The sequence below is a fragment of the Platichthys flesus genome, chromosome 18 (genome assembly GCF_949316205.1).
Source record: "Platichthys flesus chromosome 18, fPlaFle2.1, whole genome shotgun sequence".
Lineage (NCBI taxonomy): Eukaryota > Metazoa > Chordata > Actinopteri > Pleuronectiformes > Pleuronectidae > Platichthys > Platichthys flesus.
The window spans coordinates 10,561,879-10,631,648 of NC_084962.1; the positions used below are offsets into that span (position 1 = coordinate 10,561,879).

The following is a 69,770-nucleotide window of genomic DNA, read 5'->3' on the forward strand; positions in this document are numbered from 1 at the left end:
ATCACTTTTAAGGTACTGAATCCTCATGATCAAGCCTATAATCACATATTATACTGAGCTCCACCCTTGAGAAGATATTAAGTCCAAGAGAAATACTGGCCTGTATCCTGTGTCCAAAAAGCCAAGAACCAATAGCAACTGGTTCTTATCCCAGATGTCAGGAGCAAGTCAAGCCTGTACCAGTTTATTTTTTCCCCATTATATTCAACTTATTGAACACATTCACTACAGATCCCATTATTTTACGCACATTCTATTTTCCAAGATGTAAAATGTTTTAATTGCACCAGAACGACAAATATGGTTTCAATTATTTTTGAGTGTTACCAGGGCAGGAGGTAGTAAGTCATCCATAACTCCAGTCCCCATTCATTACATACTGGTCATCGCTCACAGAGCAGTTACACAAGGTGGTGGAGAGAGATATACAACACATGGCCAAAAGTATGCAGACACATTAATATTACTGCTCTGTGTGATTCTATAACAGCCTCCTCTCCTCAATATTACGTAACTAGGTCACAGAGGTTCAACCTCTTTCAATCATAACACTCCTATAACAGTGAGGTCCACCGCTAATGGTGTGATTGTCTACGTTCCAGTTCGTTCCAATGGTGCTGGATGGGGTTGAAGACAGAGCTCCATATTCTTATGGATCTGCGGCATTGTCATATTGACTAAGATGAACCTTTGTTAAATATCAACATATTATCATATCAAAACAAAACATGGAAAACTACCCCAGTCCGAAAATCTATAAAAGTTTTTTACTGTACATACTTATACCAACACACAACACAGTGTAGATTAAAATAGTCTTAGAACTCATGTGATGGATGGATGGATGGATGAATGGATGGATGGATGGATGGATGGATGGATGGATGGATGGATGGATGGATGGATGGATGGATGGATGGGTGATGGATGATGGCTGATGGATGATAGATACAGCTGATATAATTTGGTGTTGTTTAATTCTGCTGCAGTGCCATAGATGGTTTCGACTGGAGTCAGGGTTCTAATCTGTGCAGGCAGCAGTTTACAGCTGCCTGCAAAATCCTTCTGTAGCAATTAATCAAACAATCTCAGATACATTAATAGTTTCGTGGCTCTGCTGTCAACTGAAGAGCTCCCCGCTTTAATGACAAGCAAGAGTCACAGTATAGCTTACGTGCTAAAAAAGGAGAGTGTTAATCAGATAAAAAAACGTGGAAGTTGCTAAGTTCTTTGGATAAAGATCCAACATTCAAAGATTTTTTCTTACTCACTTCAGCCATAAACCTTCTTATTTTCTGAAGGAACTGTGGCCCCAGGCATCAGTGTCCAGGTTCAGTCAAGAATTACAGGTCTCCAACTGGTAAACACATGGTGGTCTAAGTCAGACTGGTGATGTGGAGTGTTCAGTGACAGAGGAGTAAACCTAACAACAGCACAAGCAAGTGTCTCTTATCACAGCAGAGGATCTGTAAACAGAAAAGTATGCTGGACCACACACAGGCACTGGAAAAGAGGACAGAAACATGCACATTAAGCAACAGGACAGATATCCACGTCCCACGAACACAGACTTCCACAGAGCAGTGAGGTTGGAGTGATGGGCTGATGACAGTCGGCACACACGTCAGCATGTTTTTCAGAACTTTGCTTATTGTGTTAGTGAAACACTGACGGCTCTGCAGATTAAACCTCATCACACGTTATCACATTCTATGGTTTTGACTTAAAGGTTCCTGAAATAATTTCCGTGTGAGTTTCAAGGTCACATTAGATTTTTTATCACGGTGAAAGTGGACAAATATACATAAAGACAACTGGATTGTGTACAAGGTTTACAAAACGTATTGTAAATGTATAGAAGTTTTTAATTCATTCAAGTAACTGTAAGTTTACTTAGATTTTACTGCACATTAGAACATGTTGCTGTTTCCCTGTTGGACAAAGCAGACGACTCAATTCAATGAAGTCATCAATCCTTTAATAACTGTTTATATCTAACATACATTCTTCTCACATCAGCCATTGACTAAGTTTCCATTAACTGCAGGCTTTGTTTTTATTATTACAGTATTATTAAATATCCTACATATTTATATTTCATAATGATCAGCATTTGTAACATATGAAGACAAATAATTGGTTCCTTATTGGTTTTCTCTAATCCTATTGGTTGCAAAAGTTAATGTATTACCACACGCTATGATGTCATAGTGATGTCACAATGATGACATTCCTAGGATTATGAATTATTTACCTTCACACAAACATTTTGTACATACACAGCACAGACAGGGGCAAAAGCAATATCCTGCTTCCTGCTAACAATGGTAATAATATGTGGTTTTTATTACATTGTTGTTGTAACACCCTTAACTCTACAATATATAGAACTGGTATAGAGGATTTCCAGTCACCATCACAGAACTGTTCCACCCGAGTTTGTACTGAAGCACAACTGTACTCTGACAATTGGGATCTTTACTGGCCAAAACACAGAGACCTATTTCTAGAGCACAGCCCTTCCCTTGGCATGAAGAGTAAATCCTCCACTGAGGCTGCAGAAGGCAGAAACCCACAGTCAGCTCAAATTATCCATAACGCTGATGTTCTTAATTCATTTCAGAGCTTTGCTTGATTTGTTTATATCAGTCTGAAGTGAATAAGGTAAGTCTGTTTCATATTACTGAGGAACTCAACCTGGATATCACTGAACAGAGACATTTCAGCTTTCACAGGGATTTGGCAAGTTTCTGTTATCTGGACTATTTCAGACTAATGCAAACTTTAACCCAGGCCTTTTTCTGTTTCTTTTCTTTCTTTTAGCCTGTCAGACATTTAAATATGCATCTTTTTAAAGTCTACTATAAAAATAAAAGGGTTCATCAGCCGATTTAGTCTTAGCCACTGAACTTAAGTTAAAGAATAGTTGGACATTTATACTTTAGTTTCCAAGTACAAATGAACAGGTGTAATAGTCTTGGTTAGATGGAGCATGCATGTACTGTAGCTCTTAAGGAAGCCCAAATGAACAAGTATGAATGCATGTACATGTGCACTGTGCACCACATTAAGAAACACTAGATTATGTCCTGAGTGGTGCAACTTTTTCAGGGCGGCTCAGAGATTGTGTATGAAGATTGACGATGCATCTCCACTTCCTCCCCTTTTCCCGAAATTAGGCCGAAAAAGGAGTTGCCTTTGGTGTTGGGTTAGGGTTAGGGTTAGGAGATGGTGGATGGACATGGCGAATAAAGAAAATAAGTTTGACACTGAATTTACAGATTCTAGATGGGTAAATATTCATATGTTAATACTAATTTATGCCAGGTAGCAATAGCAAAAACTTACCTGAAGCCAACGCAACATTTTGTAATCGTATTTTGTGACTTTGTGGTATATTATGTTGGGCACAAACGTACCTGGCTGTTGCTAGGACTCTTGAGCAAATCGCTCCCAGTCTGAATATCAACAACGAACCAAACAAGTATACACACTCACTGGCTTCTTGAGACTTTTCCTAATCGCTTCATCTAACAAATATTTCTCTCCAAATAAACCTTGGAAATGAAGCGGAATTTCAATCATGATCTAAAGGCCTCTGATTTACAGCAGCTCAAGCTGTATTTACATGCGTTCGGTGATTCATTGCTGCAGCTGGAGGTACCGGAGCGTCCCAAGGCCACGTTATCAGAAATGTCACAAGGCAGCGGGTTGAGGATGAATATTCTCATTAGTTCGGGGCTGAGGGAGAACCTTTCCACTCAGCTGAAACTCAGTATTATGGTTGGACAGGAACAAATCAAGCTCTATGACATGGTGAAGTACAAAGCCAAGATAAGAACTGTCCGTCTTTTTATCTACTCTCTGTTGCCTCCTCGCTCATGTCTCTGCACCTGGCCACTCGGTGTGTGCCGCCAGCTGGAAGAAAGTGTGTCGAGCATGGAGACAGGATACGTGAAGTAAAGAGACGGAGAGAAAGTGTAGAAGCTTAGGATGGAGTGAAGGAAAGAGCAGGATTAGGAGGAGGGGGAAAGGACAGTAAATCTGAGATGTGTGAGAAGAGAAAAAGGAGCAGGGGAAAATGAGTCATACCATCTTTCTAATAATGTTGCTGTTATCTTTACTTCTCCTTTGACTTGGCCGAACTTATTGAAAAAAATCTGGTTTTCTTTCCACTCATTTCTGATATTTTAAGAGCTAATAGGCCACGTCTTTGCATTAAGGAACTGTTTGCTGTGTTTGAGGATAGGCTTATTTGATTTCTCACTGAAAGTCGATTAATACAGCTGTGATGCTAAGCAAAAAACTTAAGCTAAGCAGTGTTGTCACAGTTAATCGTCTGTTTTCCACAAAGTGTGCTCAGCTAAGCCGACTTGATTTTTACTTAATAAAGGTAATATGGGCAAAGTGCTGTTAGACATAATATTATAGGTGAGTAAGCAAGTCATTCTTAAAGTAACTAGTTAGTGTGCAGACTTTCTCTTTATCATTGCTGTTGCTGAGTGTCAGTGTCTAACGGCTACTCCCTTAGACAAATGGAATTCATCATGGTGCAGTATGAGCGACTAAAATCTTGCACAGGGCGCTGGATGTGATTTAAAGACAGACATCGCAACCACAATTACACCGTGTGACTTTACACTGCATTTTTTCCCCAAGCTTCATCTGGTGCACTGTAAGATAAAGGTCGGACTTTCGGGTCATTTTATGATCACAAACACACCAACCCACAAGCATTACATGTAGTAAAAGTGATCAAGCTTCAGATTGATTCTTCCTTTGTCAAAATAACCCCTGATGATTAAATGTGCTTGTTATAGATAATAAAAAACTGCAAGCAAGAGCGTCTTGGCAGGAATGCACACGCTGAAGTTACAGGAGAGGTCATCCTTTCTTTGTTGAGAACTGGCCAAAGAAAACTCTGCCTGGGCCCAAAGGACCAGCTGGGGGAAATGAGTCACACACACAAGAAAGCACAAACTCTCCCAGCAGCAGTGTACTGTTGATATCAGAAACATGCCTAAAAGTGGTGTCTAGACAGAGTTGAGTCCGTAAAGGCACACAAGCTGACCCATGCTGCTGTCCACGCAGCTGGAAGAGAACATGAATGTTCCCTCTCGGTGTGAGGGCCTGACCAGTAACCTTACACCAGGAAAAAGCCCCTAACACAGAGAGGAGGAAGACCCCCCTGCGGACCTCCTGGTTCATATTGAGCTGGTGTCAGCTCCAGTGCGGCAGGAAATTAATAAAAAGAAAGCTCAAAAGATGAAGACTGGAGAGAGCATAAGGTAAATAAAAAAAGATGCTGCAATGGATGAACCGACTATCAGGAGACACATCAGCAGAAGAACGACACAGAGCTTTATTGTTATTTACACAGTGACTAAGTTTAGTCATAGAGGCTGTGAAGTAAATGATTGAACAATAACTGAGAAGTTCTCGAGAAGTTCTCTAGTTATCCAGAAGCTGCTGCAGGACCAGCTGCACATCTGCCATGTGAATGAGATTATGATATGAAAACACAAACATTGACCATAGACTGTATATAAAGAACGTCTGTCCACTTCCTCTCGCTATCCTGAAGCATGAAGCTAAAATATCACAGATACTAAAGCTTGTCTGTGCAGTAGTGATCAGGGGGTTGAGCCTCTGTAAAGGTCCCGTCAATACACCTGCATGACCAATCAGAAGTCAGTCCCACTGTTGTTTCACCTCGTTTTTATATCATCAAATAACTCAAAAATCAAAGTCAAAATCAAACTTAATTTATGTGCATTTTTCAAATAAGTTAATGCTACTTGAAAGAATATTTAAACTTTTTGGGAAACAGGTTTGCATGACCACTTTTATTTTTGGATGCCAAATATGATTTACTGCGAAAAGTTAATTAGCTTAGCTTAGCATAACGACCAAAAACATGGGTGCAAAAACAGCTTTCCTGGATGGTTCAAAGAAAATCTGTCTCCAAAAATATATTCAGCTCCCGGATTTACTTTTTCTTGCCAGACGAGCTTCACTTTGATCTGATCTACATACACGTTGAGTTTCATGACAGCATCTTGCATGTTAGTGATTCCACTGGGATGATGAAATCTGTCGGTAGGGGAAAAAGATTCCCTCCTCTTCATCTCTACTTTTCCTCATCGTCTCTTCGTCTGTTGTTATACAATAGAGACAGATGGTGACTCCTCTCTCTGGCTGAACACCAACACAAACATTTATGCATTCTCTTCATGGATAGACCAGATCCTTCCTCTGACTGAATCTCACCCAGAGAACCTAAGATGCTTATAGAGACAGTTTCATCCTCAGGGAGGATCAATTACAAACAGGATGTAAAAGTTTGTTAAACATGTCAAAATAAAAGCAGGATTTTTCACTGTTTCTTCTCCGTCCAGCATCACACAGACATGTTTGTCTGTGTAATTAATAATAAATAATAACAACTTTAAGAACCATCAATTAACAGCTTAAATGTTAAGATTCACGACTTCTAGTGAGAAAATTCTGACAGAATAAATGTTCATCAAATGTCTATCTCCATTTCTGACTGAAAGTTCAAGAATGCTCTGACTGTTGTTTACAAGACCAACAATGACCTTAACATCTCTATTGTCATATTTTCTCAGCTGCAGAAGCTTTAAGATGCTTTACTCAAAAAAATCCTGCAACATCAACACAAACTACCTGTCAGGATGAGAACTACTGTGCCTTTGATTCATAAGCCTTTGATTCATGTGTATGTGTGTGTAGGTGCATGTATGTGTGTTTGTGTTAACACATCTAATCAAGGAGAGAGGAGGCACTGCTGCACTGAATGAACTCTTGTTGCACCGAGCAGAGAGACCCACACACTCAAAATAAACCAACCTGGGCCAAATACTGGTTCCTCAGATATGAGGTTTGTGCGTGTGTGTGTGTGGGTGGACACACTTCAAACACCACTTGACATAAATCTAAAAGCACTAGATAAACACACACTCAAAGGCAACATTTTTCCTCTGTAAATAGCTTTACATCTAAACTAATGTCTTTTAACTCCCTGTGTTGTAAAAATATTTGCAGGGTCCGGGGGGGGGGGGGGGGGGGGCGACCAGGATTCATATCCACATGGCTCCACTTTTGACCTGAACTGTCGTCACATGATAAAACCCCTCCTTCATGCTCGCAGCCTCCAGTCTGACTCCCATCTCACTCACTCCCCTCCCTTTCTGCCCGGCCGTCTCCTCTCCCGGCCTCAAAGTGGGATGATGACGATTTCTCTGAGGATCTTGCAGCTTCTACTTGTTCTCCATATTATTATTCTTGAGCCCAGGGAATGATGGAAGCACGTCTGCTGGAAGCTGTTTGGACCGAGAGGATTTTTTATTGATGAGGAGGAGAAGAATATTGACCGGAAGTTGCAGGGTTGTTTTGTGAATGTTTGCAGGTAGGAAAGTTCTTTTGATTCATATTTCTTGCTTCATTTTTCTTTTTTGTGTCATTCATGCACAGAAGTGAGAATCCTTATAAAATACAATCACACACCAGCAGGCTCTAATGTTCTAGAGCTATTTTTTTCTGCACTATGATCTCAATTATCTTTGACTTCTGACTGTCTTTTCCAAGATTTATTAATTTCTAATAATAACATTATACTTACAGTTATATTAGTTATACTTGCATTAGAACCAAATTAGCTGATGTAAGCTGTTTAAATAGGCTATTGCATGTAATAATGTTACCGTTACCTGTTTTATTTAGTTGCAGACACAGTGACAATTTATAATCAACTTTTTTGCTCGGGGAGATTTACTCACAATCTGAGCTTGTGCGCCCTCTGCTGGCTTTATAAGTTATCATAAAGAGCCTGCTAGGCCTGAGGGAGTTGGTGCTGTTTGTATTTTCTCTATTATTTGTTTAAAACACTTAACTCTTTTTAACACCAGTAATATTTCCATTTCTTTGTATCATTCTCTCCAGTGGAATGGGCCTCCTATACGGTCAGTATCTGCTGCTCTGCGCGGCCGCCCTCACAGTTTCTGTGGCGTTTGCCAAAGATGGAGGCAGCGAGGCCGACAGGTGGCCCAGCCAGAGCCTCCCGGTGCTGCTGGACACGCACACACAGCTGTTAAATACCCTGTCATTCAGAAGGCAGGAGGAGGATGGGGAGAAAGCCAGTGCAAAGACACTCTGTGGGATAGAGTGTCAAGAAAAGTTACCACCTGTTGACCAGACGGAGCAGGAGAGGATTCTGGGATACGAGACGATGTATGAGAACGGTACACGCACGTATACCGATATCAGCTTGCAAGGTTTTGACAACACGTCTGCAGGAATGCCAGCCCACTCAGAGATCCACACGAGAAGGAAACGACAGGTTTACGGAGCAGACGGACGCTTCGTGATCTCCGACTCACATTTTATCACCAACTACCCGTTCTCCACCGCAGTTCGTCTCTCCACCGGATGCTCTGGAGTCCTGGTGTCCCCCAAGCACGTGCTGACGGCGGCCCACTGCATCCACGACGGCGCCGGCTACCTGGAGAGTGCCAAGAGGCTCAGAGTGGGAGTGCTGCAGCTCAAAGCCAAAAGAAGAAGAGGAGGGAGGAGGAGAGGGGGGCGACAGAGGGGTGGGAGGAGAGGAGAAGAGAAGACGATGGAGGAGGGTGAGGAGCAGAACGGTTTAGATGGAGATGTGGCAAGAGGCAGAAGTGGGAGACGCAGAGGAAGAAGGGTGGAAGGTCACTTGGAAGCTGGGGCTGGAATTACTGAAAGAGGAAGGAAACGAAAAGGCCCCAGCCGCGTTGGACGCAGCGTCGAACCCAGAAAGCAGCCCGTCTTCCGTTGGACTCGGGTCAAACAAACCCAAATCCCTCAAGGATGGCTCCACGGCAAAGACTCCGACAACTCGACCTCTTCTGACTACGACTACGCTCTTCTGGAGCTAAAACGACAAGTCAAGCAGAAGCCCATGGCGCTCGGAGTGGCTCCATCCACTGCTCCTCTGGCGCGGATCCACTTCTCAGGCTACGACGCCGACAAAAGCCTGCTGGACGGGCACGGTGACGAGAAGGTGGTTTACCGTTTTTGCTCAGTGACAAAGGAGTCCGACGACCTGATGTACCAGCGGTGCGACGCACAGCCCGGGGCGACCGGCGCTGGCGTTTATGTTCGTCTGAGGCAGGAGGCGGGAGATGAGGGCGGGAAGGGCAAGTGGCAGAGGAGAGTGATCGGGGTGTTCTCGGGCCATCGGTGGGTGGAGGTGGAGGGAGGTGAGCTCAGGGACTTTAACGTTGCCGTGAGGATCACTCCGGCCAAATACGCCCAGATCTGCCACTGGATCCACGGAGACCCAAGTCTCTGTAAAGAGGTCTGAACTTCCAGAGCAATGGATCTACAATGGGAATGAGTTTTTACGTCACTTTTAAAAAGACTCTAAGATCCAAGAACTGCTCTTAAGAAAGTCTAGTGGGTATTTTTCTTAGGTGCTGACTGCAGCGTTTTTTTTCTAATTGATGTAAAATTAGGATATGGCTGTTTCCAAATGGAAACAGCCAATAGAGACGCCTCCAAACCAAACCTTGTCATATCTAAGCCTACCCATCATTTACTGAAATCATCATTTCATCTCTCTCATTATGTTGCAAAATACAGGAAGAAAAAGATTTGAAAATATTTCTCCTGTAAAGTTACACTAAATAATATCAGTTAGTGCTTTTTGGGATATGCATAAATATCATAGTAAATGTTGACCTGAAAATCAAACCGTTTTCTCCCTTGTCAAAATCATTACCCACAATTCATCTCAACCAGCGACAGTTACACAGGTCAGATTGTTTGGGTGTTATTGTTGGACTACGGTGGCCTGGTTCTTTGTGACTCAGCGAACCAAGATATTGTTTCTCTTCGTCTCTTTAAGAAGTTTACTTGGAACTTTGTTCCGCTATAATAAGTTTAATTTATATTTTCTAAGTTGTGGCATTCATTATCTTCCATCTTTAGGATTCTTGTATTTCATAGCTCAGCTAATATGGTAAGTACTGCACTTTTTTTTACCTAAGGATAAAAACCTCTAAACACCAACATCCAACCAACGAATTGTATTATGTTGACAGGACAAAGATTACGACTTCCATAATTTCAATTTATGTAAAAGGAAAGACAACATATTATTGTTGTGTGTGTGTGTTTCTGTGTATTGTCTTATGTTTGATAGTTCAAAAAACAAATAAAAGTGTTGAATCTGAAAGAGCAAGCAGACCAGCGATAAGTGACGAGCCGTGAGGATGGTTTGGATCAGTGTATTTCTCTTTTATTGCATCTCATTTGGACTCACATGCAGGTGGGGGCGAGGGAGGGAGAGAGGGCGATACCATCCATAATAATCCAAAATAAAATAAAACTTTAAAAAAAAACACAAAAAAAACATCACAGCCTTCATATGAATACTCCTCAAACATTATTTACCCACTTTCTTTTTGATTTCATGTGTCATATTCATCTTTATTTTTCTTTCAACACGTCGTTAATGCCACAATGGATTAAGATACAGTCACTTTTGGAAAGAAACAACACACAGAACAGCCAGCGTATACTTGAGTACCCAAGACTTCCAGTGACATTGTATGAACAGATGCACCGCGGAGGACTGAGGCCACGTTCCAATCAGATGCTTCCTTGTCTCTTGTTCATCGTTTCATAAGGAGACTGGGAAGAGGAAATTAGCTCTTAGAGAGCACTTTGCAGGATGCATCCCAGATTGACCAGTGCTGCACGCTACAATGCAAAATCACTCCACACCAGCAGAGGGCGGAACAGTAAACACTCAAAGTTTCCATTCAATACTGACTCTGACTACAGATTTAGAGATATGTACAAAGAAGGAGGGAAGGTTTATTGAGTTTACTTGCCTTTTTTTCTCAAACATATAATTTGACATAACTAAAAATATATGATACGCTTTTGTATCTTCTCAAAATAAAGAAAATATGTATAATCTATCATTTAAAACATGTCGATTTGAACACATTTGACAAACCTTTGCGTGTTCGTGCGATCCCTACAAAACGATAAAGTCAAAACGAAACCAGATGTGTTCAACGAGAAGTCCGGAATTAGATTGCAAGTTGTGTCCAGGTACATTTTGGATTAATAACAGGTGGGAGGATGGATGGCCGAGCAGGAACAACCAAGTCTTCAATGACATCAACATAGCTCAGTATTAGTTTGGATGACATGGGTTAAGGAGTGGTGGGGGGGGGGGGTTGGCCAGTGAAGTTACACACACTGAACACAGTCCACATTTAACAACACAGTCCTCTTCTGGGAGATGCGCAAAGAAACCAACATATATCCACCATTCCAAGTCAGCTGATATGCAGATATCCGGAAAAAATCTAAATACACATCTATTAGTTTTTTTGTTCGTTTTTTTCCAGTGGTATATTAGGTAAAGGTTAACACTGAATAACACGCACACCCACACACACATAAACTGAATTTTGATTTCTGTATCTAGGGTTCACATTCACAGTTGTGCTACAACATTAGATAAGGAGGGGAGGGTTTTTGTTTTTTTTCAGGGGGCGTCGCGGCTGGTGGGAGTTCAGTGGGCAAAGGTTCTTGATGTGATGGCTGGTTGGCTGAAGGGGCCGGGGCGTGATGGAGGGGGAGGCAGTGGGGAAGTGCAGACGACCACATCCACGGAGCTCCAGATACAATAAACCTGCAGAGACAGAGAGAGAAGCAGAGAGATGGAGGATGGAGAGTTCATTAAAAACGAGGGTTCTCAATAGAAACAGGAAAAATATCAATTGTTCAAACACGATAAATATATTGCGTGCACAAGACGATTTACTAAATGAAATTACGACTCCAGAAACATGCAGACAGCCACAGTGATGGAGCTAGTCAAGATTTATTTTCACCTTTGAATGTCAAATAATGAAATCTTTCCTTCTCTTTAAAAGCTATAAAAGCAGCTTACTCCATGTGCCAATTACGCCTTTGCTTTACAAATATTGACGTGTTCCCACAGGGTTATAATGTCGTGCAAACAAGATACTTGTTTATTTTTGCAGAAGATGAATATAAATATCACTTGTCGGGGAAAGAAAGGGCTCTGTAATGACACAATCAAAATAATGTGTCTTCATTGTCCGTCTTCTGGAGTTGTGTGTCAGTCCAGTCGCTCAAATATCCACAGTCCTCTGCATCAGGTGCACTACAACATATAACACTAACACAATGATCTCTACAGCAATTTATTGTTCACTTTCAAGAGACAGGACTGAAGATAATCTTACTTTAACAAGGGTGGAGTTTTTTTTTGTGAAGTAGCGAAAAGGAAAAGGCCCCTCTTAGATCGTTTCATTACAAGTATTTATAGAGGCAATTGCATCCAGTATTTCACTTTAAACATATTCTCCTTTTATTCATTCAGTGAAACATTTTTATTGTAGGAACATGACATTAAACCTGTTAGCTCAGCATGATACAATTTACTACATGTAGAGAGATGCATTGTGTACCTTGGGGGGTTTCGGGTCAGTCCGTCTACATGAAGTCTTTAATATTGAGGTCATCCAGAGCGTTCCTCGGAGGTGGAGGCTTTCTGGGGCTCTGGCCTGCTCCAGGAGACATCTGCAGACACAATTACTTTGAGCCATTCAATTTCTTTGGTTACAGCAGCTGCATAGATATGAACGTGTCATCAATGTGTGTTTAACCCATTCAAGAGTGAGTGTGTTACCGGTGCTCCGGGTGTCGCTCCGGTGGCTGGGAAACTTGGCCTCGCCATGGGCATCATGGGAGCTCCGCCACCCGGTGCTCCGGACTTATACACAGATATGGACAAAAGGAGAAAGAGAAAATGAGACACAGCGTCCGCCTTCAGAGGAGAGGGAGGGACACCTAAAGGGAGGGGGGGTCATTGTCCATCAGTGTCCAGTAATGTCCATGTAACTGGTGTAGGAACATTACTGGACTGGACTGGTGGTCTTACCATGCTGTAGCAGGGGTGAGTCCCCATAAAAGTAGGGACACCCATGGGTATAGTCTAAAGGTGGGGAGGGAGGGGAGGAGAGGGGAGGGAGGGGAGGAGTTGGGATGTTACAACACTACATATAAGACAGACACACACTGCAAGGCAATGTATACACACGCTTAACACCAAAGAGTACACATTTGACAAACATACAAAAGTAATGCTGAAAATGGACGAGCACACCAAATGAAGACAAACACGACACAACACAAACCCTATTTGACCTATGAGCTCTCATCCTCTATTTACACATGCATGGAGTTGAAGTGCAGAAAGGAAGCTGGCTGCAGGATGCCTTCACACGAGTGTACTGTGGCCAAAAAGATGATGGAAATTTATGGAAGAAGCAAATCTGTCGATGGAAGACTGAGTTCAGCGATGAGGTGAGAACAAGACGCTGTCTTTCCTGGACGCTATCAGGCTTCGGCAAAAGTATTAACTCAAGAAGCTGTTTCCAAGCAACAGCTTCTTAATTTGCCACTTCATCACTCTCCAGTAGATATTCCAGAAATATAAAAGTTTTTTTTATGGGAGCAGACTGAATGTTATAACTCAAACTAAATATCTGCCCCTGCTTTTGATAATTTTCTCATTTTCTACCAACCCATGTGACCTGTTAGAGATTCAATGAGATCTGTCATTTAGATAAACTCCGCCAGAGTTTTTCTACACGTCTCTTTTCAACTCCACACCTCTCAGTGTCCTGGAGCTCTCTGATAAGGCACTGGAACCTGGAGAGCCAGATGAAGGCAATGCTTTTCGACTGCTGCTACAGGTTACGCCCTGTCTGTCGCTGCCATGCCGCTCCACTCCATGCTATAAGACACAGACAACATTTACCATGGGAGCACCCCAACTGGGGGGAGCTACCTGAGGGGCCGCTGCGGATCCCATTGAGAGATCTGAGACAAAGAGAGAGAGAGAGAGAGAGAGAGGGAGAGAAGAAGAGCGGTACTGCAAAATCACTGTTTCATTTATTGACATTATTATTAACACACAGGAATTGATGCACAAGTTATAAGTGAATTAAAGCAGTCGTTCAACATTCAAACTGTTTACTCATGTTGTGTCTGAGAGTGAGAGCAGAAGATCAATACCAGTCACTTGTAAGTTTAGTGCAGAGCTCGCGCTTTGTTGGTCTGACTCTGTCTCCAAAGTCAGACTTATTTCACAACAACTCCAAAGCTGATAAATAAACATATTGTATCTCTTTGTTTAATTCATTCAAAAATTCCCTATTTAAGAAGAGACTGGCATTTATTGATCTCCTACCTTGCTCTAAGAAAAAAAAAAGCTACTTTCTTTCAATCAGTATCTATGATATTGACTCAGGTCATCTAAATGACTACTTACTACTCGCCATGTTAGCCATAGAGGTGTCAACATCGCCTGCTTGAGGGGTCACAGTGGGCTTCATTACATCCCCTAGGCCGTCAAATACTACGGGAGGGAAGAGGGTGGGGTGGTGGTGGGGGGGGGGGGGGGAGTTGAGGGGAGACGGAGGGAGATATTAGCATCCTTCAATGCAGGCTATCCTCACACTCAGCAGCACACTACTTGACATTGCCATGACAACCAATAGGTGTCTCCATGACAACAGCGAGAGGAGAGGAGCACTAGAATGTGAACTGCTGTGAGGAGTAAGTGATAAAACGTAAAGTATCTTCGAAAGAAATCTGTGAAATTGCCAATTTTGTTATATTTATATCAAAATACACCATTTGAGTACAGAATCTGTACAAAGACTGAGAGTTAAACGGTTGTTATAGTTCAAATGGTTAGATCTGCTGCTGGAGACAGGTGTCAGCTCCTTGCTACTTTTGTAATTTCCAATCAAAAATTATGAACAAATCTAACTCTAAAAGTGTCTGATATGAATATAAAGTAGAATATGTTACCATGTGTCACAATCATACTCATGAGTTTCAGTGGCTTTGGATAAATAATAATATTTTCATTGTGATGAGTGCAGGCGGAATTGGGGCAAAAGCACTGCAGCTTAAATGAAGCTAGAGAGGTGCTAAATATTGCTGCTACTTCACAGTCACTTTGTTACCATCATACATCCGGTGGTGGAAGGGACAGTGCAGCTGAGCTTGCCGTGCTGCAATGCAGCAGTGCACTGTGGGAATTTAGCGTGTTAAAGAGCAAGGGAAACTCACCCAATCAAATGGCAGGAAGCAAGCAATGAGCCAGCCCAATAGCCAGATGGAGAAAGAGAGGAAGAGGGTGAGAGGGAGAGGATAGTAAAAAGCAGAGATGCCAGAGAGAGAGAGAGAGAAAAAAAAATGCAATGAGGTTTTAAAGGAGCGGGTGAAAATGAAACAATGAGATGTTATTGCACCAGTGACAGAGAAAAGGGGGGGAAAGAAAGAGTTACGCCTCAGAGCAGTAGTATCGCAGACCATCAGTTACACAACATGGAGGCCGGTGGTACAGGACAGGAGATGACAAGGAACCAGGTGACCGGGGCGCATGTTGCAAAGGTAACTGTTACCATGGTTACCGGTGGAACAATCCCGTAATGTGGGGACGACAGGACGGAGTTCCCCAAAGACTAACAACAGTGTGACGATGATGCAATGATGATGCTGAAACAACCATTTATGGACAAAGATCCATGGGACTTTAACAACATAATACTGAACTAGCAACAAGCAGTCGTTTTCAGGTTTACTATTGAAAAAACATTTCAATTAGGGTTTAATGAGGGTTAATTAACAACAAACTATTTAATTACCAAATATAATAGAAACAATAACTACATAACAACCATCTTGTTTACAATCAAACTCATGATTGTCAAGAAACTGTCTGTAAAAACTATACCTCATAAGAATGTAAAGACAGACGCACAACCACGCAGCATGCGATTAATATTAATATCTGCAGTGTTGTGTTTCAGTGAAATGGAAATATGCAACATGGACACCAATATTCCGACAATTAACCTTATTAAGAGAAAGACATTATTTGGATTTTGGTGTTAACATGAGGTGGTAATATAACTTCATACATAATATTCATAGTCCTGTTTACATGTTACAGAGCATACAGTCTATGACTGATTACTCAAGTACGCCCAACCTGAAATAGTTATGTTCCATGCGTACACCATTTGGGGTGTGTTCTTCTACTTTGATTATTGTTTATCCGAGTATGACCTCTTTCAGCCTAAGCCTTAAGGTAATGAGGAAAGGCGGTTTACAGGGCAGTGATTCATTCCGACTTGTAAGTTAATTGGGTTAGTATGGGAATATTGGTTTCCATGTTAACATAGCCATGTTGATATGACCTCATATGTGCACTTATACATGCAGGCTGGCACTTTAAAGCTGAGGTTGTTGTTTTTTACCTGACATGAGCTCAGCACCGGGGGCAGCGGGAGCAGCAGCAGCTGAGGCGTCTCCTCCTGTGGACTCTGGCAGGTCAATGCAAACCAAACCAGAACCATGAGGGGCAAAGTGCAGTTTCCATCGCAGCATGAGGGCAAAGAAGGGGTATTAATCAGCCTCCAGCTTCACACTGGTAATGCCAAACAAAAGTGTGTAGAATTAGATAGGAAGGCAGGAAGGATAAATATATGAAGTATCACATTCATTTTCAACACAAAATATTGCTTTTTGAATTGTACACATTCTTTCAACAGGCACAAAAGCATTTACATACATACGTCTCTGCTCCTAGTTTTTTTTTATCATCATAACACTTTAAGGGAAGGAAGAAAGAACTCCTGAGTCATTGCTTGCATCTCATAAATAATTCAACTATTTCAACATGACCAAGCTCTATCTGCTCGTTATACTTCCATGATCCACAGAGAAGGCAATCTACAAGTTAGTCTACACTAAGACACAACTATGGTTTAAATCTCAAATGTTTCCTTCTATGTCCTCTTCTTCTTTGACGATGCGTTCATGAACAGGGGAGTATGTCATATGAGCGGACAGTCATGAGAGTTACCCACCACCAAACAGGTTCATGATGGCTCCCGTGTCAGGTTTGGATGGGGGAGCGGAGGAAAAGATGGGGTCAGGGGAGGTGAACACATCTGCTGGGGAGGGCAAGGTGGAGATGATGTTTAAAACTCTGACCCACACTCACACAACCTCACGCAAATGTACACACAGATTATGATGCACATTCATCAACCGCAAATGCAGTGCACGCGTCTCATGCTGGAGAAAGGGAGAGGAGGTCGGAGTGATTTAGTGAACGTTTCAGACAGCTCAATAGCTTTTAGCTGACCCATAAGAGGATAGACTCCTTTCCCTGATCACAGCCAAGGACAAAGCTGGAGAAAACACACAAACACACACACACACACACACACCAGACACACACAATGCAAGACAGGATATGAGAGAGGGAACAAACATGAGATGTTCAGACTGGGTGCAATACCTGCTGTAAACAAGTCAACACTAGGAGCGGGGTCAGCTTTGGTGAAACTTGTGTTTGGCATGGAATCAAAGAGATCTACAAACACATGCGCGCCCGGAGACAGGGGTATTAAAATTCTCAGACACTTTCAGATGAAGGTGATGATCACACACAGCAGCAACGGTGAAATGAAAGAGGCCTTCAAGATGTGCACATTAGGCGGATGAAATCAATAAAGAGGAACAAAAGAGTGGGTTATGAGAGGGGAGAGGGTGGCAGGCAGGCTAGAGAGCCAGGGAGATGCCAGTCAATGTTTCCAGACAGTGAGAACAGAAGCATACACACGTCGCTAACATTTACCGCTTAAGAGGTCAGTTGTAGGGTTGGCGGCGCTGGGGGCTATGGGAGCTGAAATGGTTGCGATGGTGGTGATGGTGCTGGAGGTAGAGGTGAAGCGCGGTGAAGGAGTAGGGGAGGGGGAGGGGGAGGTCTGGGGCACCACCGAGCTAAAGCAGGCCTCCAGCGAGCTACCCCTGTTATTACTCTCCACTGTCATCATGCCAAAAAGGTCTACACCCGCAGACGCTGCGCTGATGTTACCGTCTGAGGGAGCGAAGGGGTCTTTGGGGAAGAAGGGGGATGGGGTGGCACATGAAGAGGGAGGGTGGAAAGGTTAGACAGCCTGTTGAATAAAAGTCAATGTGTCATATGAAGATGATGAAAATACTGCTCTAATCATAAAAGCTGAGGAGAGAGGAATGAAAAAGCACATGAGGGGACTGAGAAGAGGAGAAGATATGCAGAGCTCCAACAAGCTACTGTCAGATGGAACTGTTGAGGCTAAAGGGGCTGAAAGATTTTATGAAAGACCAAAAAACTGAAGCAAGTCCTTCACAGTCCATGAACCTAAGAAACAAACCACAACCTAATCGCAACTACAACCACCAACTGCCCTTGGCAACGTTCTCAGTTAGAGAAAAAGCACAAATCTTCTGATGCTGAAAAATAAGAGGCAAGAGCACTCTCCAGACAACACCAGCAGTAATGAATGGTTGATCTTGAGACACAAGCACACTAACGCACACACACACACACACACACACACACACACACACACACACACACACACACACACACACACACACACACACACAAACTGTTCTGTAAGTTATTAAACATATTTTTGTTCATGGTTGTGATACTCAATTAAATAAGTTCCACATTTAAGTCTTGCTTAGGTGAGCTTAAGCTAAACCTAAATGTATTTTAAGGAATTGTAAGAATTGCAAGAGCAGTTCGACGCCACTCTGATGTCTGTATGTTAAAGGAGACATAATACGATCATATTCTTATTTTCTATTTGTGTTACAACTTCAAAATGTTTACATGCTCTAGTGGTCAGTACATTTCACTGTCCTCACAGTGTCCTTCGCTGCAGCTCCTCTGTTCAGCCTCTGTCTGAAACACTTGGTTTTAGCTCCCCTCTTGATAAAGCCCAGTCTGCTCTGATTGGCCAGCTGGCTCAGGCCAACATGTGTGTCTAGAAAATGTTAGCCTTCGCTCTTTACCTGGCATTTAAAGGGGTCGTGCCAGATTAGCCGCTATGTGTGCATAATGCTAATTTTGGGTATTGTCACGAAATATCACGGCGTATCGGCCACAGCTGATGATGCATATCAGTAGCAGAGCTTTCTGTGGGGGAGAGGAGCTTTTTTACTTTGCAGATCTTTTCCATTCACCAAAAACGTAACTAACACACTAGAGGAAAGAGAGACTGAGAAAGTCACCTTTTTATAAAAAGATACCACCAGCTGCTGGTTAGCTTAATTTGCACAAGGGGAAGACGTTTTGATGTTATCGCTGGAGGTAACCACGTCCATGACAGCAACTTGACTTTCCACCACTGACTCAACCACCAAGTGTCTCACACACATACACAGATTCTCAGTCACCCACCAGCTCCGGCGTTGCTGGCTGGGGCAGACGTAGCTGCAGCCCCACCTTCGGCTGCTGCTGCAGAGGTCTCAGTGGCAGGAGCAGGTGTGGAAAAGGCGTCTGAGGTTCAAACCAAACCCGAGCAGAGGACAGAGATGCCCAGATAGACAGAGACAGAAGAGAAGATAAAGAGAAAACAGGAAGGAAAAGAGAACATCAGGAAAATAAAGGTAAGATTGCAGAATTTAAGGACAAACTAGAAAGTAATGAACTGTAGCGCACAGCAGCATTGATACATGACATTAATGACTGACAGGTGAATGGACAAATGGAAATACAGACAGGAGGCACTACAGCAAAGAATATTTTAGTGCACCAAGAGCAGCCTAAGCCTGGAATCTACAAATGTTACAGCTGCCGTCTGTAGCTGTAGCCATGTGACAGGGTTTGATAGAATTGCTTTTCACTGAGGTCGAAGAAAAGCATGCCGGGCTATCAAACACTAAGCATGTGGAGAATGAGTGTAGCAGTATGCTTATGTGTGTGAGCAGGCAAAACCATATAATTTGTGAAATAATTTAAGAAATAATTAAACTCAAGTCATTATTATTAAGTCTTATTTCAGCATTCTTAGTTTCACAGTGTAAATTTTGGAATCAATTCAACACCATTTCATCAAACATTTGCTCCTAATTCTTAAACCTATTTTCCCCAATGACACTTTATGTTATTGTAACTTTTTCAGCCAATTTTACAGCAGTCAGCTCCATTTGGCGTTTTCTAAAGAAAGACACAAAGTCTTTATCGGTGGTCACACTAGCTTTCGTTTTGTGTTCTGTGTTATTTTACAACAATAACCCCAAGTCTCAGAACTTGAATTTTAGAATATATTTACAATAGAATATATCTTTGTTGTCCACCAATGTGTAAATTTGTCTGTTGTTCACCTAACTAAGGTGAAAAACAACAACATAAAAAACGAACCAAGCATTAGTGAAACAAACAAACGGACAAAGTTGTCTTTGGACTTGTTTTTGCACTAGCTAAGAGGAGCTAACTGCCAAAATATGGCGGCTCATGAAAGAGAGGAAGGCGATATGAGCTTAGTTGAAAAGGTGAGGCTGTCGTGGCTGTTGAGAATACCACTTTCATTAAAAGTGACAATATAAAATAATAAAGGACATACATTTAAAATGTTATTGGGGAAAACCAGAGTTTTTTTTTAAATATAAAAAAAAAATCCACCATGTGTTGAGATGAATATTGGCTATATTGTGTTTAAAGTGTTTACGGTCATAAACAATAGATTTGATCTTTTTAAATTTTAAACAATTTATCAAAATAATGATTCTATTACTTATAACTGCTGAGAAAGTTGAGAATGATGGATGTGTGCATCAATGCATCTCTAAGAGTTGGCTGGTTTTTGTTAATGTAACCTTGCTTGCAGGATAAAAAAAAAATATCACAGCAAAGTTCTGTCAACAAACTCTTTGTGTTTGTACATGCATGTCTGTGTTTTCGTATTGCATGATGGTTTCTAGGGTTGAGCTTCCCAGAGTGATTCTTTCGTAGAGAATTTTCTGGAAGCTCACTGACCTCCCAACAGATCCATATTGGCGGCACCAGAGGAGGTGGCAGCTGCTGTGCTAGTGGGAGGAGCTAGAGAGACTCCGGGTTCTGCTGCTGCAGGGGTGGGCGTTGCTGCTGCAGAGGAGGGGGTGGGCTCTGCTGTGAGGGTGGGTTCAGATAGCAAGGAATCCCCCATTTCTGCGAGTACCAACGGAGTGTTCGAAATCCCCAAAGAAAGGCACCAAAATAAATCCCCCCAAAAAGCAACAAAAATAACCAATCGAGTCACCGTTCAGGACAGTGAACGGAAATCAAACCGAAACAAAGGTCAAATCCAAATCAAACCCAAATCAGATCGTTTGGAATCGACAGATCAAAGCAATTAAATTTTTAACCAAATTAAAGTTGAATAAACACCATCCGGTCATAATCAACCAATAAAAATCAACCAACCGAAAAAGCCCCCATCGAAAACCAAAAATAGACAATGAAATATGTGAAGGGAGAGAGGAGAGAGGAGAGGGAAGGTAGAGAGAAACAAAGACAACACTCAGACTAAAGAAAACAGCTTGAGGAGACAAACAGGGAGGTAACGTGTAAGTGTCCCATATTCATGACTATCTTGGAAATTTATGTTGTTTTCAGGCTACGTCATTAAAGTAACTTGAGAATGAGAATCCACTACATTGAGATCTATACTAGACTAGACTGGAGGTGAAGTGAAGCAAAGAGTGACACTCACCTGATCCAAGAAGATCTTTGGAAGCAGAATACAGAGAAGAGGAAATACAGATTTTATTCAACTTGGTTAATTTGAGAGAGTTAATTTAAATGTCAAAAATGTCAAAAGACAAACTCATCCATCAAGATGGAATGAAATAAAAGTAAAATACTATTGATTACATCCACAACACAATGTAAATGAATGTGATTTGACGTGAAGGAGGAAGACTTACCTCCCCAAGATGTAGGGGCAGCTGATGGTCCAGAGGGACCTGAGGAGGACAGAGGATCCAGGTCCAGCAAGGAACTGTAGTATTGGGAAAGAAATACAGAGAGAGAGTTATGTTAGGTTCTTTCTTTCTCTCTATTGTACTTGTTTCAGCTTTGTTCATTTTAATTGCACTAGTAGTTGGTCATAAACCCAAGTATTGGGCATGTAAAACTTGAACCTGAAAATGGAGCATAAGTTAAGGGATGACACAAGTTTATATTTATCCTAAGAAAAAATCTGCATTTAATATTTCACTCAAAACCCCAAATATCAACCTTATGGCCCCAGATGAGAAGTCAGTGGATCCCTAATTGTCAGCAGGGTTCATCCTCTGTGGACCAGTCATGTCTGTTTACACTATCATGGCCATGCATCCAATCATTTTAAATTATTTCAGTTTAGAACAAAGACTCAGCAGCATATAGTCACAATAAATTACACAAATAATCGTAGAAATGATCTGCTACTACCAAAGACTGTATATAAAAACGCCTACATTTCTTCTTACTACCCAGAAATGAAGCAAACATATCTTATATATAATACAAATGCTGTAACTTTGCTCATATAGAGTCTGCACAGTAATGATTGGGATGTTCTGACTTCACTTCTGGGGGCTATCCACCTTTAAACACTCTATGGGTACTACAAAATTAGCTCGGTGTTATTGTTTTTTGAAGTTGCAGGTACCATTCATTGTTAAACATTTATATTTAAAAACGATTTTTAAGTATTCTGTGAAAGGATGTGTAGCACAACCAAGATGACACGACACAGAGAGGTCACAAAAAACAGTCACTTACTCTTCCACTGGTTCGGGAGCGGCTGAAGCAGCGGCACCAGCGCTCTCCCCGGGTGGAGGCTGCAGTGTGGGAACAGCGTTTAAAGATTTGGATGGAGTCGATGTTGGAGACACGTTGTTTGTCGGCGATCCCTGAAAGATAGACGAGGGAAACCCTGTGTCAGTGCTACATCAGACCAGAACAACTTAGAAAAAATAAAAGGCTATATCAAAGGTGTATCATACCTTGGTTGGAGACCTGTAAGAGCAGAAGAGAAGGAGTTAGTGAATGATTTGAAAAGGACAGATATTTGTGGGAAAGGCTGGGAACTATTTGATGGATCTATTATTATCTTTTAAAACCTAAACTGAAGAAATCAAACAAATATGAAAGACAGATTGAGTAATATGCGATCATATGAAGAGAGTTTATATCCAAAGCATCATATTGTATGTCCGATGCATTCAAATCTGATGCAAACAATTGTTCAAAGTATTCTAACTTTGTTCCCCTTCCAACTTTGGAACAAAACCCTTCATATACCAATTCACACTGCATGTCAGGATGGGCACACACATGTGGTGACTTACTGCTCATCAAAACATGTGTCTCCTGCAGAGTTCAGACACGTGATCACACCAATGAACACATTTCCACATGTGAACTTATAGTTACAGTAGTTGTGGTGCGTAATTCACATGTGAATAATGTGTAGGTTTACTTTGGGGAGTGAAATGGCTTTAAATACACAGTTTTCTAAGTAGTACGTAAACTCCTAACGAGACATACAACGTATGCTCACCCTTCACTGGTGATTCCAAATGAACATAAATGGGGAATAAAAGAGAGGAAGGGTTAACGGAAAGTATAGAAACATAGCAGCCTATGTTATATGCTCGGTTTTCAACATTACTCTCACTTAATCAAGTTTGTAGTTGACACAGCTCATGAAAAACAAGGACTGAGTTTGCTCAGTGTCAGCCTTATTTACTCATTTAACATTTTCTTACCCCTTCTTTCCACTCTTTACGTCCTCCAGACCATTCATGTGTGTTTCCAGAGACTCCAGGATACTGCTGGGAGCCTAACAAAAAAATCAAACCGGGAGTAATGATTAACTGATCCTCCCTACATGAGTCCTGAGTCATGTGTAGCCTACATTTCTATTTCCATAGAAAAACACGTGTTAAAGCTTTGAGAGTAAGAGGGCGCTGGAGAAAGTCACTGCAATGCCCACATGCGTGTACACACACACACACACACACACACAATTAAGATTTGTTGTGTCTTATGTGTTTGTCCAATTGAATTAAACATGCCGACACTCCATCTTGCAAACACACACTCAACCAAGGCATTCCCAGTATCCACGGTTACCGGGTCCTCCAGAGTTTTAAACGGACAGTCTTCCTCATCTGAGTCTGCTAGATCCACCACTACCCCCGGGTGGAGACACTGGGTTGGGGAGATGGTGGTGGGTGAGACGGGGTGTGTGTGTGTGTGTGTTTATAAGAGAGAGGTGGATTGGGTGGCATTCATGTGCATCATAGTCTTATCCCAATACTTCCAGCGGGCAAACAATACACATGTCGAGCCATCACTAGTGTTTACTTACGTAGTTAATGTCAGGAATGTCATTTTTGTCGACTCCAACTGTCTGTTGAATAGAAAAAGAGTTTATAATTTGAAGAACCACACAGCGATATATATATAATTATGGATGTACTTTTAAGGGGTTTCCTACCTCGGCCAGCTTCATGAATTCCCCAATCTTCGTCACCCTGGTCAGGAACCTCTTATAGATCTCCAAGGCCTCCTTACATTCGTTCTTCTTCATTTTGAAGTATTTCTCTGTGTAAAGAGCACAGGAGGTTTGCGGGTTCAGATTCATTGTGATACGTGGGTTGCCAAGCAAGAGGGACTCGTGCACTTACTGACCTAATAGGTTGATGATGCCATCATTGTAGGAAGCAAACAGTTTGACCAGGTCCTTGAAGAGAAGCAAAAATGCAGCATTGATGATCCCATTGTTCAGCTCCTTGGGATGAATCTGAGAAGAGAGACCAATGAAAAAATCAGTAAATAAACCTTCACCACCTGACATTGTCAATTCAAATAAGAATGGAAATCAAGCCAAAGCTGTGCTCACATCAAACTCCATGAGTGTGTCAATCTCAGTCTGAAGAACAGGCATGCCTTTCAACAGCTTCTCAGTGGTCATGGTCCTCATCACGCCCTCAGCACTGAGAAAAGATTAGATATTCCTCACAGATAAGAAAAGTCATAGGGGTGTAACAGGTATTTCAGCACAGACAGTGATGGCCATGGTTAACAAACCCCTTCTTGACTCTGGTGAAGTCAAAAGCCATCTGGCGGTAGGCAAAAGCTTTCTCATTCAGGTATCGTCCATACCGTCTGATGAATGTAGACATGTCATAGCCTAAATAGAAAAAATATTTTCTGTTATATATTTATTTTACTGTACATTTTTAATACATCCGTCTATATCAGTGCAAATCTTTCAATAAACTGCAGTACACTCTTTAAAGGTAGTCTTCCAGAAAATGTATATCTGTTCTTTGTATGCATTGTCATAATGTAGCTAAGTGTGTGTCCCTCTTGTGATTGGTATGTATCTCTTACTGTGTCTTTTCACATTGCCAAATAATAAGAAGGATTATACTCAACTGGATCCAAACATTATGTGCACACACAAACACTCACCTACTCACACACATGCACTATCAGACTTGGGTTTTGTTCTTACCGTGAGAGCCGGTTTTGTCGATAAAGTTGCTGAGGTTGAACAGGGAGGTCCTGGAAGCCAAGTACTGAATGAATCTCTGAGAAAGAGACAGAAAACAGGTTAAACAGTATCTGTAAAAAACAGTGAAGCAAAGAATTGAATCCAAGCCCTACAATAAAGAAAACACATTAACACTTCGTCACTTTACTTTTCAATTGGCATTTCAACACATCATAGTCCAGCTGGGCAGCACTGTTGCCTCTCTGCAATAATGTTTGAATCCTTTCTTTCTGTGTGTTTGCATGATCTACTTCATTCCTCCCACAGTCCAGAAACATGATAATTGGGGTTCCATTAATTAGAGACTCTTAATCATCCATTTGTGTGGATGTCAGTATGTTAGCCCTGTGTTACAATGCCAACCTGTACAGGGTGTATCCCGCATCACAGCCAATGACAGCTTGAATTGGTTACAGCTCCCCCTGTGTTCCTCAAAGGATAAGCTTTAAAGATAATGGTTGGTTGGATGCATTGGATGGATGAATGGGTGGATATTCCACCTTTTAGTGGTTCTGATTCCATTGATAGCTGCTTGCACATTGGACCCACGGGACTCACTTTGTTTCTTGGAGAAATTGTGGTCACAGCTGTGACACTATCAGCACATGACCTTTACCACAATCACACTCATAGGACCAATTTCCGCTCTCCAAAGTGGTAACCTCAGTTATTTACCAACTCATTTCTTATACATGTGGATAGGACAATGACAAGTCCCCTTCATAATCAGTGCTTTTACATACTCTAAAAGAGTAACAGTAACTTTAGATTTCATACTTGTCTCTCTCTTTTCAAATGGAATGGAGTAAAGCTTGAACTGTATTTGGTCCAGATGTGATTGGTCTGTATCATGCTCGCTCACCTCATTGCCGTGGACACACATGTGATGGCTGGTGACGAGCGCCTTGAACACGACCACCCAGCTGGCATTGGTGGCCCGCTCAAACAGCGTGTCAGCCATCTGAGGGATGTTCACGTTGGTGGTGTTGGTGGCCGACACCAGGTCTGCAAAGTGCACAGTCACAGAGAAATGTTAGTATTTACACTATGGTTCGATAAATCTGTCTACTGATGTCTGATGGCATTGAGGGGTTAGCTGATTATGGAAGTTTCATACAATTTGGTATGTAAGAGGAGTCTGTTTATTTTTAGACCTATGCGTACATAATTTCAAAAGCTGTGATTAAACTTTGATTAAGTGTGAAAGCTAAATGTTCACTGCAGAGCTGCTCCAGAGACCTGTGAGAATATTAAGCCAGGAGAGGGACCTGACGTGAATACAAATTGATGTTGGTGCCCACACACGCACCCACACACACGTTGGCTCGCGCTGACAATGCAGAGGGAGCGAATAGTGCTTTGTCATCTCCCCTCCCTGGTTGCCAGCTCTCAGACAGATAGAGAGGTCTCCTAAAGTAAAGTGTCTGAACCACTGCTCTAAGTGGAACACTATCTGTACAAGTGCAGTGGGATGTTAACACGTATATCTCCTTCTGTGTTACATTGACTGGTCACTAATGACACAGATTCAAACACTGGATCACAATTTCATAAATTGCCCTGATATTTTAATTTCAGAAATACATGAATCATATCATATATAATTTCAACACATTTACCTTTGGTCTAAAGTAACATGTATGTTGATTATTTCTTGACCTCACATCCTGCTGGGAGGCACAAATAAAATTCTCCTTCTCAGTGTCACACATGACAATGTCGAAATAACAATGAGAAATATAACAAAACAAAACAATTTGAAGAAGCTGGAACCTAAAAATGGTATGGATTTCTGTCTTCTAAAGAAAACATATCTGCCATCTAAATTCAAGCTTATCCACTATTATAGAATTATTGACGATAGTCATGTGAGCTCGTAGCTACAGTGAAGGCACAGTCTTGTGCAACCGAGGTAAATTTCACCAACATTAAGGCCACAATTGGCAACACAAAATACCTTTCTTTCCCTCATTTTGATCAAATCAAATATTATACATTTTTGGCCGAAAATCTTATTTGCAAAAGGGGTCACGAGCAGGACTCATGATGAGCATGTGAGCAAACAAAGGCTTCATAAATAAGGACCCTGATCAGCTGATGATGACACACAATCTCACAGTTTTATATCAACTATTTATTTTAAAAATAACATATCTAACATTTTTTTTCTTCATTCTCAGAAACAGAGAGAGAGAGGCACCAGAAAGAGAAATATAAACGCAACAAGAGGACTTGGTCAAGCAAGAAAATGTATGCAAATATTGCTAATTACACTACTCAAGGTCCCAAAATATCTGGAATACAGGAAATAAGAGTATTCAAGGGCAGATATTGCATTTGTTGTGGAAGTGAACAAAAATTGAACAGCCTGCCCCCTTGACATTGACAAACAAGAGTAGCACTGAGCATACCCGGAGAGGAATGCAGCAAATATTGGCAGGTACGTCTAATAATGGAAGGAGAGGAAGGCCAGTGTATTGAATAGACCTTGGCCTTGCCTCAAGCAGCTAGATACCAAACTGTAGACCCAGGACACAGCAAGGTGGGGCAGAGCGAGGGAAGAGAAAGAGCAGACGCTCAGAGGAACAGCAGGGAGTCTGCTGAGAACCAGTTATGTTGACATGAGAGATGAGAGTTAGAGCAGTGAGGCTGCCCAAGGTCATAAAAAGGTGGCAAGCTGGGAAGGTTAGGGTGGTTGGGGGGGTTGTAAACAGATTATAACTAATCACTGGTTCTAGCCTCACTGCTCCGCCCCCGTACAGCACATATACATAAACACTTATTCTCCTGTTTTCACACCCTCTGTTTCACACCAGCAGTGTTCTCCACGTTTTGTTACCAGTACTGTTGAATATAAAGAATCTGATTCATTTATATTATTAGCACAAAATTGGAAAAACAGTAGCATAATCATTTTTTTAAATGTTTTTTTCTGTATTTTAATAAAACTGATAATTCTGTAATATACATACCCTTTGATCAAATGGTAACAGCCACACAGCAACAGCTCTGCTCATGTTGCTCTTGTGTTTAATGATGACTGCAGTACCATCAATCTGTTGTCCCTACACCACGGCCTCTATTACTATAGAGTCTTTTCAACAAAACCTCTTACCCATGCTTGCGTTTTTTATTCTGAAGGATCATTACTCTCTCTCATTCAAATCTCCATCCACCAACCCTCAGTTAACTCTCTTTTTTCTTTCTCTCCTTTTGCCTCTTATCTCTGTGGAATTTCAGAAGATGCATGCAAACACGCATACACATAGACATGGTCAACAAAGGCTGAAATGTGATTATATAACATTATCATGTCAAGTTATTACTCATACTGACATCGTAAGTAGAGAGCTGTCCACTGCTATTTTCTGAGATTTTAACTCAGGATATCCACTAATAACTGTGTGTGCATATATAATATATGTTTACTTGTGTTTTATTGTGTTGCCATATGTGCCAAATCATGGGTAGTAATCTAGTTGTGAGATCATTATGGGAAACATACACACACCCATTTTCATGTGCATATGATCGTGTGTGTGTGTGTGTGTGAGAGTCTAATGAGGATTGGCTGAGCTAAATAAAGACTCTTACGGTAATCCACGGCCCACAGGAGAGTTCTAATAATGAACTGTGAGGTGTGAGTGTAAGTTTGTGTGTGACTGTGTTTAAGGGAGTCTGGCTGCTATCATTGAGATTTAAAGTTACGCAACAAACTACTAGCCCGATTACTAAAAAAAATTACAAAGAACATACACAATATCATGATTTCACACTTATTTAGTCCACATGTCACCAAATTAAACCTTCTTCACTCAGTAATTATTGCTTACTCAACTACACACTGATACTTTTTCAATCTATACAGTGTGAATAATTCTGTTGTGGAACTGTTAGCACGATGCTAACATTAGGCAGCATACACCATTTCCACTTCAAACACACCCATAAAATCGCAGACAATAAACAAGAGCGCTAAAGAGTGTAAAGAACATGCAAAGGTTAAAATGACTTAAGCGCATAAGGACACATGAATCAGCAGTAATATCATAAGTTAAAGCAGATATTCACTTAATTAAACAGATTTCTGTACGCTAAATAAAAGGTTACTTCTAGCAGGTAGCTAGCTTAGCTTAGTCTAACAAAAAGACAGGAAACACATGTTAACAGCTAGCCTGGCTCTGTCTGAAGCTAACGCTATCAGTCTACTAGCACTAAAGCTCATTAAGAATCCGTCACATTAGCCCTTTGTAGATAAACAACATAGCTTGTTTGATATTGAGATGGGTAATATAAGGCGGTTTTTGCTAACTTTAACAACTAAGCTTACAACATGTTATATAGTGAGGTATTTGGGGGATATTGTGCAGTTTTGCTAACTAGCTGGATTCACCCTGTTTTCCAGTGTTAACGCTATAGGCTAAGCATAGGCCCTACATTTTGTGTGCGCTTGACACTACTATCATAAACTTTGCTTATTCTAAGCAAGAATACAAGCAAGTTTTGCCATCATGACACAGGTGCTCCAGCTCCCGCTACAGCGATTCACAGACACAGCGCCCTAAACTTCTGGACACATGATGTGCACCCATTTCTACATTTCTACATCCATTTCTTCAGCCAGCAGGTAATAACGTGATGAATTGTATCTACTGCCTTTGGTGGTGAACAAACCCTAGGGTCTTTATTTTCAGTTGACCTTGTGTGGACCACATGTTTCCCCTGCAATTTTGGAGCAAACACTTGCCCTCCAGCACTCGTTTCATTAAAAAGAGAAAAACACAACTAGATAAACAATAATATGAAAATTCAACAGAGTGTGTTTTACAGTTCATGATGATGTTTTATTTCCTGTGTGCACTGTGGGCCTCATTTTAGAAGAAATCATGCAAATGCATCAGTGGCAAAAGAACATTAGATGTACCTCTTCACACAGAGGAAAATCCTCCATAGATATATAACCTTTGCAGATTTTATTTTGGAGTAGAAATTAGGGGGAAAAGGCACATGTGATTTTGAAATAACTATGATCACACACAATTCCTCCTACTACGGGCTGCTCATTCTTTTAAAAAGTCCACAATGAGAATACAATCCCAAATATTAATTAAATTGATTTGATTGTCTCTGCACTCTTGAGATGACAGCGCTGTCGTTTGCCGTCTTTCTTGTCACAATCTCCCTCTGCCATTACCCTGCCATTGACTGAATCTCACAATCTGTTGACATGCCAACCTCACTGCACCACCACAACCCCATCCATCCACCCCAAGGGTCAAAGTCTGTGTCACCAAGATAAAGAGATACATTTGACAGGTTTTTGACAAGTGAATCTGAAATAATGCCATAGGTGACTTATAACTGCAGTAGCGTATACAGCCCTTCAATTTTTAGTTTATATTTCAACCTAAATTGCTATATCAATATAGACAAAAAACGTATTATTAGAGTGTATTTCACTGATTTGATGTCGGTATGAGTGGAGATGATTACAATTTTTGGAGGTTAGGGATTTCCTTCTGCCAAGATACACGTGCTAGAGCAGCACAGTGGGCTACATATAGGGAGCTTGTTGAATCGCCCCAGAAATGGATACAGCATAACCTCACAGTCTAAAAATCTTCAGGGAGACAACGTTTTCATGTAAGTACAGAAAATCTTGTTGAACTGGCTTGGCAATAAATCACAAATTCCTAAGAATCCTTATCTGTACCGGCAGCTAAACAAGTCCAAGACGGTACTTTCCAAAGTAAGACAAAGACACAGACAACAAACACACGAGAGCAGCAAAAAAAGGTGGAAACAATGGTCTCTGGTCATAGTCTGATGGGACCATAGTCTCTGGTCCATTCTGGGATAAGCATTGTCACCTTTGGCTGTGTAAATAATGCAAGACAGTCATTGGCTGATTTTTAAATTATTCAGCAGGGTAGCGGATCGCAAGATATAAGGTCCCAGCCCAAGACACAGGACCAGACCGGCACATAGAGCGACCAAACACAGACAAACCATAAGCCATACAGCCCAACTTGACTACACCCATTACCATGTGTGTTCAGCACCACACCACTGCTTTGGTCTGACTCAGTATTTGTGGGAGATGATGGTAATTAACCATATGATTTTTAATCATATGGGTTGCCTGCTGTCATGTGTAGATGTGTCAATAAAGCTGTGAGGTTTGATAATTTCATTCAGCTGGGATTATATCCAATGACCTATATGCAGCTTTGCATGGAATTTAAATAAATGTGTGGACTCTTATAAACATTACTATTCATACCTTTAGGCTTTCGGTTTTGCATCAATAAAGCTTTAATGTGAAGTTAAAGTAAAAAATGGCTTTGCAGAAGGGCAGATATTCAATAAATGGGATTACTTGTCAGTCCACTTTAAAATATGGCCTTTTCTACTGGTACCTAACTGTCTCCTGTCTTACTCTCTCTCATGCACGAGTGTCCATCATCTTTACTGGAGGCTGACACACAGGGTCGGCAGGGGGTTCACCACAATGGCTGCATCAATTCATTATGGCACCACACCCATTTAAGCAAAGGGGAATTAACAAGTGAATGGTCTCAATGGCTCTTATTGCTGTGATGGCATGTGGCCTGTGCATGTTTCTGCACGTGTGTGTGAATAGCGGCCTGTTGCCTCTTACAGGCCTGCAGTGTAAGGTATAGAAGAGGAAATGAGTGCACTTACAGTCCAGGTGCTTTTTCTTGGGCGCCATCACTTCATGAGTGGTGGCTTTGCAGACAGCTCGGGCCATGTCTGATCCCGTTAGCTGGTACTGCGCAGCGGCGATGCGATCCGTGAGCGTTTGCCCCGACATTTTCTCTCTCCCGCTGAATGGACCCGCTCAGGAAAACGCGTCTCGAAGCAGAGGACGATACAATGAAGAAAGATGAATGTGAATAAAACCCAGGTGGTGCGGTTAGGTCGAGCCGATCCCGTGCGTTTCCTCCCCGATGTAGGCCTGTGACCTTCTGTGTGGGCGGAAAAAACACGCAGAGGATGAGATGAAAACCTAATAAGTGTTATTCTCGAATGAAAACCGTGCGGTCACGTTGATCTCGTGTGTGGTGACATGATTAGACTTACGCAAGGTTGTGTATACCCCCACGGCTTGTCCCGTCCCCAGGTCCGGACCGCTCGGTTCAGCACCTTGGACAGCTCGAGCCACCCGGTTATGTAAGAGTCAAGTGGCGGTGGAAGCTGCTCCCTCAGCCCGCAGCAATAATTTCTCAAATGGACCAATGAACGATGCTGCACTACTGAACCTCTTCTGGTCGTTTCTATATATATTTAGAAAAATCGTCTAATGCAAGGCCGCGCAAAGATCCAGTTAGGAGGGCGCATCAGGTTTGGCTGCTTCCCCTCCTCCTGCAGGAGTGCATTCAAATAAAGACAGGGAAAAAAAACGCAATGGTTCCTTCTGTGGTCAGATTGCGGTGTTTCCTATCTTCTGCTCTATTCTCCTCACTGATCTGTACGTTCCGGCTCAGAAATGCTGCTTCACACACGGAGAAAAATTGCGCACCGCTCCCCCAGTGGTGCTGCCGCGCAAGATACTCGGGAAGAGGAAGAGAAAAAAAAGGCAGATGGGAATTTCCTATCACTCCTTCCCCCTCCTGTCGATTGTTTATTTATTAATTTGTGTTATCTTTATGACCGGCACCATCGGAGGCTCCTCCCCCCTCCAGAGGGTGCCGCTTGGTTGGATGACACACGTCGCATGCACGTCTCTTCAAGGGGAGTGGACATGGGGCGGGGGGGTGCAGAAACCCGGATCACGATGCGTCAAAAGGGTTAAAAAATACGAGCGTGACTGTGGGTCCTGTGCATGTGCGTAGTGCATCACGCAGTTTTGCTCACGCTGCATGCACAGTGGCAGATGACGGTCAGGGGGTGGGGGGCATACTCCTGATGAGCAGACTACCCCCCAATAGTCCAGATAATGATCAGCGGAGGCTTCATATGAGGGCTGAGCCTCATAAAGCTACGACCAGAGCAGTACAACATGTAATCTCACTTGAAATTTGCACTGAACCGAGCATTTGATTGTTTATACGTCATTTAGGAAACGCCTTTATCGTATGTGTTTTCACTGAATATGTGCACAGGCAGATTTTTAAGAACATGCATGTAACATAGTGTAAAAGTGTAAATCATCAATCCGCTGCATGATAGTAGTAAAAACCATCCGTGCAGAAAAGCGCCCTGTCAGACGCGGCGGACGTGCTTGCGTCACTTGACGTACGCGGAAGTGAGGCCACGTCGTCAACAGGGAGGAGTGGAGGAACCGGAGAAACGGGAAGCTGAGCATTCGGAGCCCTGCAACACTTCTCTGTAAGTAAGTGAATTAAAAAGAAAACTCCAATGCTACTTGTTTACTTTGAGCAGCATTCAGCTCCACTTTGTCATGCGCATCGATATGTTATTGTTATTTTTAGCAGGCGACAGACTGCAGCTGCAGTTTGCTGTAAACATCTTGCCCTCGTCTTGTCTCCTTGTTGTTTTGACATGCTGTACTCACTCGCTTGAGGATGATAAGTTAATTATTAACTTTGCTTGAACTGTAGTGTGTGTCTGTCTTTGCTGATTGGATGTCATCGATTTATCCCTGAAAGAAAGATGTATTTTCAGGAGCCATTTCTGTTTTGTTTATCTCAGGGTGAATGTGCTCTCAATATTTACAACACCTTTCACTTCCCAAGAACTTTTACTATAAACGTTATGATAACTTGCATGATTATATAATACTTTGAATGTCTATTCTGTCTCAAAATAATACCATTAATCTGAAAAGGAAATTGTATTCACTTTGGTTAATATACATGTTCAGCACTACTGGCACTGGATGACTTCTGATAAGGATTACGAAATCACGTCAGATAACCCTGGGTTGGTCAATAATACGATATCAATAATTATCCCAGTATAACTATCATCGTTAGCAATATAGCTATGACAATATAACTAAAGTCCATGATATTTCTCTATATTGCGCATGCATTCCGTTAGCACTGTAAGGAGGTTACTCGTGTAAAGTCTTTTGTTGTTTATCAAACAACAAACCCTTCACTCAGATTATTGGCCATATCGCCCAACCCAACAAATAACCTGGACAAAATCATGTGACCTAGTTTCTTTTGACAAATTACAACTTGTTGAAAACCTTCGATCAAGATCCCTACAGTTTTGCTAAAAGATAAAGGTGTTTCCTCCACCACCGCCTGCTCTGTGTTTCACGTCTGTTATCATGTATTTCAGTCATGGCCGAGTACCTGAAAGTATCACAGCTGTCCAGTCAGCACAAGAAGCCTGTAGGGTTGGTTTTGCAATATGGCACCGCCGGCTTCAGGACCAACGCCGAACTGCTGGACCACATCATGTTCAGGATGGGACTTCTGGCCACGCTCCGCTCCAAGAAGACCAAGGTCACCATTGGAGTGATGGTCACTGCATCTCACAACCCAGAGGTGGCGTTAAATTAAATTTGATCAAAAATAAATTATTGGTGCATTCTTAATTACAATTTACAGTTATATTCTCATCCATTTAAACATTTCTTCAAACACATCATAATCACGATGCGTAGGAGGACAATGGGGTGAAGCTGATCGACCCCATGGGAGAGATGGTGACAGCGGCGTGGGAGGGCTATGCCACACAGCTGGCCAACGCAGAGCAGGACGATTTACTCACTGCTTTGAAAGACATTATAGAGAAAGAGTCCATAAACATGAGCCAGGGAGCAAATGTGTTTGTGGGCAAAGACACCAGGTAAAATGTTTTTCAGATTTGTTGAGTACTTTTTAATTTGATGATATCTAGCAGTAAATAAGGGCTTTTAAGTTCTACTACACCTAGAGACATACATTTTTCAAATCTTCTATAAAGTTTTTGCCAAACAATTAAAAAATAACTGCACTGGTGCACATGATAGTTTCTCTTGTTTGACTTGACTTTTATAAAAAGAGGGAAAATATTCGTTCTTCTTTATAATATCATATTAATCCTACAGATTGTCCTCTGGGTCTGCACAGCTAAACCTGCATTTAATATTTGGATTAATCCTCCTCATTCAAATTCAATATTTGCCCTTGAATTACAGGAGCAGTAGTGCCGCTCTTTCGCAGGCAGTTCTGGATGGAGTGAGCGCTCTCGATGGTCAAAGCAAAGGTAAGGTTAATTAAACTATTAGAATATTGTCATTTACACTTATTTCATTGTTTACTTTGCTTTGATTAATTTCTCATCTTTTTCTCTTCTCACCTCCTTTCTCACCTTTTCTGTGGTCTGATTCTCTCCATCTCTCCCATCAGACTACGGTTTGGTGACCACTCCGCAGCTCCACTACATGGTTTGCTGTACGAACACACAGGGGAAATATGGAGATGCCACCGTGGAAGGATACTACCACAAACTGTGCCAGGCCTTCATTCAGCTCACTAAGAATGTAAGAAAATAGGGCAGGTCTTGTGTTTTCTGACTTTATTAGATAATCCGCTTTTTTTTTTTTGCTCAACAAGCAATCGCTCCTTTCATCCTTCCCTTCATCTTATCCTGTTTGGTAGGCATCCAACTGCACTGATGACCAGAAGCACCTCTCTGTGGATGGCGCTAATGGCATTGGTGCCCTTAAGGTGCGAGAGATGGAGAGTCGCCTGAAGAGGGAGCTGCAGATTTCTCTCTTCAACGACGGCAGCAAGGGAAAACTCAACCACCAATGTGGAGCCGATTTTGTCAAAGTGCAGCAAAAACCTCCAACAGGTAAAACAAGGACTTAGAGTCGGCCGTTAGTGTAGAGACAGGTCAGGAAAGTTTTTTAATGAACATCATCTATTGATCCAGCAAAACAGTGACAGAACATTTGATCAACTACTATCAACTGCGAAGTATGATACCTACCTGATGTGACAGGAAAAACTAGATCAAGACGCATGTTTAATGATTTTATTTCCTAGAAGTCCAACGACACCCTCTACTCGTACCAATATCCGTCTCTACCAGTGTAGTTTACCAATGCAATGTCCTCGAATGGGCTGTTTGCTCGGTTTGTGGTGATGCTGGTTTTAGCTTTCTTTCTGAATTTTTAAAAGTGACCTGCAATAATTGAGCCGTGGTGAGTGAAGATCGACTGCAGGACCGATGAATCTAGTTTTGGCCTCAAACTCATACGACATTTTCATCTAGACTTATCTACCCACTAGTGTAAATATCTGTCACAGTTTTTCTGAATTCACCACGTCTTTTGAAGGTTTAACGATTAACACGGGGGAGCGTGGTTGTTCCTTCGACGGCGACGCAGACCGAATCGTTTATTACTACACAGACTCTGAGGGACAGTTTCACCTGCTGGATGGAGACAAGATCGCTACTCTCATCAGCACTTACCTCAAAGAGCTGCTCACACAGGTACCCTCTCATATAACAAACATTTAAACAATAAACAGGCCCAGAGACGCAAACTCTTCACAAGTAATTTTTTCTCTGTGGATGAACAGGCTGGTTTAGACTTGAAGATAGCAGTGGTCCAAACCGCTTACGCTAACGGCAGCTCGACACACTATCTCGAGAACACTATGAAGGTGAGAAAACAAAAACACGCTCCCACACACACACAAGCTGCATTACTGCTTTTTCCATTTTTCAAGTTGGTGCTCATATATGCCGCTGTCACCCTCTGTAGTTAATAGTAAAATGTGCTAAAACCGGAGTGAAGCACCTTCATCATGCAGCCCAGGAGTTTGACATTGGCGTGTACTTTGAGGCCAATGGTCACGGAACTGTGAGTTTATCAGACACACAAACAACAGCTCTAATAATCCACAATCTAGCATCTATGGTTCTAGTGAATCTAGTAACATTATGTGTTGGGTTTAGGTGTTGTTCAGTAAAGCAGCTGAAGAGAAGATCCAGCATCTCACTGAGGACCCCAACACCAACGACGAGAGGAAGAGAGCAGCCCTCCTGCTGCAGAGCACTATTAACGTCATTAACCAGGTAGACACACACACACACGAACACACACACACACACACAAACACACATATATATATATATATATTAACGTTATTTGTGTTTATTTCTTTCTAAGACTGTAGGTGATGCGATTTCTGACATGCTGCTGATCGAAGCCATATTAGCCATCAAGGGTATGACCGTCCAGCAGTGGGACGCGATCTACAGTGACCTGCCAAACAGGCAGCTTAAAGTCAAGGTACTCATGTTTTCAATGTATTACCATGTTCAATATTTCTGATAGTTAATCATAAACTAAATACCCTAAACGGAAATTGCTTTTCTTTGCCCTTCTCAAAGTGTGACGTTAACTGCAGAACAGGCCTTGACTTTTACAGAAAATATATAAAAAGGAATGGATTTATTTTGTCGTAACAAGAAGTTGTTTTGTTGTGTAGTTCCCTGTTTTATGAGTAGTCCTCACTTCTTTCCATTCTTGTATCAACATGTCCCCTCCAGAATTTCTTCTGACTGATTTTTCAATGCAGTATTCAAAGTAACTGTCCTTAACAAGACCATTGTAGTCAAGAAGAAGTGCTTGGGTTTGATACAGTATCCCTGCTAGGCTTTCAGTGTCTGGTGCGTGTATCTCTTTTGCTGTTTTATATAAATGTGTTACTCTCTGTACCAGTTCCACACTGTAGTACACTGTATATGTATCTGTATTTGTATATGTTTTACTTTGTTTTTCTTCTGCAGGTGTCCGACCGCAGAGTGATAGACACGACGGACGCAGAGAGGCGGGCAGTGAGCCCCGCCGGGCTGCAGGAGGCCATTGACAGTTTAGTGAAGAAATACAAACAGGCCCGTTCCTTTGTGCGACCCTCCGGCACTGAGGATGTGGTCAGAGTTTATGCTGAGGCAGAAACACAGGTGAGGAATCTACATCCTGTTTGGGAGATCTTTGTGTCCTTGACTAAAAACTGATGGGCGTGTATTGTGTGTAGTGATATATACATATTCCGTGTGTTTTTCAGGAGAGTACCGATGCCCTCGCACATGAAGTCAGCCTCGCTGTTTATCGTCTGGCGGGGGGAGTGGGAGATGAACCCAAACCATTGCACTAGACACACACCTACACCCATCAGCCACAAGATTGATAGGTATAGATATTGATCCACGTTTTAATTAAGGTGCTTTTTGAAAGGAGTCTCAGTTGATAATGTTTTTATAAAGCTGTGATATATCAACACAATCTTATTTGGTGAGGTGCCAAATTATTTTGTACTGCAGATTGCACTTGGTAATTCACTTTACTCTCTTTTTAGTTGACTGTAATCATTAAAGTGGGAAACACTGGTGGAGACAATGAAGGGATTATATGCAACTTTAGGTAAAACACTTGACTTGTTATTGTATCTCCAGCAGGCAACGATGTGCCTAATTGTGGGTTTCTATGTAAGCTAATATAAATCATCAAGTTAACAATATATATATATATATATATATTACGGAATTAACACTTGTTGTCTTTTACAAACAAATTCAGAAGGTTGTCGAGAGAGTTTCAGTTAACCTTTGGTTATAGCCTCCTAATAAATCTAATCTTTCTGAATGATTGCTCTGAGTTCTTTGCTTTTTAAAACAGTGAAAACATGTTTACATGGGGGATGGGGGGTTATCAGCTCCTTTTAATGTTTCTGTGAGCAGATTGTGCTGCTTTAGGCCAAATAAACTATGGAAAATTAAAAGAAAGAAGTGTGTACCTGTGTGATTCTTCTCTTTCGCAGGACACACAGGAAATATTTGTATTTTGTCAGACTCAAGTTATTTCTCTACTCTGTTATTTCAAATGAAAACCACAACTATGCTTGCTTGCAGTTTATTTTGTTACTTTCCAAGACGTGTTCCCATCACACAGGAGGGTTAAAATGAGCAGAGGCGGGTAGAGGCTGAAAGAGTTAAGAGCAGGTGGAGCATCAGAGTGACAGGACACAGTGTAAAGTCTCAATGGAAGATAAACACAACCAATAAACGGGCATTGCAACATCCTGTTGGAGTTGGAATTCCTTTCACTGCAATACAGTGTGTTTGTTGTGGTGAACAGCAAAGTCAGCAGGTGGGACTTGGATCATTCTTCATCTGTTTCATCGGCTGCTCCAGAAATGATGAAGGTGCGCTCCTGTCTGTCGCTCTCGTACGTCTCATCATCTGTCTTAACTGTTCTGGGAAAAAAGGGAAAAGGGTAAAAGAAAAAGATTAAGAAAGTTTGACTGTACCATTTGGCCATTTCAGGGTATGATCGTACACTATCACAGTTGTTTGTTTTTTATTTTTGTGTCCCAATCCTACCTGATGAGAACTGTCTTCCTCTCAGACATCTCTGTGGCCTGATCCCCTAAGCCACCATCTGTCTGGGTGTCCGATGAGACCACCTCCACTCGTGGTCTGCTAGCGTCTATTGGCTTCTCAGACCCGCTGCTGCTCTTGTCACTGGGGACTTCATCCAGCTTTGAAATCATTGCTTTTGGATCTGGGCCTGAGGCCTCTTGCATACTAACACTAGAAGTTAGGCACAGGCCCCCAGTCAGGGACAGGTTACGAACCATGGTGCTCAGACGGCTGTCCTCCCCTTCAATCAGCTTCCTGCCAAATAGATAGTGACGTTATATAACCCTGATAAAGAAGGATATATAGATAATTCTCTATCACTAAAAACTTAAATTTATGCCAATGTTTGGTACACCTGTAGGTGGTGATCTCGATCTCCAGAGCCATCTTTACATTCAGCAGTTCCTGATATTCCCTCAGCAGCATAGCTATCTTCTCCTTCGTCATAGTCTGATCCAATTTAACAGATTCTATACGCTCCTGTTGCATAAACAAATTCATTTTAAGGTGGTTCAGGCGTCATGATGACCACATATTTAAATGTATGGATAGGAATGAAATGGTTACTTCATCCTACCTCTAAATCCTCCTCCTCCTTTTTGTATTTCGCAGCTGCATCACGGATCTGAGCCTCCAAATACTCATTCCTTGTCTTCATTGCTTCCAGTTCACGCTCCTTGTTGAGGAGCTAAACTCACACGAATACATGCAGTTTTTTTAGGCTGGGAAAGGACAGTGCCAGACACAAACCAGAACAGAAAATCAGACTCACATCCTTCTTACAGCCTGCGATTTCCTCTCTCACGCTGCGAACACTCTGAACATGTTTGGTGGTGGCGTTGGTCAGGTCCTGAAACTTTGTCTTGTACCAGGTATCCATTTCCTGTGGAGGAACGAACAAGATCAGCAGGTTAATAAATTAAAATATCTCTGTGATTTTTACATGGGCCAGAGACATCGTAGTTTTTCTAGAAATCCCTTTGGCTGAGCGTGTTTTAGGACTTTTGGCGTAGAAAGTGCACTGATACATGATAAACACCAAATCCTCAAAAGTCTGAAAATATTGCAACTTCACTGTTGCACCATACCTGCAGGTTTTTGGCTGCGATGCTGTCGTACTGAGACTGAATCTGTCTCAGAGCAGAGGAGAGGTCTGGGAGTCCAAAGGAGATGTCCACCCTGGAGTTTGCCGAGTAGATCTGCTGCATGAGTTCCTCAATTTCCTTTCAGTGCATCATAAACAACAAATACAACCAGAGTAAAAAGAAAAGCAATGAACACTGCAATAAAACACTGTGATTTCTGTATTTAGGGCCCGAGAGGCACTGACAGACAGTCAAATGAAATGGCTTTTTGAGGGCTTTAACATGCTCAAATTCTGGCTTAATTCATTTTTTTATTTTTAATTTTATTTACCTCCTGCGCAGAAGTGGACCATGCAAAGACACTAAATCATTTAAATGTGCCCCTTACTCAATCAGGAACTGTATATGGATGTTGGACATAGAATCGACCCTTGTTTGTAAGTCGTGGCCCCTGTATGGCCCCCGATTTAGAAAAATTCTAGATCCGCCACTGGGCTTAGATTACAAAAGAATGTAAAATAGAATGGTGGTTCATATATCATTTCACAAGAAATAAAACAGAGACATTTTAAAGAATAGCTCGGAGGAGGGTTCACCCCACACTACAGGCTCGTCAGAGCTTCCCCCTTCAGCTTCACACCACACTCATAAATACCGTGAGCATGGTCTTACTCACTCGATCCATCAACAAGAACTTGATTTGAATGTAATCTGTCATTGCAATAATTACCAGCCCATTAAACCAGTAATGACAAAACTGAAATCATGCCAGTCACCAGACACTGACTCATACACAGTTCATGGACAGACTCGTACCTCCTTGTGAATTCTCTGCAGGAAGGCCAGCTCGGTCTCCAGGTTCTCCAGGTGCTTCTCCAGAGTGATCCGGGCTGAGGTGGCTTTATCCACATCCTGGGACACAACATGAGGATTTGATGGTTAAGTAAAATAAAAAATAAATTGTTCTGTTGAATTACAGCTTCACCCTCAACTGTGTCTTACTGGACGTAGTGAATCGATGTCGTGCTCCGTCTTTTTCCTGGCCTCCACAGCTTCGTCATATTTGGCCTTCAGCCGGTCCAACTGGCCCAGCATTGCATCCTTGGCTGCCACAGACATGTCCTGTAATAGAGCAGAAACACACCAGTCAAACTGTTGTTAAAATGAACAGAAAGTTGAGTGGAGAGGAGCACCAAAGAGACATCTGAACAAAGCATGATCAGCATCAGCCTCACTCACTCTCTGATTTCTCATCTGGGCAGCCTCCCTGTTGAATTCCTTCAGCTGAGACTCATACAGCTGCCTGAGGCCCGAAGGGCGGAGGTGGCGACCCTTCAGGGTCTCGATCTCAACGTCCAGCAGATTGTTTTGGGACTCCAGCGTTCGCACCTCAAGGGGGGAATAACAAACAGGCAAACGTCATCATCACAAGTTGGAGGCTCAGCAGCTATATTATTCATCCTTTTACTGCTTTAGATAATTTCCGTGGCAGTAGTAGTTGTAAAAGGACAAAATTCAGTCAGATTTCAAAATTCAAGTGCCAAGACAAGACAGGGATAACCAAGCAAATCCATGTGTCTGAGATGTTTTGCTGAGACTGTCAGTATAAAATTGTGTCTATGTATCTGACGAGTGGCCTCTTGCCTTTTCAATGTAAGCCGCTAGGCGATCATTGAGGGCCACCATCTCCTGCCTCTCATTGGTTCGAGTCGCCATAAAGGCCTGGTTCTCTGCTGCAGCCGCATCCAGGTCCAGTTTTGGTCCGAGCCCAATGGACATACCAAAGCACAGCGCTCCCAAACTGGCACTGCTGCAGACAGGAGCAGAAGAAATATCCAACACATTATTCATTGTTTTGATTTAATAAATTTGTTCTATTTCAAAAAAGGTTGATCAATCTATAAGATGCTTAATATTCATGGGAGAAGCCGAGTGTGAAAGACAACCTGTGAAAGTTTGGACTACTGTTAAGCATATGGTGGCCTGCTTAGAGAAGACCCGCTCCCGATGTAAATCTAGAGCATTTAAGTATGAAGGGCACATTTTTGGGTAAAGAATACAACAATTCATACAACTTAGATAAACACAACGGTGAAAACATCACTAGGATTATATTATATTTCACTTTTAGATCCCTTATACCTAAATCTTACACACTGAACCTTATTTGTAATAAAATGTGAATACCGTGTAGAGTTTAAATAGTACAGATGACCTACCTGGTCATGCGGGTCTTATTGGAGAGGGCCCTGCGCCCCACCGCCCCTCCACTCCGGGTGAAGCTGACGGACCGGTGGCGGGTGTCCCTGCGGGTGGGAGAGGGACTGGACACCCGGAGGTGTTGGACAGACGAGGCGGCCAAGGTGCCCTCAAAGTGACGGCGGTATGAGGACATCCTCTCTGGACTGCGGCTCATGTTGACCTCTGGCTGTAGCTGTTGAAACTTCAAGAGGACTAATCTGGTCACTCACACCTTGGGCCTGTGGTGGGGTCTTTATATCCTCCGCAGCCCCACCCTCAGCACCGCAGAGGAATGTTGAACCTCCCTAACCCCAGCGTGAGCGTCGCCACAAACATTTATCACAGTTACGCCAAGAAATTAATTTATTAAAGGTGGCTTATGAAGGAATTTTATATAAATGTGAAATCCTCTCCACATGATGTCATGCCGTACTTTTAAACTCCAATATATGACTGTACATTTACTCATAATGTTGAAGTGGGTGTTTTGCTCTTATAGTTTCATTCAATAGCACATCCATCAGTTTGTCAGTACACCCACCCTTCAAACCACTCATCTGTCCCTCTATCCATTTATGAAACACCGACAAACACATTTCCGTTTTTTACATAACATAATTATAATTGTGTTTTTAATTTATTTAGGAACAAGTCAAACATGAATTAAAACCTTTTTATAAGGAGGGTGCGGAAATAAAATTCCGGAACCCTTCCACTGAGATTCCGGACACGTTTCACTGTTGCTCCAGTGTCAGCTCAGCTCTTTTCCGGTGGTGTTCACTTTCTTTGTCGGAAAGAAACAATCATTAAAAAAGTGTTTTCCTCCGCCGCGGCTGCTGCAACATGGCGGGAAACTTCTGGCAAAGTTCTCATTAGTACGTTTTTACCGAAAACCTCACGCGCTACGTTTTTATCTCGCCTGTCGTCATGTTTGTTGTGAGGCCTAGCTGTGTGTGTGTTCGGAAGCGATGGCTAGCTGCTTGCTTTGAACTCCTCCTGTTGTTATTTTAATCACACAAACAGAAAGAAAAACACTTTTATCTTAGTGTTTACAATGCTCCACAGATTATCTCCCCGTTTAGCTTCCATGCTACGCGATAGCAGCATGTTTGGCTAGCACAGCGGTATCGATAGTGATGCTGTTGTGCTACCCGCTAACTCGGCTGCTCACGGGTTAGTGAAGTGATGAATAAAAAGAGATGTATGTTTATTTTGTCTTGTACAGTTTGCAGTGGGTTCTGGATAAACAGGACCTGATGAAGGAGCGCCAGAAGGACCTGAAGTTTCTCACAGAGGAGGAGTACTGGAAACTGCAGATCTTCTTTGCCAATGGTACATGGTTATCTTTGTTTACAATAATGTCTTGAGGTAACTAGCTCAGGATTGGTGATATGGTTCACACAGAAGTGACAATCACGTGTAGTAGATGCTGTGCTGTTAACATTTAAAGGTAGAATGACTTTGACATATTCTTCCATCTCTCTCAGTGATCCAGGCTTTAGGGGAACACCTGAAGCTGAGGCAGCAGGTGATCGCCACAGCAACTGTCTATTTCAAACGCTTCTATGCCAGGTAAGAGAGAGGAGGAGCTAACTATCTAATATCTCAATCTTACAATATGTATTCATCATGGCGTTATGTGAAATATGATGATGTCGGTATGCCCAAATATTATATCACGAATCAATGTCATTTATTGATGATGAATATCGCATTATTACTTCTGTTAAGTTTAAGGCTGATTTTTGCTCCTGAGGGAAGGTTGTTGATTCAAACGCTTGACTGACAATCACATGATAAATAGCAATTAATCTGATGCAGATCAATGGTGTGTTAAGCCTCCTCAATGTGCTTGCCAAATGCATAAGCATTATATTATAATGCATTTTACTTTTCTGACATTGCTATTGATGAAAACTAGTGATAATTATTCATATTGTTTTATTTTTCAGCCCTAGTTTGATGTTGTCTGTTCAGTCTTCAGAGCATCTAGAGGGTAACATTATGTAAACATTGTGAACAACATCATTTGATTGGTCTTTGCTCACATCAAACATAATATCCCTAAGGGCTTTATATACCATTATATACTTATAAGGATGCAAGTCATCATTACCTGTATTAACTTTTCCCTCTGATAAATCCAGATTAATGGTAAAATGTCTAACAGAATCAAAAATGCATCACCATATTACCCTCTGTAATATAACATTATTGATATTACCTTAGCCCCAGTCAAAAGCTTGTAGGCACTTTGCCATTCCTCTTTATGTGAATGTATTGTTGCTGTTGAAGTCCAGTGAGATCTTGTCTCAGTTTGTATTTAAGACTTTCTTCATGGGATCCATCCTATAAGTCGATAAAAATTCATCTGTTCTTGTATGCAGGTATTCCCTGAAAAGCATAGACCCAGTGCTCATGGCGCCTACTTGTGTTTTCCTTGCTTCCAAAGTTGAGGTATGTGTTGATAGTAAGGCTACAATTTTATGCTTTTAAGTTTAGCTGTATTTAGCCTAATAATTGATGCTCCTTTCAGGAATTTGGAGTTGTATCCAATACCAGGTTAATATCTGCAGCCACATCTGTGTGTAAGTAGTAACAAGTATATTTTATAACACATCTCTTCAGATCTGGTAAAATTTGTTTTTCACTGAAATGGAAATATTATAATGTTCTTTTGTTTTGTTTTTTATGGAACAGTAAAGACTAGATTTTCCTACGCCTTCCCAAAGGAGTTTCCTTACAGAATGAATCATGTGAGTAAAACCTCTTTGTAGCAGGTTGCAATTTTGGGGATTTAGTTGTTATCAGGAGCGAGTCACTCTAAATGCAATGTGTAGCTATTCACTAAATGATATTCATTTAACAGGAAAAATACAAGATGATGGTAAAGTTACCACCATGTCAGCAGTTTTGATAACACAATGACAAAGAATTGTGCCTAATTAGTGTGCAAATGTCTGTTTGGTTTGAAGGGCCGACATCTCACTTATTCATGATTGGGTGAGGGTGGGGCTTGAGTGGAGGTCAGGGTTAAAACAAAGATAATAGATGGTTTCGTAGACTGTAGACTTCAAAACAAGGTTTAGTGCGGACACACTAAAACAGAAACAAACTACAAGGGCACATACCTCCGCCAAGGCTAACGCCCTATGTCACAATGTCAAAGACAGTGAATAAGAATCTTCTCTGTATCTGCTCCAAATCTTAATGGGTTTGTCCTTGGCCTGTATCCCACCCTTCCACCAACTTTCAACAAAATTGGTTCAGTAGTAAATATCCATATCTTAATGGATGTCTATGCTAGTTGTTTTGTTTGCTTGAATCCTCGGCAGGGCTATTTATGCACTGGTGTGCTACATTACAGCATACCAGCACAGTGTTGCCACGCTGGTGTCTATCATTATGTGAGATTCCATTGCTAATGTTCGCAGTCAAGTGATAAAACCTCTGATGCTTCGACCGTGACCCCCCACGTACAAGTGTGTGCATAAATCTGCTCTGCGCAGCAACTCTCACTTTGGTGCCAAGCGCAGGATTTTATTTATTAAGAATATCTACCCCAAGTTGCCAGGACGTCACTGGGCCTGTCCTGACACGCTGCCTGTCCAGAAAGCTGTTTAAATTATTATTTATAGAGAGCCACCATGCTGTGATACAAGGAGGGGCCGGCTCATATAGTAGAGAATGAGTTAGCGCAGTGCTGCAACTCCTGAACATAATATTTCATGTCCACTCTGCAGATATTGTTGAAGCAAACACTGGTAGCAATCAGATTTGCAAAGGCCAATTCCACTTGGATAGACACAATAGTACTCTGTATAGGATTTTTTGTGTCTCTTTTTGTAATTAGATGGTGACATTGATCTTGGAATTTCACGTATTTCTAGTGTCTATCTGACCAGTGTGATCCATGTTCCTTTATCTTCTTACTCAAGTTCAGAAAACAGGTGTCATACACATAGAATATTGTGGAATTTTTTCTGTAAGAACCAATGCGGGTGTTGATGCGCTGTAAACAACAATGTTTCAGCAGCAGAACTCAGACATCATGTCCTGTCTCATCTCTACAACTTTCCTGAATGTTCCACAAATGTCCCTGTTGTTGTGAAGAACTGTCCCAGAAAATCCCCTGTTGCATTCTTCCTTTGTCCAGATGCACTTTTCCAGACCTCTTACAAAGCTCAGCTTATGTGACACAACATCACAGCAGTTGGTTGCATAATATTATGTTTATCTGTATTGCAAAATATGAAAGAAACATGAAAAAACAGTTAAATGTTCCTCGTACATTTTTAACATTGTTTAACTAGTCTGAAAATACTAATTTATTTTGTGTCTTTACAGATATTGGAATGTGAGTTCTACCTTCTGGAGTTGATGGTGAGTAGAAAAAGATTTCTACCTTTGCTCCCGAGTTTGTGTTCACCACTGATCACTGATGTAACTTCCTGTTTCAGGACTGCTGCCTGATCGTGTACCACCCGTACAGACCGCTGCTGCAGTATGTGCAGGATATGGGACAGGAGGACATGCTGCTGCCTCTGGCCTGGTACGACACTCTCTGTGGTCATTGATCTGTTGCTGTAGCAATGTCTTTATCTGGAAAAAGATTCAATTCAAAAAGTGCTACATGAACTCACTGTGCTGCCGTGTTTCTGCACCAGGCGAATAGTGAATGACACGTACAGGACTGATCTGTGTCTGCTCTACCCCCCCTTCATGATCGCCCTGGGTAAGATCTGTCCCCTTGCATTTCTCATTGCTGCTGTGTAACATAGTTACCGACTTGAAATTGGTGTTATCAGATGCAGTATGATCAGATGTTCTTCCTCTCTGCACACAGCCTGTCTGCATGTTGCCTGTGTGGTCCAGCAGAAAGATGCCAGGCAGTGGTTTGCTGAGCTCTCTGTTGACATGGACAAAGTAAGACTCGCCTCTGTTGTAGAGTGGGAATGTTAAATATTTTTTAACATAGCCTTTTAATGATGATGAGCTTTCTGTCTTTACTGAGTTGATTGGGTTCATTTCATCTGTATTTTTGCACGTCTCTGCAAAGCTTGCGGATACAGATGAATGAGCAGCACCACTGGAAATAGGGGGTGGGCAGTAGAGACAATAGTTCAACAAAGATGTAACATTTAGTTGACCTGTGTTTTCTGTCAAGATCTTGGAGATCATCCGTGTGATTCTGAAGCTCTACGACCAGTGGAAGAACTTTGATGACAGGAAGGAAATAGCTGCTGTGCTCAACAAGATGCCTAAACCCAAACCTCCTCCTAACAGGTAAATCCAATGTGGCTCTGTACGTCACATCTATTGTTATATAGAGTACATGTATATTTTATTTTATTTAGTATGGCCAGATAGAGGTGGATATCCGACTGAGCCTGATAGGTTTGCAATATAACAGTAAATAAACCGTTAGTAAACAGCATAAAGCTGAATTTACCTGGTTTCATGTTGGATCGGAACTAATTGTAATGTTTTTTTCTACCCATAACCCGAAATGTTATTTTTACTGTAGAAATTTGTTTAAATTCAGGCATGCTAATGACTCTAAACTTTTTTGGTTCCACGTCGCTGCAGTTATGTTTCATGACACTTCCATGTCTCTCTCTCTCTCTCTCTCTCTCTCTCTCTCTCTCTGTGTTGTCTGCAGCGAGAGCGACCAGAGCTCCAACGGGAACCAAAGCAACTCTTACAGCCAGTCTTAGCGCGGGTCTGCGTTTCCACAGGCATCGATAGGTTTGATGTCGAGAGGGGCGGACCTTCTTTTTTAAACAAAAAATGTCACACAGCACAAACTTTTCAATGTCCGTTTGGAAAAATCACTGATCGAGATGCCCCCTCATCTTCAGCGGACACCCGTGACAGGCCGTGCTCCTCTGCTGCCGACTTGATATAAACTGAAACTGATGAACATTTTGTGGGAGGGGGAGGCCACGAATATGGGGCTTTAAACTTTGTCATTTTGATGATCCTGACGTCCTTGAATAGCCCAGGAGAGCGAGTCCTTTCATACGCTGCCCCCCTGGGATAAGAGAAACAAAACTTGATCACTTGTACTGTGTTTGTGAGTGTCTGTGTGAGTGTGTGTAGAACACGTCAGCGGCCAGTCTGTGTGGGTTTTCATTCCTCAGGGACTATAGTGCAGTAGTCTTCTCTGTAAATGTATTGGATCCTGTGCTGTTGGATCTGATTGGATATCACCCTGTGCAACTGTGGTGTGATTGGACGACCCTGTGCTTCGATGGTCGATTGTGAAAATCCCCAAAGCGGCTCGTCTTAGACTTTACTGTTTTGAATCATGATGGCTCCATCTCTTTCCTCCCTTTTGTAAATAGCTTTGTAATCCTTTTATTTGATCTCTGTCGTGTCTTTGCCTTATTAAGGACACTTTAATGGAAATCATGTGGCGGTTTAAATTCGGGTTTGCGCTTCCGATGAAAGTGTCCCAATTCATTTCACCATCATGATTCACTTATTAAAGCTGATTATTTGTATTGTAAGTAATTGTCCCTTTATTCTGCTCTAGCTGTAGAACTCTTGTAAAGCGATCTTTTTTTGTTTATGTTTAGCCCAGGCTTTTTCGGGGGGGATAAATCAAATTACAATCGTTTTAGATTTGTCTATAAACTTTGGGTTTTACATTTTCATTTTTAATTTACCTTATGCCATTTATTTAATCACTGAGTTGTGGCAGTGTGTGTGTGTGTGTGTGCGTGCCTGCCTGTATATGTGAGTGTGTGGCTGCGCTTGGAACAAGGTGCTCGAAAGCCTAACAAAACACAAGCTGCTGCTCACAGAGGAAAACCCTTTATAACTGCACATTGTAAAATGTAATTTAGGATTCAAGTATTAATTTGATTCGCTGTCATTCTTTCTCCTGTTTACTTGTCCCACATTAACGGGGATATCCACATCTTGTTAAAGGCCACTCCCATGTAACTACTGAGGAGACAGAAGTGACACAGAGAATCCTTGAAGAGAGTTCGATCCCGCCTTCATCTGACATTTCCCTCCCCTGCGGCATCCTCCATCTGTTACATGAGTGTTCTTGTGAATGGGCAATAACAAATTTAAAAGGGCTCAACCCAACTAAAATAATACTCCTATTTAAATTTTTCCCCAAACTAGTTTTACTTGAAAGTCTTATGTTGGATCATATTTTGAGGATCAATTATGATAATAAAATGTAAGATGTTATGAATTAAAAGCTGTTCACTGCTGTTATTCAAGCTCTTATGTCATGCTCGTACAATATGTAATGGACTTTGGAGAATCTTCCAGGATGTTGTGCGCAATGTCACTTCAACACAGTGGCTGTGGTAGGACCCCTAGTGGTCAACTCAAAGAATGTTTCATAACAGTTTTCACATGAAAAGCCTCAACTTTTAATAACCAAAAACCATGAGGTAAAGTAGAAAGATTACTCCATTTAAATTAAATTTTTTTCCCTCAGCTAGGATTTAAGTGAAATGGTTGAATAACATCAGAGGATGTATTTACCAGTAGCTGCTTCTAGGTGTTTGTACTATGGGGTGCTGCCGTTCCCTCGTGACGTCACTTCAGCTGCATGAAGCAAACAGACAGCAGCGGAAAAAATAATACGACACACGGTCTCCTTCAAAATAAAACCTGTAACGTTCACAGTGAATGGAGAAACCAAAGCACTAGCCTGTGATAAATACGTGCAAAATCCCGGACGACATTAGACTACAGTAGGAGAAGTACAATAAAACTGGGGGACGAGACAGCATACATTAATGTGAATAGCAATAAATAATCAAAATAAATGATGTTCCTTGAAATATGAGTAATTTTTCCTGCATATGCTGTGGTGTGATATGGTTTTTCAAGAATGTCAGTGTCTGTGTGACTATTACACTCCTCTATTGCTAAACTACAAATATATTTTTCACTCATGTAAATGTTTGTTTGTCTGTTCAAATATTAGTTGTAAATGAGATCAGCATTATTAATAAGAAAAGGTTTCATAGTGAGGCGCTGCTGGGAGTTGAACCCAGGATCTCCTGTTTACTAGACAGGCGCTTTGACCAGCTAAGCCACAGCACCTTGGTGTAAGTTCTTCTATATCTGTTTGTGCACAAGATGACACAAAAATAACAGAACGGATTATCCTGAAACTGCATGAATGTGGTATGGGTGAGGAAAGAACTCATTGAATTTGTAAGAGAATCCAGAGCAGGGGACTTTATTTAACATTTTGAATTAGCGTGTTTTATAATGCCTTTCACTATTTCCCCAGAGAATAACTTCTCCAGAGAATAACTTCTCTGGGGAATGTGCCTGATTTTATCTTGATGGATAAAATCAGGCACATTTAGGGAACTAAAATCAGCGAGTGTTTGAGATTTAAATTACATTTAAAGGACTGTTAGGGGTACACACTCAAAGTGCGATCGTAGTTCCTTATATTTCCCCAGTGTAAATGTTTGTTGTTTTAATTAGTACAATAGAGTAATAGAGTTTTGCTACATCTGAGGTACTGCTGGGATTTGAACCCAGGATCTCCTCTTTACTAGACAGGCACTTTGACCAACTAAGCCACAGCACCTCAATGATGGGTGTGGGATTAGTAATAGTAGTTTGTGTATTGGTTTGATTGCTAGTTTGATTTTAGGTCCAATTACACAAAAATAACGAGGTAGATTACCATGAAACCTGGTGGAAGGTTGTGGTTTTGGTCAGGGAAGAACCTATTCAATTTTAATGCAGATCTGGACCAAGGGGCAGATCCTTTTCTAACTTTGTGAGATAATAAGTGTTTCAACATTTTCACTGTCTTCTCAGAGAAATATCGATCCTGATGAATAAAATCAGGGGACTTAGGAAACTAATATCAATGAGTGCATGAGGTTTGGTTTAGCTCAAATTAGTTTACAGAGCTGTCGGGCGAAAGCACTTGAGGTGCCATTGTCGTTCCTTATATTTCACCAATGTAAATATTTGTATACTTCAATAAGTACGTCGAGGCACTGCTGGGATTTGAACCCAGGATCTCCTGTTTACTAGACAGGCGCTTTGACCAACTAAGCCACAGCACCTTCATGATGAATGATGCATTAGTGGTACTATTTGTATTGGTTTAATTGCTAGTTTGATTTTAGGTTGAATTACACAAAACTAACGAGGTAGATCACCATGAACACTGGTGGAAGGTTGTGGTTTTGGTCAGGGAGGAATCCATTCAATTTTTGATGCAGATCTGAATCAAGGGGCAAATTCTTTTCAAACATTGTGAGATAATGTGTGAGATAAGTGTTTCAACATTTTCACTGTCTTCTGAGAGAAAAATCGATTCTGACGAATAAAATCAGGCACACTTAGGGAACTAAAGTCAGCGAGTATCAGAGATTTGATGCAGCTTGATTACATTTAAAGGACTGTTAGGGGCACACACTCAAAGTGCCATAGTAGTGCCTTATATTTCAACCATGGTGCAATTGCGTATAGCGTAATTGTTTGAGTGCTTTAATATGTACATTTTATAATTAAAATAGGTGTTACAAAAGAATTGTCTGTATCTGAGGCACTGCTGGGATTTGAACCCAGGATCTCCTGTTTACTAGACAGGCGCTTTGACCAACTAAGCCACAGCACCTTATTATAAGGGCAACGTTAGAATTAGTATCTCAGCATATAAGTAAGTATTTATATAAATGTGTGTATATAAATTAGCTATATATATCCATCTGTCTATCTATTGTTTATTTATTTATTATGAATTGATGCATTTATTGTTTTCTTTACCATAAAGCAGTTTGTATTGTATCTAATACAAACTCTGAATAGGACATCGTGTACTTATTTAATTTGGCATTTTCTCCATGATGTTGCAGAACAGGACCTTTACACCCACTTTTATTTTGTAGGCTGTGACCGGAACCTGCGTGTTTCCCTTCGTGTGACTTAACGGTGAGAGCGGCGGAAGGGAGGCCACAACCAGCGAGCTCCAAGCGGGCTGCGGAGGATGTCGACCCCGCTGCGGGGACAAGCCCCGGGCGAGACGCTAGTGTCCGGCCGGCCGCCGCTCACCCCGTCGCCCCTCACCCGCGGCCCCCGGCGCCCATGAAGCCGCGGCCGATGACTCCCCGAGCAGCTGGCGTGAGGCGGAAAGTGGCCGGAGACAGAGAGTATGTACTGGCGCGTCGGGTTCGCCTGGACGCGGTCGTGTGTGGTTGATCTCGGCCAGAACCAGAGCTTCTTCTGCGGCCCATTGGGCACCGGCGAGGAGCTGTCGTTTTATGGGTGCATCATCGCCTTCCCCCTGCAGGACCACAGCGGGATCATGTCCGCTCTGGGCTCGGACTCGTGGTGGAGGAAGACGCTGTATCTGACCGGAGGGGCTCTGCTCGCTGCCGCTGCCTATCTGCTGCACGAACTGCTGTCCATCAGGTACCGAGGCTGAGAGAGGAGGCTGCGGAGCATCAGCACTGCCAGGCCGCTGCAAACTAACTCACCAGCCGCCGTGCTAATATTATTCACATTTCAGCCATCCTCTGCTGTCTTTTCACCGGGGGGCTGATATTACTTAATCTGCTCAGGGTGGGAGGGGTAATGAGAGGAGTCAGTGGAGAATAAGGAATCGTGAGGGAAAGGGTTGTGATGTAACCCCCTCCCCCCCCCTCCCAACATTCTTCTTACAAAAACACACCAGGAGATCCACACCTTTATTGGCTTATTTAACTTTAATTATTAATGATGAGAGCCTCCTATTGCAAAGATTTTTTTGATCTAGTTGGATTTAAAAAAGCACCTTCAAACGATAATAGCTCATCCTACATGTTGTTTGTTGGTGATGTGTGTGGGCCTATTACACACAGCTCCCACGTCACGTGAATGGACATAGACCGAGACCACAGGTCACTTTCAGTGTATTTCAAGGACGAGGTGACACCACATATATGGATTCACCTTTAGTCTGCTTTATTTTCCGGTTTTCAATCGTTCAGAAATCCCGTCACATCCTCTGATGTGAACAGTCAAACGTTAAAGCCCAAACACACCATTGCAGTGGCAGCTGTGACGGGATATAGCTTGTAGGAGTCTGTAAATCTTCATTCATTACAATTGATTGTGTATTGGCAGGAAGCAGGACTGACCTAGTCTGTTGTCGTCTGTAATCTCGGGTTTCGTGCCGGCCAGGCTCTCAGCTTGCCCCGTTTACATAGAAGGACACTTCACAGTCCGCATGGATGACACATCTATGGTCTCTTAAGGGAGTAACACGAAAAAAGACCTTTTGCAAATTTATTTCTCGTAACAAAGCAGAATTGTGTTACTGGAAATGTAGATTTTTAGACGTTTATGGTTTAAAAACAGGTTTGTTGTGCAGTGAAATATTCGTTCAGATGCATGGTTTTGTCCAGTCTAATGTTAAACATTGCATCTCTCTCTCTTTATACATCTCCTTATCTAAATAGGTTCCATTTTACGACACCCTCCTCCCTTAAGTAGCGTTGCATCCGTCAAATTATCCCTACACAGCCTCGGCAGGCTTTCAGCACCACAGACGAATAGACAGCTCCTCTGTAGCCGAGCGTCTCAAACGTGATGCACGTGAACGCACCACAACCTTTCAGAAGGAGTCGGCCTGTGCGATCTTTACACTGCAGTTTCCTCCTCGGCCCAGTGTCCATGGCCCCGGGGCCGACAGTCACTCAGGGGCCAGTTAAAAGGGCCCCTGCTGCAGATCATTTCATTGATCCAATCAATCACAGCTACTTGGTTGGTCTTGTGATAGACAGAGTAGAATGAAATGGAAAGAGAATAGAATAGAATAGAAAGCCTTTATTGTCCAAATGAAATGATATGACATGTGAGGTCCTTCATTTATATATGGCAAGATTTTTTAAACCCTGATTTAAATCTAATGTTAACCTTAATTTTGTCTGAACATGAATTGATAAAAACTGAAATGGGTTCTTAGATAGATAAGCGTTCAGCCCTTAACACACACAGTTACTTGCTTTGGACATCTAGGAGTAATCAATGTTAACATTGATTTACTCCATGGAGAGTTAACCTTATGTCTTGTTTTAATCAAATTTATTTATTTTGGGGACATGAGGAAAAAAAACTGCCTATTGCTGCCGTTCGACTTCTCATCAGTGAAAAGGTTTTTTATAAATCAGCTGCCACAATTTACAGAGAGGCGCCAAAACTCCAACATTTATGTTTAGTACCTGATTCAGTGAGGTGCACACTTCATGTCAATATTTGTTTACTGTTTGCTCTATAGCTTTGAGCAGAGCCACATATCGTTGATTATATTTTCTTGACGTTCAGTCTTTTTCCTTTTCGCTTCCACAGAAAGGAAGAAGAGCTGGACTCTAAAGATGCCATCATACTCCACCAGTTTGCCAGGCCCCAAAGTGGCGTTCCGTCCCTGTCCCCTTTCTGCCTTAAAATGGAGACCTACCTTCGCATGGTTGACCTACCCTACCAGGTAAAGAAAAAAAAAATATGGTTTTTAACCGCATTACAAGTCTCTATCGATCTAATTATTATGTAATTGACCAGATTCTTAACCCAAAACCAACCACTTTCTCTTTTCTGCATTTTTTCCTCTTCCCCTCTACCATTGTTTTCCTCCCTCTTCTTCTTCCCCTGTTCGTCTCCTGCAGAACTACTTTGACGGGAAGCTTTCGCCGCAGGGTAAGATGCCGTGGCTCGAGTACAACCAGGAGCAGGTGTTTGGCTCGGAGTTCATCATGGACTTCCTGGAGGAGAGGCTGGGCGTGAACCTCAACAAGAGCCTGACACCGCAGGAGAAGGCCATGTCCCGCGCCATCACCAAAATGGTGGAGGAACATTTCTACTGGTAGGGGCCTGTGGGTTTGCCGTTGATGTTGTTGTTGTCCTATGTTATTTCCTTCTATGGAGTGTTATAGCATTTTAAGCGAAAGACATTCTTGTGTTTTTCCTCCTTCTTCTTCATCCTCCTCTTCCTCCTGTACAAATGCATGTGTATATTTTTTGTCCCAGGACCATAGCTTACTGTCAGTGGGTGGACAACCTGGAGGAGACCCAGAAGATGCTGTCGGTGAGCGGACCGCTGAGTGACCTACTCAAGTGGATCCTGAGTCACCTGACCGGCGGGATCGTCAAGAGGGAGATGTACGGCCACGGGATCGGGCGCTTTTCAAAGGATGAGGTTTACGCCCTGATGGAGAAGGACATGCGCACCCTCGCCACTATTCTAGGTGAAGAATCAAGATGCCATTTTTTAAAACTTATAAATCATAACACTTATCATTTATGGAGTAAGAATCTTGTATAATATATTTGTAAGAGTTATTATGATCCACTGGGGCAATTCAGCTCTCTTAAATCAAAATATAAACACAAGTGTGCAGCACAGAAGGAATTTATGAAGTACTTATGAGTCCACTTTGTAAAAAGAGATTGTTCCACCTAGAAGCAGCTCGACACATTTATTAGTTTTTCAGTGTGTGCCTAGAGAGCCACAACCTAGACAACATCTTGTTTGTGGTTCAGTGGCTGCAGAGAAGGAAATAATAGCTCAGTACTGACCTCCTGTGGTGAAATGTAACATTGCAGTCTAAAAACCTGTTGTTTGGCCACAATAAGAAGTGCTTGCTAAGGTTCATGTTTAACAAACCTAAAGGCATCATCTAATCTTTGATGTGTCTTATTTTGTGGCTTGAAGTTTTGTTTCAATGTCCATTCAACATCTTTAAAAATACAGCAGGATGTGAGGAAAATCATGTTTATGCAATTATTCTTTTTGCGTGTGTGTTGATAAATCTGACGTGTTTTTTTTCCCCCAGGTGATAAGAAGTACCTCATGGGCTCGCGTCTTTCCACAGTAGACGCTGCAGTGTTCAGTCACCTGGCTCCTGCTATGTGGACACTACCGGGAACACGTCCGGAGCAGCTAATCAAAGGTGAGCTCTATGTTACAGTTTTAACATCGGTCAATAGATGGTTTATGGTGAGGTGTGAACCTCTTGAACCTGTTGTAAATTTGTATTCACCCTTAGGTCCGCACCTACTCTGTGCTTTGTTCAATATAATTAATGGTTGCCTCTTTTATAATCACAACTTCCCGTTTTGGACAAGTTTACTTTATTATTATCTCCACATTGTGATACAGGAAGGAAAAACTGATTGAAGGGTAATGTGAAAGAAAAAGGATGAGTCACTCAAACAAGCATGTTTTTCTTTAGCCATATCAGTTTGTAATTAATAAATAATGAAACTTGATTACTTTCTATCTAGTAGGCTCTTTAATTATTATAGAGGTATATTTTTATTAGAAGATGGAACCAGAGATTGTGTCATTTAAGACATTTTTGAAAAGTGACTTACAAACTCAATCACTTGCCAACATTTTTGCCATTTATTTGTCTGCAAAATGACAAATCAATTAACTGGTGTTTTACTCACCGACTCTATTCTCTGTCCTGTTCAGGCGAGCTGATCAACCTGGCCATGTACTGTGAGCGTATCCGCCGGCGCTTCTGGCCCGAGTGGTTCGTGGACCTGGAGGACTTCTACTACAGCGACACCACCGAGGGCAGCGACTCGCACTCCAAACTCCCTGACCTGGGCCTCTACTCCTGCACGGACACGTTCCAGGAAGACACAAAAACACACACTTCCCCCGCCCCCACTCCACAGGACGCCCCGTCGCCGTCCCCGGACAGCGACCCCACAGGCTGCTCGCTTTATGACTCTGACATGGACACAGAGTGCTCCGAGATGGACCAGCTCAAGTGTTGACAACACTTACACGGCTACATGCGCGCACACCACAGGAGGGCGCTGCTTCCCACCTGCAGTAAGGCCCCCCCCTACCTCTTAGAACAGTGAATAACTGGGGAGTGTTTCTGGTGTGGAGAAATCGAGGATGTACAGGTTTAACTGTAGTGGAGGAATGATCGCTATAGAGGGAAAGGGAGTGAAGGATAGTTTAAAAAGTCAGAGATGGACGGAAGAAAAAAGGGAGGCAGCTGTTAAAGGAAAGGAGAAGCGATTCAGAAAATGATTGAGAAGTAATAAAAACCAGGAGTGAATGACGCTGCTGCTGAGAAACTCCTCCACGTGGTCGACATCATCTGCAGTCACAACCTGTCATCCCGTTGCTGTAACCTGTGTGTGGCCCCCTCCTCCCCCGTAGCAACTTGCACCGCCCGGCCTTGTGTGAGTTTTCGACCGAACCGAACCCTCAAACGCCTTGTACCCGATATGTCGTCCACTTGTAGGCACCTGTACAGGATTCACGTGAACCAAGACGAGTCAGTGTAAATATACAAAAGGATCTGATTGGATTCTCAGATTTAATAGATAGAATATTTAATTCTATATGAGTATAAATAGTATAGATAGCTTGCAAATATAAAAACCATCCCCTCTGTGATATGGTGTAAATAATGTCTGTGTTTCCTCTGTGAAATCCATTTTGTGTTGGACACAAATTGTCTCGTGATAGTCTCCATGATTACCCACTCCGCTGGTCTAGGATCAGAACATGACCTCTCGTGTGTGTGTCCTTCTACACAACTGGGATATTACAGTCATTTCCGTTGGGCCATATTTAAAGAGTCTAGTTGTAGATAGTGGATATATTAGATTGTAAAGCACTTGAACATATTATTTTGTCTTATTAAGATGCTTATTTTGCCAAAAAAAACCAACAACAACCACATCCTTAGAATAATATGGCGACAAATAAGCTGTGTCTCAATTCAGCAGCAGCTGCATTCAGAGGACGTGGTCTGCACAGCGCAGGACACCCCCCTCCTTCATGGGCCTTGTAGACCGCCAAGCAACCCGTCACCAGCTCGTCCCGAGACAAGAGGAGAGAGTTTTAATATCACTTGCTTTGTCTTAACGTTTCGGTTTCATTGATGTGTGATACTCAAGCATTGCACCTCTCCTTGTCATTACCACATGGTTTGTCTCTGAATCGCAATGCATGCTGGGATAGGTTGAGCCAGGAGGGGTCCACTTGTTGGAGCCTTTGTTTGTTGTTTGCCGCATTTGTAGGAGCCTTCGAAATGGGACAGGCAGGTCGCGCCGCTTGACCCCTGAGTCGAGACACAGCTTTACTGTCATGCCCCTGTGTTGTTTGTCTTTCAGGACATTAGTCACGCAGACACTTACATGCATTAAGAGCGAGTCAAACAATCACGTAGGAACAGATAGATATATAAAATGAATGAAAGTGCATGGCTGGCGCGTCCCTTTACACTTCATGTGGATAGTTTTATCTGCATCTCTAAGCTGGCCTATCTGAGTTTGACGTCGTGAAGCAGTTTGGGTTTTTCCTAAATCAAAGATGTAGCCGATGGATCGTGAAAAACACTTTTTATTAAAGTTTTTTTGTGTCACTTGCTTCCCATTCCAAAAATGATGGATTGCTCAGAAAACGTTATGTAAAGCAATAAGAGAGAGAATCTGATGCTAGACTGCGTGGTAGGCGGCCTGTGCGATTGCGAGGTGCGGGTTCGATGTGTGTTTGTCATTCAGCAAATGCACGTGCCGCCATGTTGCATGTTCAGGCTGCTTGTGTGGACGCAAGCAAGGGGTTTGTTTCTGTTTTACTTCAATCCTGCAGGTGAATTGATTCAATTCAGCAAATGGAATAAAGTGGAAATTAACTGAAAATTGCTGTGACAGGCCGTAATTCAGAGATACTTTGAGCATATGCTGGCCAGATTAAGGAAGGCGCAGAACAGTGAAGCCAAAAATATATTGAGATCATTTAGGAGAGTCCCTTTTAAGTTTTTTCCCAACTGCTAAATGTCCGATGTTTGTCAATATCAGCCAATGTTTCATTTGAGGATCAAATATCTACCACCGATCTCCAAGATCCATCATTGGTCGGCCCCTAATCGTGTTGGTGATGCACAAAAATAATAATTATATAACTTAAAAATATGCAGCATTAATATGTAGCGGTGTATTGTGAAATAAATATAAATAAGTCAAAAATGAAGTTAAGCACATAGCGAATAGGTTGACGTGTGATAGGTCAATAAGGGAATATTCTGAATCTGATGTGTCAGTAGAACCACGGTGTTGATAATGAGGATCGTCAGAGGGATTTTACTGAAGAGTTTAATGATGATTTCATGACAGAATTGATTTAATTGTCCTCTGTGTGGCCTCTTCACTGGAGGAGTTACCCTCTGGGTTCTCTGTCAAAATCATAACCTATACGAAGCCTTTAGGGAAGAGATAATCGACGCGTGGACTCTAAAGCCTTTATGTGTGTGTGTGTGTGCTGCCGTTTATTTTTCAGTACAATAATACAGCCTGAAACTGAAGGGGATGAATCTGGGATTTGTGTCTTCAAACCTTTGCCTGCATGTTCTTGCCTTCTCTCGTCAACAGTCAGATCTAGCCTTATGATAACTAACTCCTTAAGCCGTTTACTTTATGCCAGTGCCAGCATATATTTTTTTATACGTCGTTATTTATCATGTATTTATTTTAATGTGCGTGACTGTGATGGTGGATGTGTTTGAATTTTTAAAGGATATTGTTATTTTGCACACTTCTTCTTCATTATGTTTACATGTGTTGTCTTAAAAAATGATTTTATTGATCTGTGGGTTTTAGTGCAATACTGTGGATTTTCGCCGACTTCCTGTTGACGCGGAAGAAAATGCACATTTTAACGTTAACGCCAGTCATCGCATGTTTGTCCACGTTTTGACACGTCATTCGGTAGAATACTCCTGTCATGACGTCATAATGTTCCAGCAGAGTTGTGTTAGAATAGATGAAATCGTAAAAGAAAACATTAAATACCGAGGTAAAACACCAAACGTTACTCCTTCCAGATCAGCGTCCGTGGGCAACTTCATCTGTCTCAGTGTTCCTCACCAGTTAAAGGTCAGAGGTCGTGTGTGTCACGTTCCCTTTGAGATTTCTGCTTATAGACTTTAGAAGCCATAACGTCTCCTGGTGTCGTGTGTGTGTGTGTGTGTGTGCTGAAACACTTGTTGATTCTCATCAAACTGTAAATAAGAAAACTGGGGAGGGGGGTTCAAATTGCAGAAATTACCCAAAAGAATAAAACTCTATCACATTTAAAAATAAAAGATTCTTATGAATGTATCATACCTGGAGATAAAAAGCTGTATGACAATGGATTACTCATAATATGTCATTAAATATAGCTGTGTTATTTTCCTCTGGTTTGGCCTCTGTTATTGTGTTAACATCATATCTACCGTAGATAAAGTCTTTCAGGAGAAACTGCTCTGTCTCAACACTTAGAGGTGGGTATACTCTGGCACATATCTGTCTCATAATCCCTCTCCCTATGTGCCTGCTACCATACGACAATACTAAGCCCACCCAACAATGCTGGAGGATTAGCTCTCTGCCCTTTTCTTTGTGCTCGTGCTGGAGCTTTGGAGGAGCGCGGAGAAAAAGGAGGGCAGAGGAGGAGAAAAAGCAATTCGTGGGAGCACCACTGTGGAGACCGAGCTTGGGTGAGGGTGAGGGAAAGGTGCATGAAATGAGGGAAAGAGACAAAAACAGTGGTGGACCGACGACTGGTGATCTGGCCGATTGCGTGTGTGTCCCCGTTGTGCAGAATCCCTGGGAGACACGAGACAGAGGAGACAATTCAGAGCTGCCATTGACACCAGATTCGGAGACAGTGTTACAGCGTCAGAGGTAGCAGCTGTGCGTGCACGTGTGTGTGTGTGTGCGGGGCTCTCTGTAGTTCTATGCATGGTGTGTGAGGTGGGATGTTGTGTCTCTGTGTGTGTGGAGATATGAATAATGCAGGGGATGCCTGTAGGAGCGTGAGGGCCAGGAGGAGGGCAGATGGTCGCCTGCTGATAGGACAGAATCCAGGCAAAAGGGTCCTCCAGAGAGCTGTGTTTAGGCCTGACTTAACATGCACACACACACTTTCATTCTTTTTTTCTTTTTTCCCCAAAACGACACACACTGGCTCATATTTCAGAGTACAGGCTGAGAGGAGGCAATGAAATCACACAGTGGTAAACAGGCCACTATGACAGAAAACTGAGGCCTGTCACTGCTGTTTAGAGACTCACTGAAAACAGATAAAAACCTAAAGATGGAAATATTTTATAAATAAATACGAAATGTGAATTACTCAGGTTAAGACAGACGCAGATAAGGATCATAATTTATAAGAGGGACTGTAGCCAGGTTTTTAGAAATGCTGAGGGAATAAATCAGGGTCCCCCAACACCAATCAATCAACCCTTCAAAATAAAGCTCTTTTTAATTAATTGGATCTTTGTTAGACATGTTGTCAATACATGTTTGTGTTTTTGCAAGGTTTGTTTAAAGCGCACAGTCATGCCAAAAAAAGAAACCTGGTTAATATGACAGCGGCTTGCTTATTCTACACAACTGTAACTAAACTCTTTAAACTATTAAAGAATTGAAATATGAACTTCATCTTTATTTCCCATCAGCGAAGCTATCATCCCGTCCAGAAAACTTCTAAAGAAATTACTTTAAATTTGGGACCTGAAAAATATAGTGTTTCATCTGACTAAACTGACAAAAATAAAATGTGTCATGGTGAAATTAATACAGGATCTTGGCAGAAAAATATTCTGTCCTTAAAATCCTAGAATCAGAACGAATCAGAATGGATTTCTGCTCTGGTGGATACACTCTCTAAAAACCCGTGAAATAATACAGAAGACATGAGCAGTTACACGTTATAATCTAGAAAAATTAATAAATAAATAAAATAAATATATAAGTGCATCCCTGACTGCATGAACAGTCCCTGTCCATGAGGTAATCGTCCTACATTCATCTCCAAGCCTTTAACCACTACTACTGCTAACATCCACTAGGTGGCATCAGCACACTGATTCCTGAGTTGGCCAATGAACCGCTCAAGCTTATAATAATAATAATAATATTAACAAGAAGAATTAAACATGAAGTAAAGACAAACATAAGGAAACAGAGATACGGTAAACAAAAAGCGCCAAATATAACAGGGGAAATAAATAATAAAAATAATCGAAATAATAATAATGAAATTAATAACAAAATCTTTCAGCAACAAAATCCCTGAAATATGCCAACGCTACACTTTACACTGCGCTGACCTACTTCCCATGTATTAACATGACATTTTTAATATTTATTATAAATTATATATTGTGTATTCACTGATATTTTCCATTAAAAAAAAAATAATTCTACGTGTCAAAATGCTAAATAAAACTTGTTTACAATTATTTTATGGTGGACAATAAAAGCAAAGGCCAATTTGTTTTCCATATAACTCAAACCAGTCTGATTTATATTGTTTATATTGGTCCACCTTGTGTCCTACACCTTGCAGTTGGGCCCACATGACATCTCCCCTCCTTGATTCATCGCCTACACACAAACTGCATTCATTGTCCTGACATCTTTTCGTCATAATTGTCAATTAGCTCTCATATTTGTCCCTGATTAAAAATATTAGTCTCATTAAACGCCATGTATTTGAGGCCCTCACACACTAGCTGTGTGTGTGTGAGCATCTTCACGGATTATAGTGTCTCCCCAGCACACAACAACATCAGCGGCAGGAAAAACACAAAACAGCTGAAGGACAATTTTAAGCAGCCGAGACGGATTGATAAAAATCCATCGTCACAATGCGAGGCCGCGCACGAGGAAACAAAAACAAAACAGAAAAGCTTTGTTGCCAGTTGCGTCTCGTTTCTTTTTCGTGGAGCTGAACAAACGTGCAAAAGACTGAAGTGTTGTAGAAAACAATTACGATTTAATGACAAAAAAGCATATAGAAATTGTGCAATCGTTGATTTCTTTTCTCCGCCTCCTTCTTGGTTTGATCACAGATTTCAGGTCAATGCGATTTTGTTTTGGTTTGGTTGAGTTTCCGTTTTTTCCTCTTTCCGCCTCAGAGACTCAAATTCAGCTGAAGGATCGAGGCGACGTGTTCAGAATAACACGTATTGTCTTTTTACTTAGGGAATAAAGCAGGTCAAACGTGAGTTAATATTATAATTATGCAATGTGTCCATGAAATGCGTTAAATTGTCAAAACATCTTGCTATGCGTAATTTCTATTAATTCGTGATGATTGTTTGGCTATTGATCCTGATTGTTAACTGGGCCTTGAGTTTATAAAGTTTTTTCAAACGCAAAAAAACTTCTGTAACTCTTCTGTAATTCACATAATATTTCATTTCAGATATTTTTCCTGCAGTCATGTACACCCTTCATTGGAATTTGTGTGTCTGATGAAAAAGAGCAAAAATCGATACTTTATCTTTGAATTTGAGTCAGAGAATAAAATCTCCAACTTCACTGCTGGATTTCCCCTCGTAACCCTCCACCGTCAGATCAGGTTCATAAATCACAGGATTAAAGTGGCACAAGAGCACGTGTCTGTGTTTGTGCTTTGGCACAGACTGACAGAGAAAACGGAACAAACAAACAAACAAATATACAAACAAACGAAGCCATACGAAAAACGAATGGAGATACATCCCACAAATTGTCTTCTCAGTGAATGAATGAGTCATACAGTAGAAGTAGTGGAGCCACTGCGGCCAGAGCTGGTACCAGGATATATTCACTTTTTTGATCTTTTTTTGTAACCATTATTTTCATGTTTTTTGTTTTTTTGTTTTTGTTTTTTTTTTATACTTCTGTGTTGTTTTTTTTCTTCTTCTTCTTCTTTTAGGAAAGGAAGGCAAATTGGGCTGAACTGCTTCGAGTGTTGCAGCCGGACAGTCTTGGTCTTTATCGTTTCACAGCATTTTGGAAAAGTACAGAAATAAGATAATAAACAGCAAAAAACACACTGTAAACAGGCGCCCAGCAAAGTCTGCACGGAAAGAAAAGCATCAACCAATACTCGCTACCATTATCATTAATATTATTATTACTATCATTGTTATTATTTTATTGCAATGTCAGATTGTTTTCCTTACCACATTAAATAAATAATAAATATACTGATGCATTTTGACATTAGATCAACACATTTGATTGGTCATGATGATGACATAATAACAACAATAATAGTAATAAAATAATCCCAATAATTGGTTGATATTGGCCTTCATTTTTAACATAGCAGGCTACAGCAGGTGTCTGCCATTTCAGCCCTCTCTCTCTCGCTTTCTCTCTCCCTGTGTGTGTGAATGAAGAACCCCTGTTGCTCTTGTTATGACGGAAAGATGGCGTTTATTTACCCACTCTGAGTCTGACTCTGGCTGCGACGCTTCCACATCACGCCCGGAGCTAGTTTTTATATTTCCCCCCTGTGGACAACCTCGTGTCCACATCAACACACACACCCTGCCTCTGTCCCCTTGTTATGACACCTTGAATAATGACACGCCGGCGCCTTGAAGGTGTAGAAAAGCAGATTTGTGATTTCTTTCTTTTTCTTTTCTCTTTTTTTTTTGGTTTTCACACGCCAGTCGTATCCCAATGCGCCTGGCAGCCCCGCGCCATGAACCCTCTCCATCATCTCCGCTATGCGTATTTTCTGCGCCACTGTATCTCCCCGCTGTGTCAGTCAAGGGTCCAACATTACTACTGGCTGGGGTCCAGTACCGAGCGGTTCCAGCATAGAGTCAAAGAAATAAGGAAGGACTTGTACCTCCGTGATGGGGTCCGTGTGTGGCTCAGGATAAAACTGAGGTCACTGCACAGGAGTCTGTGCTCCGTGGTGAGGAGGGGTGTCCCCGTACATGTCCTCTCCTCCCGGTATCTGTCCCCCAATGGGGGTCATCCTCTTCTCCTTCTGCCGCCGGTTACAGAACCAAACCCTCACCACCTCCTTCTCCAGCTGCAGACTCTCCGCCAGGGAGGTGATTTCCGCCGCTCCAGGTTTTGGACATTTGAGAAAATGGCTCTCCAGAGCCCCCTTGACTCCCACCTCGATGGAGGTCCTCTTTTTCCTTTTCCTCCCCTGCGCCGCGATTTTATCCAGGCTTGTGGGGCTCCCCGACGTGGAGTCCGCCTCCTCCAGCCACTTGTTCAACAAGGGTTTGAGTTTGCACATGTTTTTGAAGCTGAGCTGAAGCGCCTCGAACCTGCAAATGGTGGTCTGAGAGAAGACGTTTCCATACAGCGTCCCCAGAGCCAGTCCCACGTCCGCCTGGGTGAAGCCCAGCTTGATGCGCCGCTGCTTGAACTGCTTGGCAAACTGCTCCAACTCGTCGGAGGTCGGCGTGTCTTCGTCTGAATGGTCCTGGTGGCCCCCGTGCTGGTGATGGTGCGAGAGAGACTGCTGATGGGCCCCGGGGCCGCCTCCGTGATCGCTGAGATGCGGACTGAGGCTGTGGTGGTCCTCATCCCGGAGGGGGTGGTGATGCATCCCCCCTTGCTCTCCCCCCGGCATCAGGCCGAAGCCGGACTGAGAATACACCAGGCTCTGGCCCTCAGATGTCGCCATACCCGGGATGTGCGTGGTGGCCGTGCTGGTTCGCCATGCTCTGGCGTCGTGATGCGCCTGCTGGTGCGCTAGGTGAGGGTGTCGCTGTTGCTGCTGCTGCAGACTGCTGGAGTTCTGCAGCTCCTCTCGGTCACTGTCGTGCAGCACGGGCTTCACGTCCTGCTCTCCGAGGGGACTGGACGGCCAGGGTGCCCCGCTGTCACCGTGAGACAGCGCCGTGATCCACTGGTGCGCGTGGCTGAGCGGATGTCCACCGCCCGGTAACGTGCTGTAGTCGTTCTGGAGCAGGGTGTGCGCGTCCCTGTACGCTGCCGCCTGCTGCATGCTCCCGGACTCCGAGTGCGGCGGCGGCGCGCTGCTGGGGGTGTTGAGCACGCTGTAGTGGTTGGACGTTGCGGTCGCCATAACTATCGGAGCCAGAGTGATAGCTGGAGTTAAAAGGAGGCTGCCTTTGACAGTAACTCTTTTGCGCCACGGGGCAGCTCGGCGTCTCTCTCTAGCATCTCCCGGGCGCTGTGCCAAGGGGACGCAGAGGCGCGCACCTGTGGTCCGCCTCGCTCCGCTCTTTATTGGCCAAGAACGGTTGACAGATGTGGTTACCCCTGACAGCACCCCGCTCATTGGTCACGGGAGATTGTACAGAAACCCCAATCACTCTGCCCAACAATACAAGCAGTCCTGCAGCGTGCTGGAGCACAGAGCGGAGGGAGAGATCGCGCAGAGGAGACCGAACGAGCTCAGCTATAAGAAAAGGAAAACACACTTCTATATGTTTGAAAGTAGTTTATTACGCTTGATGTGGGTCAGTGGGTCACATGCATTGGTTCCGTGCGTCAACGGTGCGTAAAAGTTGCACAAGAAACACATGCAACGATGTTGTGGTCACATCTTTGCGCACAAGAAAAGAACGTTCATGGTCCCAATTCTCAAAACTGCTTAAGTTGATTTAACCACATTCCCGTATGTTTAAGGTGAGATGCAATGGTTGGGAGGTTTTGCACCATGTGCGGTGATCATAAGGAGAAACTTCCAGCTGCCTCTTTGCCCTCAGGACGGCGTCTAGAGAAGAGGGGCTACGTGCTTCCAGGGCCTCGGCCCCGTTGCCATGGCGAACGCGCTGAATGGAACAACGACGCCCACGTCACAGCTGCAGCTCGCTCCTTCTTTTCGTTCCGTTCCAAAGGGCTCATTGGGGCCGCGCGCTCGGCCGCCGGGACAAATAATGGGGGGCGAGTGGAGAGGGCAACTCGGGGCTAAAGAGAGGAGGCCGCAAGAATGGATCATTTGCGTCCACCGCGCCCCCTTCCACCTGCTTGTTGGGTAAACTTTGAGATGGAAGCACCCACAGTGGCACGTGAGGTCTGGTTTCCCTAAACTCCTTGGATTTCCGTATTTGGATGAGGAAAAATGATCTCCAGCTTTCAATGCACAGAAAGCAGAGATGACTAACAAGAGTTTGATTTGTTTCCATTATAAACATTCCCACAATACAACAGGGGTGGAAATATTCGGAACAATTACTCAATTGTTACTCAGATTCCAATTCATACATACACAAACAGAGAAAAATAAATTAGGAAGATTTCAAGATTTTCATTTCAAATTTAAAAGTAATTCTAAAAGTCAAGTGAAATCATGTTTTAAGATGATAAGACATCTTTGCTGTTTCTAAATTCAATGCTATTTTCCCCAAGTCCAGTTGGTTTATATTCCTCTCTTATATACCTCTCAGGCCAAACCCACGGAAAGTCTTTGGAAAGATATATGAAAATAAGAATATAATAAGTTACTAGCAGCCACATTTTAAGTAAATATAAGATTTAAATTTTTGCTAAATTAACTTAACCGAATAAGGTCTGTACTTAAATAATGAGTTTTGTTGGTTGGACGTGCTCCATGATCCTCTGGGCTGTGGGTAATAAGAGGGCCACAACTTGAATCCACAGGGTTTTATTCTTCTCCTGTCTTCATTTAATAAACACCTACACAGCAAAACACTGGATCACTCTCAGATTCACAACAGGCCGATATCGTTACTCTATAGAGGACACTCCTCCCTGCTACACTCATACCTGTTCTACAAACAGCAGCAGCAGGTAGGAACCAATAACTAGTTGGCAATGGGACACGTAGAAGCACCTTAAATGTTATACGTGAAATATATGTAAATGGAATGAAGTGCTCTGAATAATAATGAAACAACGACATGTTTAACAGTAAAGTTAATTCTGCAAGTGCACAATAATGCACTGGAATTATTCATATTTTCATTGTGAACTACAGAGTTAAAAAAGAAAGATACAATTTGCAAAGTAAGTGATTCAGTAACCGAAAATATCAATCAATCAATCAAATTTTATTTGTATAGCCCATATTCACAAATTACAATTCATCTCATAGGGCTTTAACAGGGTGTGACATCCTCTATATATAATGTGTACCATAACTACGGTTATGGTTTGAATGGCCTTATTCCTTAAGTTTCATTCTGAAAAAAAAAAGAAATCCTGTGTTCCAACAGATTTGAAAGGAGCAAAGATCTCATCATTTAGCACCAAACTTGCGCCCACGTCTAGTGTGGTCTGTGATGTTTTGTTAATGTGGGCCTCTATGGTATATTGTTTCTCACCTTTTTATTCCTCTGTATTATCTTTATTAATCTCTTTCAGGATAGCCCCTCTAGGAACACTATGATACTGACACCAGACAGCTGATCTTGGTTTTAGTGTGTTTGTTCCTGACAAATAAACCAAAAATAAATTGACAAACAACCTAAAAAAAAAAGGAGCTGCTTTAATTGGATTAAGCAACATTAGAATAATTTTGTTGATAACACTTTGCAAGACCTCACCTTTGCATTAACATTTACACTTGACCAAGAAAATAATAGCATCATATATGGGATGATATTGCAATGGAAATAATCCTCATTCTGTTGAGGTCCCTCTAAAACCCTAAGGGGGGGGGGGGGGGGGGTCCCTGGACCGACTTTGGCAACTGCTGTTATTTAGCAGAAGTGATTTTATTGGTTCAAAGTGGGACAGCAGCTGTAAAACGTAAGAGCTATTTAGAGGTTAAAGGAACCTCGAAAGACAACAAATAAAAATATGGGTGTTTCAATTTCAGACAGGGATTCTGTGCAAC

At 42.1% G+C, this 69,770-nt stretch overlaps 7 protein-coding genes and 4 non-coding genes across 12 annotated transcripts; 4 read left to right on the top strand and 7 right to left on the bottom strand.

Moving 5' to 3' along the window:
• Nucleotides 1–7,241: 7,241 nt before the first annotated feature.
• Nucleotides 7,242–10,279, top strand: LOC133973823 (serine protease 23-like). The gene is made up of 2 exons (XM_062411888.1): nt 7,242–7,429; nt 7,963–10,279. Exon 2 carries the CDS (start codon nt 7,967–7,969, stop codon nt 9,356–9,358), a length of 1,392 nt encoding a protein of 463 aa, XP_062267872.1. The 5' UTR covers nt 7,242–7,429; nt 7,963–7,966; the 3' UTR covers nt 9,359–10,279.
• LOC133973824 (clathrin coat assembly protein AP180-like) lies at nt 10,268–33,137 on the bottom strand. The gene is made up of 23 exons (XM_062411889.1): nt 32,604–33,137; nt 32,205–32,488; nt 26,362–26,504; nt 25,461–25,536; nt 25,031–25,133; nt 24,843–24,936; nt 24,632–24,743; nt 24,438–24,544; nt 24,309–24,350; nt 23,704–23,777; nt 22,939–22,951; nt 22,715–22,845; nt 21,874–21,947; nt 21,660–21,674; nt 20,945–21,115; nt 19,367–19,465; nt 16,383–16,448; nt 14,381–14,467; nt 13,868–13,929; nt 12,986–13,039; nt 12,734–12,817; nt 12,513–12,624; nt 10,268–11,707 (listed from the first exon to the last, which is right to left on the bottom strand). The coding sequence occupies exons 2-22, from the start codon at nt 32,332–32,334 to the stop codon at nt 12,538–12,540; spliced, it is 1,824 nt and encodes a 607-aa protein (XP_062267873.1). The 5' UTR covers nt 32,335–32,488; nt 32,604–33,137; the 3' UTR covers nt 10,268–11,707; nt 12,513–12,537.
• A 635-nt stretch (nt 33,138–33,772) lies between these two features.
• Nucleotides 33,773–39,227, top strand: pgm3 (phosphoglucomutase 3). 2 transcript variants are annotated; one of them, XM_062411486.1, is made up of 13 exons: nt 33,773–33,855; nt 34,776–34,984; nt 35,104–35,288; nt 35,620–35,687; nt 35,831–35,964; nt 36,083–36,278; nt 36,766–36,923; nt 37,013–37,096; nt 37,198–37,296; nt 37,392–37,511; nt 37,606–37,728; nt 38,229–38,402; nt 38,507–39,227. In XM_062411486.1, the coding sequence occupies exons 2-13, from the start codon at nt 34,778–34,780 to the stop codon at nt 38,594–38,596; spliced, it is 1,638 nt and encodes a 545-aa protein (XP_062267470.1). In that variant the 5' UTR covers nt 33,773–33,855; nt 34,776–34,777; the 3' UTR covers nt 38,597–39,227. The 2 variants fall into 2 exon arrangements, with proteins under 2 accessions (XP_062267470.1, XP_062267469.1); XM_062411485.1 differs by having other exon boundaries at nt 33,780–33,851.
• A 115-nt stretch (nt 39,228–39,342) lies between these two features.
• On the bottom strand, nt 39,343–43,522 carry ngs (notochord granular surface). The gene is given in 12 exon segments (XM_062411487.1): nt 39,343–39,694; nt 39,822–40,115; nt 40,216–40,340; nt 40,438–40,548; nt 40,633–40,743; nt 40,949–41,083; nt 41,762–41,857; nt 41,948–42,067; nt 42,185–42,334; nt 42,590–42,755; nt 43,165–43,411; nt 43,414–43,522. Coding segments are annotated over 12 exon segments (1,758 nt in total). The 3' UTR covers nt 39,343–39,600.
• Nucleotides 43,523–43,924: 402 nt separating this feature from the next.
• ccnc (cyclin C) lies at nt 43,925–50,422 on the top strand. Its single transcript, XM_062411767.1, has 12 exons — nt 43,925–44,061; nt 44,412–44,518; nt 44,674–44,758; nt 45,574–45,643; nt 45,723–45,774; nt 45,887–45,942; nt 47,534–47,569; nt 47,647–47,738; nt 47,854–47,921; nt 48,033–48,112; nt 48,354–48,472; nt 48,849–50,422. The coding sequence occupies exons 1-12, from the start codon at nt 44,030–44,032 to the stop codon at nt 48,901–48,903; spliced, it is 852 nt and encodes a 283-aa protein (XP_062267751.1). The 5' UTR covers nt 43,925–44,029; the 3' UTR covers nt 48,904–50,422.
• Nucleotides 50,423–51,191: 769 nt separating this feature from the next.
• trnat-agu (transfer RNA threonine (anticodon AGU)) lies at nt 51,192–51,265 on the bottom strand. The gene has a single exon. It is a non-coding gene; the product is annotated as a tRNA-Thr (tRNA).
• A 428-nt stretch (nt 51,266–51,693) lies between these two features.
• trnat-agu (transfer RNA threonine (anticodon AGU)) lies at nt 51,694–51,767 on the bottom strand. The gene has a single exon. It is a non-coding gene; the product is annotated as a tRNA-Thr (tRNA).
• A 416-nt stretch (nt 51,768–52,183) lies between these two features.
• Nucleotides 52,184–52,257, bottom strand: trnat-agu (transfer RNA threonine (anticodon AGU)). The gene has a single exon. It is a non-coding gene; the product is annotated as a tRNA-Thr (tRNA).
• A 483-nt stretch (nt 52,258–52,740) lies between these two features.
• trnat-agu (transfer RNA threonine (anticodon AGU)) lies at nt 52,741–52,814 on the bottom strand. Its single transcript has one exon. It is a non-coding gene; the product is annotated as a tRNA-Thr (tRNA).
• Nucleotides 52,815–53,173: 359 nt separating this feature from the next.
• On the top strand, nt 53,174–59,551 carry faxca (failed axon connections homolog, metaxin like GST domain containing a). Its single transcript, XM_062412132.1, has 6 exons — nt 53,174–53,608; nt 55,526–55,661; nt 55,840–56,036; nt 56,201–56,418; nt 57,007–57,123; nt 57,651–59,551. Exons 1-6 carry the CDS (start codon nt 53,349–53,351, stop codon nt 57,959–57,961), a joined length of 1,239 nt encoding a protein of 412 aa, XP_062268116.1. The 5' UTR covers nt 53,174–53,348; the 3' UTR covers nt 57,962–59,551.
• Nucleotides 59,552–64,008: 4,457 nt separating this feature from the next.
• On the bottom strand, nt 64,009–67,247 carry pou3f2a (POU class 3 homeobox 2a). The gene has a single exon (XM_062411488.1). It carries the CDS (start codon nt 67,245–67,247, stop codon nt 65,871–65,873), a length of 1,377 nt encoding a protein of 458 aa, XP_062267472.1. The 3' UTR covers nt 64,009–65,870.
• Between the last annotated feature and the right edge of the window lie 2,523 nt (nt 67,248–69,770).

What these genes read in the sequence shown, in the direction of transcription:
- LOC133973823 (XM_062411888.1), top strand. Translation starts at nt 7,967, where the DNA reads ATGGGCCTCCTATACGGTCAGTATCTGCTGCTCTGCGCGGCCGCCCTC.
- LOC133973824 (XM_062411889.1), bottom strand. Translation starts at nt 32,334, where the DNA reads ATGTCGGGGCAAACGCTCACGGATCGCATCGCCGCTGCGCAGTACCAG. An exon ending in AATTCATGAAGCTGGCCGAG is followed by an intron (nt 24,351 to 24,437) that starts GTAGGAAACCCC and finishes TCTATTCAACAG; the next exon opens with ACAGTTGGAGTCGACAAAAA. An exon ending in CTCACCCCTGCTACAGCATG is followed by an intron (nt 12,818 to 12,985) that starts GTAAGACCACCA and finishes TCTGTGTATAAG; the next exon opens with TCCGGAGCACCGGGTGGCGG.
- pgm3 (XM_062411486.1), top strand. Translation starts at nt 34,778, where the DNA reads ATGGCCGAGTACCTGAAAGTATCACAGCTGTCCAGTCAGCACAAGAAG. An exon ending in TCTCGATGGTCAAAGCAAAG is followed by an intron (nt 35,688 to 35,830) that starts GTAAGGTTAATT and finishes CTCTCCCATCAG; the next exon opens with ACTACGGTTTGGTGACCACT. An exon ending in GCAGCAAAAACCTCCAACAG is followed by an intron (nt 36,279 to 36,765) that starts GTAAAACAAGGA and finishes CGTCTTTTGAAG; the next exon opens with GTTTAACGATTAACACGGGG.
- ccnc (XM_062411767.1), top strand. Translation starts at nt 44,030, where the DNA reads ATGGCGGGAAACTTCTGGCAAAGTTCTCATTA. An exon ending in TCCTTGCTTCCAAAGTTGAG is followed by an intron (nt 45,644 to 45,722) that starts GTATGTGTTGAT and finishes TGCTCCTTTCAG; the next exon opens with GAATTTGGAGTTGTATCCAA. An exon ending in ATCTGCAGCCACATCTGTGT is followed by an intron (nt 45,775 to 45,886) that starts GTAAGTAGTAAC and finishes TTTATGGAACAG; the next exon opens with TAAAGACTAGATTTTCCTAC.
- faxca (XM_062412132.1), top strand. Translation starts at nt 53,349, where the DNA reads ATGTACTGGCGCGTCGGGTTCGCCTGGACGCGGTCGTGTGTGGTTGAT. An exon ending in TGGTTGACCTACCCTACCAG is followed by an intron (nt 55,662 to 55,839) that starts GTAAAGAAAAAA and finishes CGTCTCCTGCAG; the next exon opens with AACTACTTTGACGGGAAGCT. An exon ending in TCCGGAGCAGCTAATCAAAG is followed by an intron (nt 57,124 to 57,650) that starts GTGAGCTCTATG and finishes TGTCCTGTTCAG; the next exon opens with GCGAGCTGATCAACCTGGCC.
- pou3f2a (XM_062411488.1), bottom strand. Translation starts at nt 67,247, where the DNA reads ATGAGCGGGGTGCTGTCAGGGGTAACCACATCTGTCAACCGTTCTTGG.